General features: G+C 48.5%; 1 protein-coding gene across 3 annotated transcripts; it reads left to right on the plus strand.

The window, feature by feature from the left end:
• Window positions 1–12,387: 12,387 nt before the first annotated feature.
• Window positions 12,388–45,230, plus strand: SNX19 (sorting nexin 19). 3 transcript variants are annotated; one of them, XM_043872913.1, is made up of 11 exons: window positions 12,388–14,527; window positions 16,597–16,735; window positions 18,027–18,127; window positions 18,230–18,349; window positions 20,251–20,381; window positions 21,768–21,864; window positions 22,350–22,530; window positions 25,557–25,686; window positions 42,441–42,625; window positions 43,347–43,434; window positions 44,133–45,230. In XM_043872913.1, the coding sequence occupies exons 1-11, from the start codon at window positions 12,854–12,856 to the stop codon at window positions 44,287–44,289; spliced, it is 3,003 nt and encodes a 1,000-aa protein (XP_043728848.1). In that variant the 5' UTR covers window positions 12,388–12,853; the 3' UTR covers window positions 44,290–45,230. The 3 variants fall into 3 exon arrangements, with proteins under 3 accessions (XP_043728848.1, XP_043728857.1, XP_043728865.1); XM_043872922.1 differs by having other exon boundaries at window positions 18,233–18,349; XM_043872930.1 differs by lacking the exons at window positions 25,557–25,686; window positions 42,441–42,625; window positions 43,347–43,434; window positions 44,133–45,230 and adding an exon at window positions 23,930–25,533.
• Window positions 45,231–70,908: the final 25,678 nt, after the last annotated feature.

Raw genomic sequence — 70,908 nt, forward strand, 5'->3', positions numbered from 1 at the left:
CATAACTTTCCTTCCAAGGAGTAAGCATCTTTTAATTTCATGGCTGCAGTCACCATCTGCAGTGATTTTTGGAGCCCAAATAATTAAAGTCTGACACTGTTTCCACTGTCTCCCCATCTATTTGCCATGAAGTGATGGAACCAGATGCCATGATCTTAGTTTTCTGAATGTTAAGCTTTAAGCCAACTTTTTCACTCTCCTCTTTCACTTTCATCAAGAGGCTTTTTAGTTCCTCTTCACTTTCTGCCATAAGGGTGGTGTCATCTGCATATCTGAGGTTATTGATATTTCTCCCGGCAACCTTGATTCCAGCTTGTGCTTCTTCCCGCCCAGCGTTTCTCATGATGTACTCTGCATATAAGTTAAATAATCAGGGTGACAATATACAGCCTTGATGTACTCCTTTTCCTATTTGGAACCAGTCTGTTGTTCCATGTCCAGTTCTATTACTTCCTGACCTGCATACAGGTTTCTCAAGAGGCAGGTCAGGTGGTCTGGTATTCCCATCTCTTTCAGAATTTTCCACAGTTTATTGTGATCCACACAGTCAAAGGATTTGGCATCATCAAGAAAGCAGAAATAGATGTTTTTCTGGAACTCTCTTGCTTTTTCGATGATCCAGCAGATGTTGGCAATTTGATCTCTGGTTCCTCTGCCTTTTCTAAAACCAGCTTGAACATCTGGAAGTTCTCGGTTCATGTACTGCTGAAGCCTGGCTTGGAGAATTTTGAGCATTCCTTTACTAGCATGTGAGATGAGTGCAATTGTGCGGTAGTTTGAGCATTCTTTGGGATTGCCTGTCTTAGGGATTGAAATGAAAACTGACCTTTTCCAGTCCTGTGGCCACTGCTGAGTTTTCCAAAGTTGCTGGCATATTGAGTACAGCACTTTCACAGCATCATCTTTCAGGATTTGAAATAGCTCAACTGGAATTCCATCACCTCCACTAGCTTTGTTCGTAGTGATGCTTTCTAAGGCCCACTTGACTTCACATTCCAGGATGTCTGGCTCTAGGTGAGTGATCACACCATTGTGATTATCTGGGTCGTGAAGATCTTTTTTGTACAGTTCTTCTGTGTATTCTTGCCACCTCTTCTTAATATCTTCTGCTTCTGTTAGGTCCATACCATTTCTGTCCTTTATTGAGCCCATTTTTGCATGAAATGTTCCCTTGGTATCTCTAATTTTCTTGAAGAGATCTCTAGTCTTTCCCATTCTGTTGTTTTCCTCTATTTCTTTGCATTGATCGCTAAGGAAGGCTTTCTTATCTCTCCTGGCTATTCTTTGGAACTCTGCATTCAAATGGGAATATCTTTCCTTTTCTCCTTGCTTTTCACTTCTCTTCATTTCACAGCTATTTGTAAGGCCTCCTCAGACAACCATTTTGCCTTTTTGCATTTCTTTTCCATGGGGATGGTCTTGATCCCTGTCTCCTGTACAATGTCACGAACCTCCATCCATGATTCATCAGGCACTCTGTCTATCAGATCTAGTCCCTTAAATCCATTTCTCACTTCCACTGTATAGTCATAAGGGATTTGATTTAGGTCATACCTGAATGGTCTAGTGGTTATCCCTACTTTCTTCATTTTAAGTCTGAATTTGGCAATAAGGAGTTCATGATCTGAGCCACAGTCAGCTCCTGGTCTTGTTTGTGCTGACTGTATAGAGCTTCTCCATCTTTGGCTGCAAAGAATATAATCAATCTGATTTCAGTGTTGACCATCTGGTGATGTCCATGTGTAGAGTCTTCTCTTGTGTTGTTGGAAGAAGGTGTTTGCTATGACCAGTGCATTCTCTTGGCAAAACTCTATTACCCTTTGCCCTGCTTCATTCCATACACCAAGGCCAAATTTGCCAGTTACTCCAGGTGTTTCTTGACTTCCTACTTTTGCATTTTGCATAGGCACACTACTATTGATAAAATAAGTGACCAGGACCCACTGTGTAACACAAGGAAACTTACTCCAAGCTCTGTATTAACCTATAAAGAAAAAAAAAAAAACCCAACAAATCATACATCTATGTAGAAGTGAAACAATTTCCTATAGAAGGGAAAGGAAAAATCAAAACATCCACAAGATTGTAATTCACCTGTACACTACAGTTCAAATGACAGGATGAAAGAGAAAAAATGAAAAAGAAACTCCTACTCTATTCCCCTCAGGACAAGCTGACCTGGGCTGATGACATGTCCCTGGAGCCAGACTGGTGTGGTTCTCAAGGCTGGAGTGTCCTGGGGCTGCGGGAGCTGAGAGCGGAGGGCAGGCGGCGAGTCTCCGCAGTCAACCTGCAGTGCCTGTGCCCTCTGAAGAGCCTCAGTCTTCAGATACAGGCAGGAGAAATGAAGAGACTGGAATTAACACATACACATTAGCATGTGTCAAATAGATGATGAAAAGTACCTACTGAATAGCATAGGGAAGTTTATTGAACACACTGTAATCAAATAATGCGGAAAAGCAAAAAAGAATAAACACCTGTGTGTAACTGAATCTAGTTCTGTATGCTTGAAACAAAGACAACAGCAGAAATCCACTCGATTCCAACAGAAAATAACAAGGAAGTTACAGCAAAGCAAAGAAGCCTGAGGCATGAAGAAGTACCATCGCCTTGCGGCCCTTTTTCAGTAACTACACCATGAAGAGCTCTGCTGCTGGGCATTCAATATTCACAAGGCTGCAGGGGCTGTCAGAAGAAAACACGTGCTCTCGAGAAATGTCTTAGGGCTGGTCATCGAGAAAGGATCCAAAATAAGGCAGGAGTTAGAGGAGAAGCCAATTTCAGGATGCAAGTTTAACTCACACCCTTTAAAAAAAATCACATGAAAAGATGTCAACATTGCTAAACATTAGAGAAATACAAATCTAACCTATAGCAAGGTATCACACCACGCAGGTAAGAATGGCCATTGGACAGTGAAACTAGAGAGCAGCCTCTGTTTGCCGCAGATGAGAAAGCCTACACTCAGCAACCAAGCCCCAGTGCAACCAAAGACAAATGAATTTAAAAAATTATTTTAAAAATAATAAATGCTGGAGAGGGTATGGAGACAAGGAAACCCTCCTGCACTGTTGGTTGCAATCCACATATGAACATCCAGTAGGGAGAACAGTATGGAGGTTCATTTAAAAAATACCATAGAAATACTTTAGGACTCAGTAATCTCACACCTGGGCATAAACCTGGAGAAAATTAAAAATTTAAAAGACACAGGAACCCAAGCAATCTCAGCCCCATAAGGTACAATAGACAAGTCTGGGAAGCAAGCTAACTGTGGAAATCACAGCTGAATGGATACATGATAGGATACATGTACACAATGCAGTGTTTCTCAACCATAGAGAAATAGGAAATAATGTCAAGTCCAGCTTCAGAAGCTCGAGATGATCATTCCAAGTGAAGTAAGGGAGACAGGGACAGACAAGTGTCATATGATATCACTTCTAGGTGTGATTGAAAAATGCATACAAATGAACCTCCTTACAAAGGAGAAACAGCTTCACAGACTTAGAAAAAGAAACTTAGAGTTACCAAAAAAGAAATGTGGAGGGTGTGCAGGGAGTAAATAGCTGCTTCAGATCAATAATACACCTTGTATACACCTTATATACACCTTATACACCTTAAAACAGGTGCAGTTGTTGTTGTTTAGTTGCTCAGTCCTGTCTGACTGTGTGCAACCCCATCGACTGTAGCCCGCCAGGCTTCTCTGTCCATGAGATTTCCCAGGCAAGCCTATTGGAGTGAGTTACCGTTTCCTACTCCAGGGGATCCTCCCAACCCAGGGGTTGAACCCATGTCTCCTGCAAGTCTCCTGCATTGCAGGCAGATTCTTTACCATTGAGCCAGCAGGGAAGCCATTAAACAGATGGTGAAGTGCTCCTAATGGTCACAAGTCCAACAGGGCTTTAAATGACACCTGCCCTCAAGAAATGTCCTGGGATAAATCATCGGAAAAGAATTCCAAACAGGGCCAAGTTTCAGGAAGCCAGTTTCAAGAGGCAAACTGTACTCACAAGGTATAAAATAATGAAAGCACATGGAAAGCTACCCCACATCAGTAATTATTAAATCAGTGCCAATCAAAACTACAACTGGTATCACCTCACACTGGTCACAATGGCCATCATCAAAAAGATCTACAGAGAATAAATACCGCAGAGGATGTACAGAAAGTGGAATCCTCCTACAATCTTGGTGGGAATGCAAATGGTGAAGCCACTGTGGAAAACAGCATGGAGGTTTCTTGAAACACTAACCATAGAGGTAACATATGATCCAGCAATCCCGTTCCTCTGCTTAGGTCCAGAGAAAAATCACCTTTCAAAATGACACATGTATCTTGATTTTCAGGACAGCACTATTTACAATCGTCAAGACACAGAACCCACCAAATGTCCACTGACAGAAAAATGAAGACCCCGGGGCACATCTACATGCTAGAATACTACGCAGCCATAGAACAGAACTGAACAGTCACACTGGCAGCAGCTCGGATGAACCAGGAAATTACCATTCTATGCGAGGTAAGGCAGAGAGAGACAGACAAATACCCTAAGATATCACGCACAGGTGGAATCTATAAATTCATACCAATGAACTAATGTACAAAACAGAAACAGACTCACAGCCTGATAAAGCCAAATTATGATTACATTATCAAAAGAGAGTTTGAAGGGAGGGATGAATTAAGAGTTTGGGAAGAAAATATACATACTAATATATATCAAGTCGATAATGGAAAAGGGCCTACTGGATAGAACAGGGAACTCTCTTGAACAAACTGTAATAACCTACATGAGGAAAAAACAGAAGAATAGATATATGTCTATGTATAACTGAGTCAAATACATGCACACCTAAAACTAAACATCAGAAATCAAACTTTACTCCAATATAAAATAACAATTCAATTATAAATTAAATTACCTGGGCTTGGTCTAGGGGAAGCCAGACTGTGGTGACCCCTATGAATTGGATCTGTGATGTGCTGTGATATTAATATGGCCCATGAGAAGCTGCCTGACCTCATGTGAATGCGACAAGATGAAGAGAAGAAAAAGGACCACAGGTTAATCAGGGCAACACCCTCAATTCAGAGGCTGGGAATCTCAGAGCGGACGAGACACACAGCAGGTAAAGAGCAGACAGGGGGTCTCCGGGTACAGGTTCCTGACCCACGTGCATGGGTGAGACCCACACAATCCCCAGGACTGAACCGGGGACACACGTCCACTGTCTCCAAGGTGACACCACCTTCCCAGGCCCTGCACCTGGGGCCCCGCGACCCTTGGTTAGGACACCAGGTCTCTGGTGGTTGGACCCCTAAGGCGGAAATGAGGGGGTTCTTGTACCCTCCTGGGATGGTAGAAAGAAGTGCAGGGTCGGTCTCCTCTCCCCACATTGTCCCAGAGAGTCCTCCTCTTTCCCTTTGATTCTGAGTGATATTAACTGTTTCTATAGCTGTCATGATCATGTTGAACGCACTACCTTGGTTCTGGCAGGCTTGGCCCTTTCTTGTCCCGCTGAGGAGCTGAGAAAACACGCCAGACGCAGGGCTGGAAGACGAGGGGCAGGTCTGGTCTCTGCTGAGTAGGGGTGGTCTGCTGGAAGGAGATAGCAGCAGCAACCTCACCTGATCCCATTGGCTTTTTCCTGATCCACGTGCCCTGCAGTCAATCCACCGGGTGCCTGCCCCCCTTCTCCCCACGCTCATGCTGGAATAATTACCAGGTAGTCCATAGAAGCTGTCCCCAGGTGCCCCAGGGAGGGGGAACCTCTCAGGGGTAAAGAGGCAAACAGGTAACAGGCCTGTGTAAAGTGAATATCGTAAAGTAATAAATCCTAAACACAACGGGAGCGCTCACGTGTTCTTCCCCCTTTCTTATCTTCGTGTGTGGGGTCTCCCTGCACACAATCCTGACCATGCAGAGGGTGTGAGACTCACACCGTCCCCAGACCCCCACCTGAGGTCACACATCCCCTCGGTCAGGACACCATGTCTGTGGTCAGCGGGCCCCCAGTGTGTAAACCAGCCAGGTCCTGGGGCCTCCCGGGCCCCTAGAAAGAAGTGAAGGGTCCCCTCCTCTCCCACAGTGATCCCTGAGTAAGTCAGGCCCCTCCTGTTTTCACTTTGGTTCTGTGTGATTTTTTGCTGGTTTGAAAGCTTGTGCTGGAGGTGAACACACTGCCTTGGTTCTGGCAGGCTCTGTCTGTCTTGTCCCGCTGAGATTATGAGAAAACAGGAGAGCTGGGCTGGAAGTCAAGCGGCAGCTCTGTTCTCTTCTGAGGAGAGTCGACCAGAAGGAGATCACAGCGGCAACCTCACCTGCTGCCCGCTGACTTCTTGCCCGATCCCTGGAATCAGTTCACCAGGTGAACCTGCCTCCCTACTCAACCTGAATGTGCTGGAAAATTGGAATGTTACCAGGTAGCCCACCTGAGGGGTCTCCACGCCCCAGGGAAGGTGAACCTGGCAGGGGAGAGACTCAGAGCCTGCCGCAGCACTGCCCCTGGGAGGGCCATGGAACCCCCTCAGAGAAGAGCATGTTACCCAGAGAAGCCCACCTCAGCTCCAGGCCCCCGACGTCTGAGCTCTGACATTCAGACGCAGGCGCGGAGTTTTCCAGGACAGAGGCCCGGCCAGGTCTCTACCCAGGTCTCCATGTCCCAGTGCACAAAAAACAAGGTCAAGTCTAAATGTTCTCATCGTAGAAGCACACGGTCATGTCTAAACGTCATCAGTGTGGACAGGACTTGGAGAGGTCTAAATCTATCATGTAGACAGACCTTGGTCAGGCTTAGACTATCTTAAAGCTGCTCTCCCCAGAGGCACAGGTCACACATATGCAGGGTGTCTCTCTGTTGGAGGGGGCTCACCCTCATGTGGACTAGCATGTAGGTTTCTTGAATAAGAAATCATCGCTGGGCTCCAGACTTCACCCACATCAGGAAACTGAAAGAATCTGTGTCATTAAACATTTCAACTGGCAGAACAAAAATGTTACTGCTTCTGTAGCCAAGTGATGGTCAGGATCCAGGGGAGAGCCAGGAATTTCTTAGAGTGCAGCCCAGTGACCTGTAAAGACAGACAGGAAGTGGCCTGATTCCAGCATCCAAGGCTTACAGCAGGAGACGACCACACTGGAAGACTTCTGGAAAAGTATATTCTTTATCAGAGGAAAATGTATTGTTGAGATTACAAGCATACTATTATTTGGGAACCTAAACTATTCTTAAAACCTTGGCACCCTGATCTTTGTGGTTTCCATTGGTTCCTTAGTATTCAGATTTTTCTAGGTAGAAACAAGCCATCATTTCGAATTAGTTTCTTCTAATTCTGTATTTCTTATTTTATGAATGAAAGGTCACACTTGCAAAAAATTCCTGCAAACAATTAGTGACTCATGGAGCCCATTAACTGCATGTACTTTGTCTTCTAACTTTAATTTTTCTCCCTGAAGAAACCTGAAAAAATAGTTCCCCTGATGTTTTTCCCTCTCTGTTTAAGCTGAGCTAAAATGAAACTGATACTCATAGCAACAGATAAGAGTTTTTGAGGTTTGATATGTCATACCAGGATAACAGGGGCTGGAGAAGATGGAACCCGTCTATGCTGTTGGTAGGCAGACAGCATCCTTAAAATAAAGTTTTCGGGTGTTGGTTCAAGTATGTGCCAGAATATTGTACAGATCCAAATTAAAACTGTCATAAAGTTTTCATTGGCAGGGTCACCACCTTCAAGCGGGAGGGTGTCCTGCCGTCCTGTGGCAATTCCCCACAACAGCAACCTTAAAGGTTTTCCTTCTAGTACTTAATATTCACAAAAATTGCTGGGCTCTACATGACACTCGATCTCATGAAATCTCCAGAGATAAAGAATGAAAATGCAAAACAGGTCAAACTATCAGAAGAAAATATCACGAGGTAAATACAATCTATAATTTTTTTTAAGAAAGTGCAAGAAAAGGTTCTCAATTAGGTGAATAATTAGACACAAGGCAATCAAAATGACAACAATCTATTGCCATCAGTTCAGTTCAGTTCAGTCGCTCAATCATGTCTGACTCTTTGCGACCCCATGAACCGCAGCACGCCAGGCCTCCCTGTCCATCACCAACTCCTGGAGTCTACTGAAACCCATGTCCATCGAGTCGGTGATGCCATCCAGCCATCTCATCCTCTGTTGTCCCCTTCTCCTCCTGCCCCCAGTCCCTCCCAGCATCAGGGTCTTTTCCAATGAGTCAACTCTTCACATGAGGTGGCCAAAGTATTGGAGTTTCAGCTTCAGCATCAGTCCTTCCAATGAACACCCAGGGCTGATCTCCTTTAGGATGGACTGGTTGGATCTCCTTGCAGTCCAAGGGACTCTCAAGAGTCTTCTCCAACACCATAACTCAAAAGCATCAATTTTTTGGTGCTCAGCTTTCTTCACAGTCCAACTCTTACATCCATACATGACCACTGGAAAAACCATAGCCTTGACTAGATGGAACTTTGTTGGCAAAGTAATGTCTCTGCTTTTTAATATGCTAACTAGGTTGGTCATAACTTTCCTTCCAAGGAGTAAGCGTCTTTTAATTTCATGGCTGCAGTCACCATCTGCAGTGATTTTGGACCCCCAAAAATAAAGTCTGACACTGTTTCCACTGTCTCCCCATCTATTTGCCATGAAGTGATGGGACCGGATGCCATGATCTTAGTTTTCTGAATGTTAAGCTTTAAGCCAACTTTTTCACTCTCCTCTTTCACTTTCATCAAGAGGCTTTTTAGTTCCTCTTCACTTTCTGCCATAAGGGTGGTATTATCTGCATATCTGAGGTTATTGGTATTTCTCCCAGCAATCTTGATTCCAGCTTGTGCTTCTTCCAGCCCAGCATTTCTCATGATGTACGCTGCATATAAGTTAAATAAGCAGGGTGACAATATACAGCCTTGATGTACTCCTTTTCCTATTTGGAACCAGTCTGTTGTTCCATGTCCTGTTCTAACTGTTGCTTCCTGACCTGCATACAGGTTTCTCAAGAGGCAGGTCAAGTGGTCTGATATTCCCATCTCTTTCACAATTTTCCACAGTTTATTGTGATCCACAGTCAAAGGCTTCGGCGTAGTCAATAAAGCAGAAATAGATACTTTTCTGGAACTCTCTTGCATTTTTGATGATCCAGCAGATGTTGGCAATTTGATCTCTGGTACCTCTGCCTTTTCTAAAACCAGCTTGAACATCTGGAAGTTCATGGTTCACATATTGCTGAAGCCTGGCTTGGAGAATTTTGAGCATTACTTTACTAGCGTGTGAGATGAGACCCCCTCATCCAAGGTAAGGAGCAGCGGCTGGGCTTTGCTGGAGCGCCCATAAAGAAATACCCCACATCCAAGGTAAGAGAAACCCAAGTAAGATGGTAGGTGTTGCAAGAGGGCATCAGAGGGCAGACACACTAAAACCAAAATCACAGAAAACTAGCCAATCTGATCACATGGACCATAACCTTGTCTAACTCAGTGAAACTAAGCCATGCTGTGTGGGGCCACCCAAGACGGACGGGTCATGGTGGAGAGGTCTGACAGAATGTGGTCCACTGGAGAAGGGAATGGCAAACCACTTCAGTATTCTTGCCTTGAGAACCCCATGAACAGTACGAAAAGGCAAAATGATAGGATACTGAAAGAGGAACTGCCCTGGTTGGTAGGTGCCCAATATGCTACTGAAGATCAGTGGAGAAATAATTCCAGCAAGAATGAAGGGTTGGAGCCAAAGCAAAAACAATACCCAGCTGTGGATGTGACTGGTGATAGAAGAAAGGTCCAATGCTATAAAGAGCAATATTGCATAGGAACCTGGAATGTTAGGTCCATGAATCAAGTCAAATTGGAAGTGGTCAAACAGGAGATGGCAAGAGTGAATGTCGACATTCCTGGAATCAGCGAACTAAAATGGACTGGAATGGGTGAATGTAACTCAGATGACCATTATATCTATCGCCATAGAGAAGTCCAAAAGACCACTCTCAAAAAAATCTAGAGACAAAAAATGCTACAGTAGGATGAAGAAAAAAGACTCTTACGTAGTGCTGGTGAAATTTTATTGGTAATTGTTGCTGGGGGGGGGGCATATCTAGCTGTGCATTTTAATGGCTGAAACAGATGAACCATAGGATCTGGCAGTCCAACTTCTGGAGCGAATGTGGAGAAAATCAGATTTTGGAAAACTCATGCACACAATTATGCACAGCAATTCACAAAATAGCCCAGTATGGAAGTAAGCAAATGTACATGGACAGGTGAATAGATAAAGAAAAAGTAATACATTCATACAACGAAATATAATTCTGACTTTAAACAAATGAAATAATGTCAACTGCAGGGACACAGATAAATCAAGAGGTAAAGTTAGATGGAGAGATAAAATTATTATACGATTTTTTCCATATGTATTTTCAGGTATATGTATTTTTCAGGTACAGGTGGGAAAGAGTACTCATTATGTGTTTGTGTCCTAAGTCGCTTCAGTACTATGGACTGGAGCCTGCCAGGCTTCTCTGTTCATGGGATTCTCCAGGCAAGAATACTGGAATGGGTTGCCAAGCCCTTCTCCAGGGGATCTTCCTGACCCAGGGAATTGAGCCTGAGTCTCCTGCATCTCTTCCATTGGCAGGCGGGTTCTTTACCACCAGCACCACCTGGGAAGCCCTATGCAGAGTACATCATGTGAAATGCCTGGCTGGATGAATCACAAACTGGAATCAAGATTGCCAGGAGAAATATCAATAACCTCAGATATGCAGATGACATCACCGTTATGGCAGAAAGTGAAGAGGAACTAAGCCTCTTGATGAAGGAGAAAGAGGAGAGAGGAAAAGCTGGCTTAAAAGTCAACATTCATAAAACTAAGATCATGGCATCTGGTCCCATCAATTCATAGCAAATAGATGGGGAAACAATGACAGATTTTATTTTCTTGGGCTCCAAAATCATTGCAGATGGTGACTGCTACCATGAAATTAAAAGACGCTTGCTCCTTGGAAGAAAAGCCATGACAAACCTAGACAGCATATTAAAAAACAGAGACATTACTTTGCTGACAAAGGTCCATCTAGTCAAAGCTATGGTTTCTCCAGTACTCATGTATGGATGTGAGAGCTGGACCATAAAGAAGACTGAGCACTGAAGAATTGATGCTTTTGAACTGTGGTGTTGAAGAAGGCTCTTGAGAGTCCCTTGGACTGAAAGGAGATCAAACTAGTCAATCCTAAAGGAAATCAGTCCTGAATATTCATTGGAAGGACTAATGCTGAAGCTGAAGCTTCAATACTTTGGTCACCTGACATGAAGAGCCAACTCATTAGAAAAGACCTTGATGCTGGGCAAGATTGAAGACAGGAGGAGAAGGGGATGACAGAGGATGAGATGGTTGGATGGCATCACCAACTCAATGGACATGAGTTTGAGCAAGTTCTGGGAGATGGTGAAGGACAGGGAAACCTGGGGTGCTGCAGTCTATGGGGGGGTCACAAAGAATTAGATAGGACTGTTGTTCAGTTGCTGAACAACAATTCAGGACTGAACAATACCCTTGAAGAGGCAACAGAAAGGATCCCTTCTCTGTGAGGTTCCCCTTAACCACTACAAACTACTGTGTAATAATTTGCAGCCCTCATGCATATAATAATTTGCGTTTCACCATATCCCATACTGAATGGCATCATTAAATTTTCAGTTGGGACCCAAGAACTCATCTCCCCAGTTATCTGCAAGGTTTTTGAGGACCCTTCACCACTTCTATTCCTCCACACCACCTATCACAGAAGACTGAACAAAGATAATCAAATGACTTGATTGCTCGGGGTGAAGCTACTGACGAATAACCCAAACCACAAAAATGGTTTTGTTATATAGTATTATGAAATTTTAGGAATACATCTATCTCTGTATTAATGTTTTATGCCTTGTATTCTGCAATTCCTGAGCTCAAGTTTGGTTAGCTAAGTATTGGGGATGAGAGAGGGGCACTGTGGAATGTGGGGTGAATGTTAAAGTGTATCAGGCCATCGAAAAAATGCCCATTGAGATTAAAACAAACTGGATTACTGAGCTTGCCTAAACGGTAGAAGGTGTTAGCAGAGTTCATTTAAACACTGCAGCTCGCACTGAGTCTCGGAGGGGCATTACCTGCAAGAGTGCTTGCAGGTCCGCACCGCTAGGAATGAGGCACCTGTTTGGCGAGCTAGTGCTCTGCAAGATCTCAGCGCCCAGACCTGTTCGCGCTGTGTAGTCACGGCGCCTCCTCACCACCAGGCGGCGCCATGCAGCGCCGAGCAGAGCCCGGGAGCGGATCGCACGGCGCTCTCCCCGCACGCCGCGCTCCGACTGACGTCGACCCGGAAGTAGTCGCCGGCGCCCGGCCGGCCGGCAGCCTTAACAACAGCTTAGGTGCTCGGCTTCCCCAGCAAGGCGAGGGCCCCTCCGAGGCGGCGAAGGAGACGCCACCGCGTTCACTGGCGGCGGGGCTCAGCCAGACGGTGCGCGAGTCGGTTGCGGGCACCTTGATGGTGGACTCACTATATATTCGGTGGGTCCACGGCCCTGCCCGGTCTCCGAGGCCGCAGGTCGCCGACCCCGCACCATGAAGGTCGCAGGGTCTTCCTCGAGGTCAGCGTCCCGGCCGGACGGGGCTGCGGCGAGGCCGAGCCTCCGAGCCACTCCTGTCGCCCGGCCTTGCCTGTAGGACGTCAGGGCCCGCGACCCGGCTCAGGCCTGACCGGCGTCCGCGCCACATTCGGCGCCCCCATCCCTGGCTTTGACGTGAGGGAGGGGGGCTCTGGTCCGGGGAGCCCCCGCTCGCCCGCCAGCCATGAAGACAGAGACGGAGATCCTGGCGCCGGAGCCCCCGGCCGGGCCAGGTGTCAGTCACCTGCTGAGTAGCCGGAAGCTGCTGGCCCTGGGGGCCGTGCTCGGCTGGCTCCTGGTCATCCACCTCCTGGTCAACGTGTGGCTTCTCTGCCTTCTGTCTGTGTTGCTGCTGGTGCTGGGAGGATGGCTGGGCTCTGACGCCATCGTGGGGGCTTCAGGGCGGCTGCACCTGGAGCGCTTCATCCCAATGGCCGTCTGCCCCCCAAACCCCGAGGCAGAGAGGCAGCTGGAGCAGGAGATCGACCGCACCATCCGGATGATCATGCGGGACTTCGTGTCGTCCTGGTACCGCACGGTGAGCCAGGAGCCAGCCTTCGAGGAGGAGATGGAGGCAGCCATGCGAGGGCTGGTCCAGGAACTCCGGAGGAGGATGGCCAGGGTGGACAGCCATGCTCTTGCCCAGAGGGTTCTGACTCTCTGCGGTTGTCACCTGCAGAGCTATATTCAGGCGAAGGAGGCCGCAGGGAAACAGAGTGGCCCAGGGGAGCCCTCCGAGCTCTGGGAGGCTTACTGCCGGGCCAGCGCTCCACACCCTGCAGTGCAGAGCCCTAGCGCTGAGGTCACCTACACACGGGGCATCGTGAACGTGTTGCTTCAAGGACTAGTGCCGAAGCCGCACTTGGAGACCCGGACCGGCAGGCACATAGTGGTGGAACTGATTACTTGCAATGTCATCTTACCGCTGATCAGCAAGCTCTCCGATCCGGACTGGATCCACCTTGTACTCGTGGGCATCTTCTCCAAGGCCAGGACTAAGCCAGCAGGAGTGGCTAATCCACGCTGCCCACCCAGTGCCCTGGAACAGCCCTCAGTGCCCGCATCTCTGCCGTTGATTGTCGAGGTCCAGGGTCTCGCAGAAGCCCCTTCTCCAGCAGCAGCCCCGATGCTCCTAAGCTGTAGTGAGCCAGATGGGCCTTCACACCCCTCCCCAGAAGTTGAAGAAGGCCATGAAGCGCTGGAGGGAGATCTGGGGGGAGTGTTCGAGGAGAGAAAAGTCGGAAACAGCTCTTCTCATTTCCTGCAGCCTCTGTTCTTGTCTGAAGATGCAGAGCTGGAGTCCCCGTTGTCTGAACTGGGCAAAGAAACCATCATGCTCATGACCCCAGGCCCCTTCCTCTCTGCCAGGATTCAGGATGCACTGTGTGCCCTTGGGGGCTCCCAGCCTCTGGAGCCTAAGGATGGCAAGGGACCCGAAGGAATAGAAGGAGCGGAAGCTGAGGAGGGTCCAGGAACAGAAACGGAGCCGGGCCTGCTTGCCTCCATGCTGAATTCCTGCCCAGAGATCCAGATTGACACAGCGGACAAGGAGGGAGAGCAGGGAAATGGCGCCTCTCTCACAACTTTGCTGCCCAGTCCGGAGAGGATATGTCCCCCACGCCCCTCATGTTTAGAGAAGGATCTCACCAATGGTGGGAGCTCCCTGGACTCCAGTCTGCCACAGGTCCTGCTCTCCTCCTCTCCACCTGGACCCCTCAGCTCAGCCACCTTCAACTTCGAGTCCCTGGGCAGTCCAGACGGCCCCGTGGTCATCCAGAACCTTCGCATCACTGGCACCGTTACTGCTCGAGAGCACAGTGGCACCGGTTTCCACCTGTACACGCTCTACATGGTGAAGGTAACAGACTTAGTGTGCGGCCACCTGTCTGGTCTGGGAATGGATTTGGAAAGCAGTCAGTGAAGCCAGTGTTTTGAGGGAGGAAGTCTGCTCTTAGTTTGCTCTGATTAATTCAACCAGTATCACTGTGGAGTGTCTGAAGCTCATGAGTGAAGCAGAGTAGGCTTCCATGACACTCTCACAGACCGTCCTAGAATCTCAGGGCTCTCACTGTGTTGGGAATCATATTTTTCCAATGGATACAGCCCAGAAATCCTTTCCAGACTCCTTCCTTGCTAATTTCTTTTTTAAATACTAATATTCTTTATACTTTGTTTTAGAAAGGAAGATTGTTTACCTGTATATATCACAAAAGGTGGCAAGTCCCTCTCCCTGGAGATGTTTAAGTGTGGTAGTAGGAACTGCTTGGCAGAAGTGATCTGAAGGAGGTGCCTGTATCAGGTGGCTGGTTTGATTCAAGCAGCATCTCCCTAAAGCTGATTTTGATAGAGTGAAAGTCGCTCAGTTGTGTCTGACTCTTTGTGACCCCATGCACTATACAGTCCATGGAATTCTCCAGGCCAGAATACTGGAGTGAGTAGCCTTTCCCTTCTCCAGGGGATCTTCCCAACCCAGGGATGGAACCCAGGTCTCCCACATTGCAGGCGGATTCTTTACCAGCTGAGCCACAAAGGAAGCCCAAGAATACTGGAGTGGGTAGCCTATCCCTTTCCAACAGATCTTTCCGACCCAGGATCGAACTGGGGTCTCTTGCATTGCAGGCGGATTCTTTACCAGCTGAGCTATCAGGTTTTGATATAGGCTGCCTCCAAGTTTCCCAGAGAGTTGTATTTTTAAAAAATAAGGAATCCTGGGACCCATTCTTCCTTGGGAAATTCTCATTAAAAATCCATTAGCACCTGTCAGAATCCATATTCTGACAGCAGGTTCTGCAGCCCAAGAGATTCTGAGGCCTAGCCAAGTTTGGTGACGTACTTGTATCATATAGTGTCCTTCACGGAGTAGAATAGCCACAGAGAGCATCATAGCTCCCAGGGGCTCTGGATGTGAGAGCCCTCACCTGAATTCCACAGGCATCTCTCATCTAGGCCTTTCCTTCTCAGTACTGGCCTGAGAGACTGCTTCGCTCATTCCAACTCATAATGAACACCTCTGTCTGCCTCTAGACAAGCTTTCAACACCAGCCTCAGTCTCACCACTCTTCCACTGCTTGCCCACAGAATACCTTAACCAAACAGGAACACTAACCTACTCCTGATGAGAACAAGCGCATGTATCCTTCTCCCACAGCATTCATTGTATCTTACACAGTCTCCCCCCGTAGGTATGAAGTTGCAGCTTTCATGCTGTTCGAGGCATTCTCTCTGGGGGGACATTGAGCACTGCTGTCTTTTCCCACATGCCAGCCCTCCTCACATATGAAGACAGCCAACTGTGACCCCATAAAACATCTCCAGTCTTCACATGTCTTCTCATCATACAGACAGGTGATCTGTACTTGGGAAGAAAGATTTAATGTCACTCCAAGAATAGTAATTAATCAGCCCCAAGCAGAACAAAAACACATGTTCCTTTAGTGTAGTCCAGGCAAACAAATGGTTGTTGTTTCTCAGCTGTTTTGGATTATTTGTTCTTCCCTCAAGTAATATAGATAATCACTGGTTTGAGGATAATAACAAGATGGTTATCTCCCCATAACATCCAGCCTCATAATTTAGGGGTGAGAGAGCCGGTATCATTATGAGTGTCATACCTTCTGTTTTATCCTCCGTCTTTGGGATTTGAAAGTGGCTGTAAGTAAACAGTGTTTGCAGGGAGGACTTTGAGATGGAAGGAGGAGTGAAAGGCAGTAGAATTTAATTTCCCACTTCCTGGGCCACCTCTGTTGGGAAAGGCATCTCATTGCGTACTGCAGCCCCCCTGGGATTTGAGCTGTTGGTTGGAGCTTAGAGAAGCAGTCAGACCTGAGCAGCTCGGGGACAGAACAGGAAGCGCATGCTCCCTTGACCCTGCCCTGCTCTTATTGTGTGCCGGTGAGCTGGTGCAGCCAACAGACGTTCTCTCGACAGTACGAGACGGCCCTCGACGCTGAGAACAGCGGCGGCCTGCAGCAGGTGGCCTACCACACCGTGAACCGCCGCTACCGCGAGTTCCTGAACCTGCAGACCCGTCTGGAGGAGAGATCGGATCTCCGAAAGTTCATCAAAAGTCAGGAGTACCCCCAGCCCCAGAATGCCTGCTTGCTTTTCACATCCAGCCACCCTGATCTGAGAGGCTGGAGGCCTGTTGTCTGTGAAGAGGGTGGGAAGGGAGAACGTGGCCTTGAGGGTCCCGCGCTCCTTCCATTTGCTTTTAGGTGTTTGGGGTTTTAGTGCTGGGCAGCACTCGTGACATGCTGTCCAGGGTACTGTTTTGCCTCTGAATGCCTTGTTCTGGGGCCCCATCCAGTTTCAGTTTAAGAAAGAAACTTTCATATTTCCACCTGTGCCTGTGAGGGGTTAAACAGGTTCATAGACTGGTTGCTGTTAAATATTAAACTGTTTTCCAGAAATCCTTGCCGCCTTTCCTTTAATGACAGGCTTCTTGGTGTGCCGTTTGGTTCTCATAAGGCACAGGAACAATAAGAAAACATAAAATTTAATTCAAACCATAAAAGCTGGTGAGCAGCTACTCTGTTTTTTAAGAAAATGCCAAGTGAAACTGAAAGTCGCTCAGTCATGTCTGACCCTGACTATATAGTCCATGGAATTCTCCAGGCCAGAATAGTGGACTGGGTAGCCATTCCCTTCTCCAGGGGATCTTCCCAACCCAGGGATCAAACCCAGGTCTCCCGCATTGCAGGTGGATTATTTACCAGCTGAGCAGCCAGGGAAGCCCATGATCACTCAAACATTTTTAATAAGTTGTGGCATAAATCATGGATTTCAGTTATAGGTTTTCTTTCTTAATAGCAATAGTTATACTGAAAATATATGCCTGGTTCTCTACTAAGCACGTTATACATATTAGCTCATTTAGTTCTAATAACAGTCTACAAGATGGATACTATCATTATCCTCATTCTACAGAAAAAAGCAAAGATTAAGCAGGTTGCCTAAGGCCATTATTACAGCAGAGATTGGAGCCAAAATTTAAACTTGGGCAGTTAGGCTTCAGGGCTGTTATGCATCACTACTCTAGTGAACTCTTATGCCTTAATATCATCATGAATAATGAAAGTAGGCTGTCTGTATTATGTCCTTGGGTTATATCTCTAACTCCTGAAATAAAAAAAATCCCGTGGAGGGGAGGCCTCAGGGGAGGGACTCTGAAGGGATGAGGCCCAGGCCTTGGTACCCAGCTCCCACCCCAACCTCAGGTCACTTCTCAGCTCAGTTCACAGATGAGGGGAAAAATCCCCAGGAAATACATTTGGCATTTCTGTGTCTTATATATGTGATGAGTAATAAATGGACTAGTTCTTAGTAAATGTTAATTAACTTTTTTTTTTTTTTTAAAGATGTGAAGGGCCCCAAAAAGCTCTTTCCAGATCTTCCGTTTGGAAACATGGACAGTGACAGGGTGGAAGCCCGCAAGAGCCTCTTGGAATCATTTCTAAAGGTCGGCGTCCTGTGCTGTCACTGTAGCCCCAGACACCCAAGCCAAGGTGGGGAGACCCGGGGCCTGGAGTTTCTCTCTGAAGTCCTTCTCGTGTCTTTGCAGCAACTCTGTGCCATTCCTGAGATCGCTAACAGTGAGGAGATGCAGGAGTTCCTTGCTCTCAACACAGATGCTCGTATTGCCTTTGTCAAGAAGCCGTTCGTGGTCTCCAGAATAGACAAGGTATGAGCGGGACTGCGTGCCCAGCCTTAGTTTCTCACAGGGAGCGGGGGAGGGATGTTTGAAAGGTAAGGGAACCGGGGGAAGGGGGAGCAGCACAGAGGAATAAGTGGCACATGGACTGGGGTTTTCAAGACCTGTTACAGTCCTGGTGAGGTCAGCATTGCTGAGTGACCATGAGCAACCATGAGTGTCAGTACTCCCAACACTGTAGGCGTGCACAGGTCTCCTGGGGTGTCATGACGCTGTGATTCCAGGGGACGGGTGCAAGCATCAGTCCACATCTCCATGGACAGGCAGGGGCAGGAAGGCCTCTTCTGGCGATGAAGGTCATTCCCAGCGTTGGTCACTCAGGATGGTGCCCTTAGGCAGGACACCGAGCTGGATTTAGATTTGTGTAGTGATTCTCTGCTGGAGAACAAGGTTCCAGATGGTATCTCGGAACCTTTGGAGACGGTAGTAGAGCATTTGAGCACCATACTGGAGCCTGTGAGCAGTGATTGCTCACTGAGTCTCGCATCTCCAGGACAGAAGTCTGAGGTTTGTGCTGATCAAAAATGCATGTGTTGTAAGAGGTTAGAAAGCGCTGACTCTTTGGCAGAAGAGAGGGGTTTCTCCTCTTCCAATCTAGACTTTAGGAGATAAAATGATAAAGTGGGACTCCAAGTGAGGGATGTTCAGAGACATTCACTGCTATGAGAAGACTGCAAACTAGGAAGGGATAAACAAGGTGAAACCTCGGAGTTCCTTGCACGTTTGCTAACCCATGCTGATGTGTTTCTTCACTGATTTTTTTTTTTTTTTTATACCTTCACTGATTTTTATTTTCACACCTGCTCCCTGGGCGCCCGCTCAGAGCCACTCACTGTACTCATTGCTAATGATACAAGAGTGAGCAGGTACGGCTGTCGCGGCAGACTACCATTCTGTGAACCTGGAGAGCGAACTGTATTTTCTCAGCTACATTCTCCACATCCATGCAGTTCGCTGTGTTCTTTCCCTGAGGTGCTGTCCCCTGGTCTCTACTGCAGTCCCCCTTGACCATTTCAGTCTTGCCTTGGCTGTGCCGGCTGTGCTCCCCAAGGAGGACTAACAGGATAAGACAAAGCAAGCATTGTGCTGCTCTGAGTCAGCAATGTTGATTAATAGCGAGAGTTACTAAAGGAAAAGTCAATGTTTCCTTCCATCTCGTTGATATTTTAAGGTTTCATTTGTTCTTTCTTTTTAGCAAAAATCCGTATGTCGTTTTCCCATTCTGAGAAATAGAGATAGCTCTTACTCTTCAGCAAAGATTGTTTTATTTCATCCGTATAAATAGAGAAGTTTGTATGAATTCCAGATCCTTAACTTTAACCTGAGTGATTTTTGCCACTCTTTCTGTAGTTAAAGAAGAGGAATTGTTTGAACTAACTGGAAAACCAGTTTTTGTTGTTGTTTTTTATCATAAAAGTTTTTAGACTATTCCCTATTTTGATAATCTTTTTCACTCTTCCTTTTCTTTATATATTCTTACCTGTATCACTTCCCCTTTGTCACATCTTGGTGAAAGTATTATCAATTTGAAAACTAAAAATCATTCTTCTGTACGAAAAGAAAGAAATTGAAAGTGAAAAGCATTTCACCAGCCTGCAGAACTCCCAGATTTTTATTTGTCATGTTGTTTTGGCTTCTTTTCCCATGGAATCCATCGTCTGTCTTAACTCTGTGAGGAAGAAGGTTTTCATGGCTGTGGAGGAAAGGGGAGAGAGTTGCCACTGAGACATTAGCTGGTATCTCACCGTGCGTGTGGAGAAGGCTCTGCTGCACAGGGCAGCTGGCTGCTCATCCAGGGTGCAGAAAGCACCTTGAGACAGCTGCTGCTGCTCGGCGGTGCCTGTCTAACCCCACGTCTCTGACCCCTGCAGATGGTGGTGAGTGCTATCGTGGACACGTTGAAGACAGCGTTCCCTCGCTCTGAGCCCCAGAGCCCCACAGAGGAGCTGAGTGAGGCCGAGACAGACAATAAGCCCCAGACAGAAGGCAAGAAGGCTGCCAAGTGAGACACCCTTCCCAGTTCTCAGGGGATCTCCAGTTTTCAGTCAAAGCCCATCGCTGGTCTTAGGTCCTAGAATTGGGGGGCGGGGGGGTGGTCATCTGTGCCTGTTTTTATGCAAAGTCAGACTGTGGCCCAAGCCCAAGGTCCTGCAGAGGTAGCCTGGCTTCATGTTGGTCTTGCCCTGGGAACCCAGGGCCCAAACTGACCGGGTAATTTTGACTAGAAGGAAAACTCTAGAATATGGATGTTCTGTTTTTCTTTTTCCCTTGGGAAATTGAAGCGTTTCTTTTCGTTTGAGAATGAAGGCTTACCACTGATCTCCGTTTGTCACGGTTTCTGGCTCAGGAGTCGGGTACACTAGCAGTGCAGAGGAGCGGGCTAGGAGGGACCCTTGAGGGGTCACTGGTCACTGCCGCTGCTCCAGCCTGCACTGGCAGCTCACAGCCAGCAGGCGGAGAGGAGGGCCACCCCGCTTCCCTTCCCGGACACTTCCAGTGTGTATCTGGGTCGTTACAGAGACAGTGCTGGTGGGAGGCAGGGGGCTGGAGGATGTTTATGTGTCTGTCTCACTGTCTTTTTCTCTGTGTTCATGTCTTATGGGCTGGCAATAACCCTCACAATTCTTAACCTTTTCTCCCCCCTCACTGGGCCCGTATTTTGAAGGGTAACCATGTTGCCTGTGCTTATAAGAACCCTATTTCTAGAAACATTGAGGTTAGCCCTCGTGATTCCTTCTCTGGTTTTATCTGGAACACAAGGGGAATAGTGGACGTGCAAAAAGGTGTGAAAAGCAAGGACAACCTTGGTCTGTGGCACTTGTCTATTTAACCTTCAACAAATTTTTAACAAGTGCATAGTATGTGCTAGCCACTCTTCTAAGCCTGTGGGATACAACTGTGATGGACAAGTCCTTATTTTAGCAAAAGCTCGTTCACAGGCGCATTGTAAGCATGTGTGTGTGTGTGTAGTGGCTCAGTCGTGTCCAACTCTTTGTGACCCCATGGAGTGTAGCCTACCAGGCTCCTCTGTCTATGGGGTTCTCCAGGCAAGAATACTGGAGTGGGTTGTCATTTCCTTCTCCATGGGCTCTTCCCAACCCAAGGATCAAACCCCAGTTTCCCGCATTGCAGGCAGACGCTTTACCCTCTGAACCACCAGGGAAGCCCTATTGTAAGCATAGCTCAGTGCAAGAGTTGGACTGTGTGTAAGAATATTTATTGTTTGGGGGATTTCAGAGCAAGGCATCTCTTGGCAACTCTGACCACCGTAAGCTTCCAAGAATAAGTGTGGACATGCCTGTTTTGAGGTATTAATACTTGTCAGCCCTTCGTATGGGGATCAAGACCATGAATTACACACTGTTTATGCTCTTCGTTTCTGTACCAGATCCAGATTGAGGTTCTCATCCAGTAAAATTGCTCCAGCACTGAATATAACTGAGGCACACGAGAAGGTTCTCTACTGTCTCCAGGACAGCGGTGTGGTGAGAATCCCTAGAGAATTCTTGGGATCATCAGTTGGGAGGTCAGTCCTGCCGTTATAGGCAGTTGGGATGTTCTACAGAATCAGAAAGGACTTTGGTGCCTTCCTAAAGGACTCAACCTACATCTGGGTCTGTGGTTTTTATTCTAGGAGTATTTTCTCAGACTGGTTTGAAATTCCTGTGGGTTCTGGGCTGGCCGGTTGGCTTCTCAAGGGGGGTGGGCTTCTCAAGGGTAGTAGGCTTGGGATAATAGAATGAGAAAGCCAGCTCCTGGAAGGAAACACGATTTTCATAGCAAACGAAACTATGGAGGCATTGTTCTCCTTGCAGTTTAGGTTAAAACAAGCACCTTTTCCTTAGGTGGTCACAGGGTCAGTGGGGTCCTCTGCTCGAGACACGTGCAGGGAAGCGATGGGAGCCACAGTGAGGAGGTGCCCCCCACTCCCTGCACCCTGCCTATGACACTGCCCTTGCTCTCTCCTCAGGAGTCAGAGACCCTCTCCGTGTCTGGGATGGAATCCTTTATTGAAAAACAGGCAAAGTTACTAGAAGTGCAGCCAGCACACGCTCCCGGAAGAGATTCTGAACAGACCGCTGAGGGGTGTGTGGGCGATTGCGTGTCAGATGCTGCCGCTCCAGCCCAAGGCCTCAGCAGCAGTGATCCAGGTGGGTGACAGCGGGGAGCCCAGCGTGTCTGCTGGCTTGTGACTGACTGTTGGGCGGCTCTGTCGGGTGCCAGGGCACAGAACGGCACAGTCCCAGGGCTGAGTGGATCAGAAGAACTTGGGCGTAAGCAGGGCGTCCAGTCCAGCGAGATAAGGCTCATGCTTCTGTTAATAGTAGTGTCATTATTTAAGTTGTTCCTAATGGACTTCAAGGAGATCCAACCAGTCCATCCTAAAGCAGATCAGTCCTGGGTGTTCATTGGAAGGACTAATGTTGAAGCTGAAACTCCAGTATTTTGGCCACCTGATGTGAAGAGCTGACTCATTTGAAAAGACCCTGATGCTGGGAAAGATTGAGGGTAGGAGGAGAAGGGGACAGAGGATAAGATGGCTGGATGGCACCACCGACTCAATGGACATGGGTTTGGGTGGACTCTGGGAGTTGGTGATGGACAGGGAGGCCTGGCGTGCTGCGGTTCATGGGATTGCAAAGAGTCAGACACGACTGAGTGACTGAACTGAATGTACATTGGCGTTATCTGTGGATTGCTCCCTTCATTTAGAAACTGTCTTCTCGGGCGTCTGTGGTACCACTTTCTGGTCTTCCTGTCTCTCCTGTCATCCCTCCTCTGTTCCTTCTGTCGGCTCCTCAGCCTTCCAGAGCTTCATTCTGTCCCTACTCTGCACACTTGTCCTGTGAGCTCCTCTGTTGATCAGCGTCAGCCCTGACATGTGTGCTGGTGATGCCTCAGTCCTGGAGGTGTGTTTCCACTTGCCTACCGGAAATCTCCACCTAGGTGTACTGTGTGCTCAGTCTGTCAGTCGTGTCTGACTCTGCAACACCGTGGACTGTGGCCTGCCAGGCTCCTCTCCGTGGTATTTCCCAGGCAGGAATACTGGAGTGGGCTTGCCATTCCCTACTCCAGGGGAATCCTTCTGACCCAGGGATTGAACCCGCATCTCATGTGTCTCCTGCATTGGCAGTTGTATTCTTTACCACTAGTACTTCCTGGGAAGCCCAGGTGTACTGCAGGGCAGCTGAAATACAGCTTGCACAAAATGGAATTTCTCTTTTCCTCTGGATCTGTTCCTTCTGCTGTGTTCACTGCCGTGGCGAACGATACCGCCTGCTCACCCAGGGTAGAGCAGAGGGAGGTGAGGTGAGGACACCGCTCTGTCCTCAGGAGCATTTGAGGCAGGGCAGGTGTGCTTCCCGGATGTCAGCGTTCTCTGCAGAGGGAGAGTTAGGAAGCCTGGATACTGGTAGATTTGCTGTGCTAGAACTTATGAGAACAAAGTCTTTCAAATCCCGCAAGACAAAGGCTTCCCTTGCAAACAAAAGATCACAAAATCCTGGGCTCAGAAGAGGAAAAAAGGCTGACTTCACCATTGTTTCTCAGGCGCCCATGGTCAGTCCTCACTGTGGACCTCAGCTCAACTCTGTGAAAGATGGAGTTTACAACCCCAGTTCTTCACACACGTCTCACTGGTTAAGTAAACCAAGTGTTAATGAGAACAAAAGCATCAAGAGAACTATGAGAAATTATAGATAAGATCGGATGGGTAAGATAATGTAATTCTAGCCAAAATCAAGTCTTTAAATGTTGTGCATTCTCTCTCTAAAGGGGTCATTTATTCCTGTGCCGTTCTTTTAGCTCTGAGAGGCTCCTTGTGCTCTCATGATAGATAATTTACCACTTTCACCAAGAGGACCTGGGACCTGTTGCTTTCACTTATTGTTACTGCTGTGACTACTTGTCACCACATGGTGGCAGCTCTGCATGTGTTCATGCTAATAAGTCTCTTCAGTGGTGTCTCTGCAGCTGCATGGACTGCAGCCTGCCAGGCTCCTCTGGCCATGGGATTCTCCAGGCAAGAATCCTGGAGTGCAGCTCTAGGTAAATGCTAAACTTGCAAAGAGAAGAGAATTGAAGAGGGACATTGAGGAATGCTATTTTTCCAAGGAGCTGAGTATCACATTTTGAGCAAATAACCAGAAAGCAGACACATCAGCTCCTATGCCCCCTTGAAGTACAGAAAAAGAGAATATATACTGGATGGGATTAAGAAGAAAGTAAGATTCAGTTCCAGCACATTTACCCGAGTTTGACGTCATTCACATTCTATAAGAACCCTTAAGTGAGCAGTGCTTGGGCACACTTGCACAGAGAAAACCCACTGGCCCTGGACTAATACAGTTACTGTCGTGAGTAATTATAACTTTAATCACAGCTGTAGTACCAGATAGAAGAGGATTTTTTCAGGAACACTCTGTAGTTCTGGGGCAGTCTCCAGAAAGGCAAGTCAGAGGTGACAGGGGGACCCTATGAACAGGGTTAGAGAACAGACGCTTCCATCCATAAAATACATCTGTTTGAAAAAGTTCTGCTTAGCGTGGGTATGAGCGTGTTTGTGGCCCTTGCCGTCTTTGAAACAGGAAAGAAATGAGTAATCATCATGGCCTTTTACCAAAAGTGCAGTGTTCTTCCCAGAACCACATGTTATCTCAAAATCAGACTGAGGTCTCCTGGATCCTAACCCTCAGCTCTGTGTAATGGAGTTGCTTTCAAAGCCACTTGCTTATGGAAAACAAGTCCCACATCTGCTGCCCCACACATTTCCCTGCTGCCCTGCGGAGGCGAGTGGATGGAAGGGAAAGGGACCGGGCCTTGCCAACTCCAGTTTGTCACCAGTTGTGAGCTCTTACTTGGAACAAAATGTGTTCAGCTGACTGGGGGAAATACAGAAGAAATAGCAGGAAAGTAGGCAAAATAGTTATATATAAAATCTCTTTAAAGGTTTTTATAGATAAAAAATTACTCAGTGACTTAGGAACATAAATTGTAAGGAAAGATAGGACTACCACTGAACTTTGTAGAGATGCAGTAAACGTCTCTTGACTTGGCTACAGATAGATTACACAAATGTGAGATGATTGACATAAAGGTGGAGCAGACGCAGGGCCCTGAAATGTGTCCTCGAGCGCGGGTCTCTTCCGAGTTCCTCCAGATGCCTTTCCATCCCCAGGAACAGAGACCGAGTTGGCCGACACAGCCCTGGACCTGCTTGTCTTGCTGCTCATGGAACAGTGGCGATGGCTGTGTACAGAGAGTGCGCAGAGAGTCCTTCATCTTGTCTTCGGGACCCTGATCCAGAGGTAGGCCTGCTGGGTGCCCCTGCAGGTTAGAGCCTCAGGTTGGACAGAGGTGGGAGGTGGTTCCTGATTTCTGCCCTAGAGAGGGAAAGTGTAGAGTCCAGGAGACCTGCAGCCAAGAGAGAAAAGAAAACCTCTGTCCCGGGCTGCGGGGTGACGCGTGCTGCAGAGCATCACGTGGTCGTCTGAGGTGTGGATGGGCCTGCTCCTGCAGGAGCCCCGGCATCATCCCCTGAATTCAGGCGCTGCCTCAGCTGAGCTCCTCCTGCGCCAGGGTCAGTTTTCCCCAGGTTACCCCCAAGCCCTGTGCCGCTCACCTTGTTACAGTGGGCATGTCTCTTCACCAACAATCACTATGTGTACAATCAATGTGACTGCCAACAACGAGGAAGAAAAGAAAACCATCGCGTGCTCCCTAGTAAAGATTAGTTTCTCCAGAAGGGGTGGACATAGTCACAGCTGGAGAAGCACTGACGCATGGTGATGAGAATAGGACACTGAGATTTAAAATTTGGATTGTATGATCCCAGCACCAGTTGAATTTCCTGAAGAGCTTGTATGCAGATGGAGTTTCTAGTGCTGGCTTCCTAACCATGAAACTGATGCAAGCTTTGCTCAGCTGAAGGAGTCCAGGGACACTGTCTCTGAACCAGACACACACACACACTGCTCGAGCTGTAGCCGCTCATGCTTCGGCCTCTCCCGTGTGAGACATCCTGGCAGATCCCAAAGCTGGGAGCCGAGTCCTGAGCCCTTCTGTTAGCGTGTGACTCGTGCTAACAGGTCACTCTGAAACTAACAGTTTTATTAAAAAAAAGAATTACGTATCTATTCTACAATAAGTAGGAAATCCATTAACATTAACTTTCCTACTGGGCAACTGTCTTGGTCATTTTCCTTTATTCATTGAGAAAATATTAAGGTCTGGTCAGTAATGAACAAAACAGACATGGGTCCCTCCTTTCACGTGTTTTACGGTTTAATGAGGGTGAGAACTGAGGGCCTTATCCATGTTCAAGTGAGTACTTGGTGGAGGTGCGAATCTCCCCGGGCGTTCCACAGCCCACATTCTTATCCACTGCAACATAGTACTACTCTGCCGTGTGTCGTCTCTCTGAGCTTTGGAATCGTCATGGTGTCTGTCTGCAGGTGTCTGGGTGCATAGAAAGTGTTCCAGTACATGTTAGGTCTTCGTACTTGCGACTCAGAAAAATGGAAGGATAAGGAGTGTATTCTGTGTCTGATGCCTCCAGCTCGTGGCCCCAAGTTCCCTCCCGTTCAGGGTGCCCCACCCGGGTCGGTCTCCAGCTGCAGCTTCCACTGCTCCTGTTGCTCTGTGCTCTCTGAACCGCACAGAACCCGTTCTCTCAGCAGTACGGCCTTGTGAGGCCTTCCCCGGGTAACTGTGCCCGTGACCAGAGCGTCTGCAGGTCTGACAGCAGGAGGCGGCTCCCAGGCCCCCTGCAGCACAGGTTCTGTCCCGGGGCGGCAGTGTTCTCCGGGCACTCCTGCTTCCCTGCGTGCAGAGCTGCTGGAGTCAGGGCTGCCCTTCCTCACGAGAAGAGCCTGGAGTCGGGCTCAGTTCGTCCCCTCTCCACCCCCATACCCTGACAGTCCCACGGGAACCACACCTCGGGTTAGCTGGGTGGGTGGCTGTCTGATGAATGTAGCTCATGCCCTAAACAGCATCAGAGAGGGTGCTTATGGCTGAATCCCCCTTGACCTGCTTCTCTTTTCACTTAAAAAAAAAATGGATGACACCTTTTTCTGTTGTGAAAGGGAAAAAATTTTGAATGTTTTAGTGAATTTGAATGAAGGTAAAGTGAGGATTGCAGAACAGAGTTTTGGGTCTAGGTACTTCTGGACAGTTCTCCATGACTGTGGTCTGTCAACCTTTGTTCACCCTAGATGTTTTCAGGTGATGACATTTTGTACTTATTGATTTGCTTCAAATCTCTTCCTGTCAGAACTTTATTCTTAAGACTGCTTAGTTTTGTATGAGCTGCAGCAGAAACAGGAACCCAGCTGTTGACACCTTCCTCGCCCTGGGCCTCTACAAATTAGAGTTAAATGAAGTGTCTCATCTTCTTCTTTTCACTGCCTTTCATCTTCTCTATAAAGCATTATTCCCAGCTTTTTAATGATACACTTGACCTTCTTCTCAAGTATTTTGTGCTGGGTTACATTGTTCTTGAAGCTTCCTTAAGACAGCAGTCAGGAGGTCATGGAGAAGGAATCTCTCCCAGCGCCCCCTCCAGCGGCTCAGAGGACCTGATGCCTGTGGCCCGTGGTCTGTACCAGCAAGTTCTGAGTGCCGGCTCCCCAAGGAAGAGACAGGGCTTATTTCAGGTCAGAGTGTAGACGTTGATGGTCTTACTAGCTTCAGGATCCACCATCCAGCCAACATCTGTGGAGAGCTGATTCTGTGCAGACGCTGCGCCAACATCATTTAATCCCCTCAGAAGCCCTGTGAAAGAGGCCTTATAATCCCTACTTTAAAGGTGAGGCAGCTAAGGCTTGCAAAGAATCATGATTGTTAGGTCAAGATCACAGAGCTAATAAGTACGTACAGGCAATTCGACCCCAGGTTTGTCTGATGTTCGGCTGCAGGATCAGATGTTTGCCCTATGACTTGAAAAGATAAAAGCCAGCCCCCAAATCTTTGACTCAGAGAAGCCCACATTCCCCAGGAGGAGACTGCCAGTCAGTTTGTAAAATGAAAACTGCATTTGAATGTGCATCCACTCACATACGACACAGAGTCCTCTGCGGCACCCTAAAGCCAGTCTGTGTCACTTGTCCCCTGGACAGCTTGCATTTTTATTTTTAAAAAGGCCGGCACAGTGCTGAATTCCTGGGCTCTCTTTGCTTCGGTAAGCACATACTCTGGAATGTGATACCTCCCCAAAGCTGCAGCACCCCTTCCACCTGTCCTTACTACCCCCAGAGAGGTGTGGTTGGTCCCTGCCGGGTCAGGGTGGACCTCTCCCAGGCTGTCCCCAGGACTGAGGCCCAGGAGGCAGCATGGCTGCTCTCTCTCTGAAACCGCATGCTGCTAAGCTGCATCCATTTGCAGAGCACCTGGATTCTCTTAAGTTCTAAAGAGAAGGAGAGTCGGTGTGGATGCCATGAGTACCTGCTGCCACTTTTCTGGTTGGCCTGGACATACCGCCATCCCGGACGGCATCTAGAGTTAAGACGCTTCTCCTTTTAAAAATGTCATCATTGTCCAACCTCCAGCATTATCATCTCCAAGAAGACAAGTTCATTTCTTCTGCTTCCAGCTTTCTGTATTCTCCTTGATCTCTCTAAAGACCCATATACATAACTGCCGAGGACGCCAGGGACTGCTCCCGGCTCCGAAGCATGCGTGCTGTCACTTTTTTCCCTCTCTTGCACATATTTAGTCTCCACACCACCCTCCCCCCACGCCCCCGCCCAATCCCTCTGTCCCTGGCCTGCCAGGGAAAAGAGAGTAAATTCAACCTCATGACCCCTCCTTCCAAGCCAAGGTTGGAAGAGTTTGAGCCAACTGCGTAAATCTCCCTTGATTGTTGATACTGTGGAGAGAGTGGGGGAAGGGAGCTGGGGAGAAGTTAGATGCCCAAAAAAGGCATTGTTAAGTCAAAGGCAAGTCTGCACGCATGCGCGCCTGACCTCGTATGTCAGCTTCTGTGCTGGGAACATCCAATTATGTAAGAGGGAGTGCTCCTTGTTTGGAGTTAGAGTCAAAAGGAGGGGAGAGGGGTGGGGGGAGCAGTCTAAGCCAAGGCGTGAATCCAGCTTATGCAGACCACTCATTCAGAAAGCAGGAGAAGCTGACAGTGTCCCTGAGTGTGTCAGAATCAGGTTTAGGGACTGGAACACTCAGACACTGGCTGGGTAGGAGGGAGGGAGAGAAAGGAGAGAAAACTGTGCCCCATTGATGGGAGAAGGTATGGGGCAGGAGCATCCAGCCACGGTCAAGAGTGAGATTATTCTGGAGTCCTGATGTAGAGCGAAGGAATGAGAAGAAGCTGGCCCAGATCCCCGCCTGGGTGCCCAGAGCAAAGCCATGATAAAAATACGAGCCAGGCTAGCAGGAGAGTACACGAGTGCCACCTCCCGTGGCCCTGCCCTCCCCGTGGCCCCAGAGATGGCAGCAGACACATTCCTGGTGTCTGTGTCTGCGTCAGGGTTTCTTAAAGAGTATGAGTGAGTGAGTGAGTGAGCGAATGAGCATGTGTGTGTGTATTGAGGGCACGTGGGAACAGAGCTGTGTGGCAGATGGGTGGGAAAAAAAGAGAAGGTTGTGTGACCTGTGGACGTAGGCGAGTAGAAAAGTACACGAAGTCAGGAAGTAGATAGAGAAGAAGAAGAAAAAGAATATGTCAGGTTATGTTGTTGAGCAGGCTGTGGGTCCAGGAGAAAATTCAGTGGTAAGCTCTGAACCCTGCGCCAGGCCATGGGATCGTCTTCCGAGGGGATAGGTCTCTACGAGCCATCTCCCAGGCAAGGTCAGCAGACGGTGTATGGGTGGTGTGTGTGCCCATTGCAGAGGGCCATGCTGGCAGCGGGCAGTTACAAGTGATGACCAAGAATTCTTGTCATCCATTCTCTGGTCACTCCACAACCTTAGGTGTTCTCTGAGTGGAATCCGCTCAGGGGCCTATTTCTCAGTTGGCATGTCTAAATAGCAGATAGATAAATGGTCTTCCTGGTGTTGATGATGCTTACGGGCGGCTCCAGGCCCACCACTGAAAGGGCATGAGCAGCTGCACCCGAAAAAGAACTGACATTGACTAAATACTACATCAGGTAAGCAGCCGTGGACTTTATACACTAAGGTGCAATTCAGTTCTCTGAGATAGACATATATTTTTTAAGTGAGCAAAGTGCTATTCAGATTAACTAATCTTCCCAGAGTCATAGGAAGGGCCACACCCAGGATTCCACCCAAGTCACCCTGGCCTTTAAGCCCATCTCCTTCCCACCACCGCCTGCGGCCTCCCCACTGAGCAGGCTTCCCCGTGAGGAGTGGCCACAGGATTGGCCTCACCTGCAAGTGCCATGTCCTACTTCTGTCCAGGAGACACACATGTTTGATGGTAGCATATAAATTCATTTCCATCCCTGTTTTATTCTTAAACACTCCTGGATCAGAAATTATGTAGTCTCCCTTTAGTATCTCTGTCCTGTATCCTAGTCCCAATCAGAAAAAGGTTATCACCGTTCTGATTCAGTTTCTCAAGACACATAGATGATGGTTTTTTCCTTGGCTCCATAAATTTCTCTTTCAGTTCCGCTCTGGTGCCTAGTGTTATCTTACACCTGATCTCTTTCTGTGCACAGCTTCTATAGAAAAATGTGTACATTTGCAAGAGCTACAAAATGATCTCAAACCCAGTCTAGTTTTCCTGTCTGATTACATCCTTGCCCTCTAGTTCCAGCCCTGGCCTGGTTTTCAGGGGCTGAAGTCTATGTCCTGCGGCGGTGGCTTTGCTCAGGTTGTATCGTGCTTCCTTAGGAAGAGGAACACTACTTGTCCCCCACCTTTTCCACCAGACCTTGGAAAAGGGGAGCTCTGACTAAGTAGACTGGGTCAGGATGGGCTTCAGTGGTCTCCGGTTATATGAGTGCCCCCATCCCCCGCCATATTTCTTAGGCGTCTCTTATCCGACCCATCACGGGATCAAAGCCCCCAGCGTTTCCTGCATGTGCTAACAGTTCCTGCCTGACCCATCTTTACGGCTGTAACAGCTCGATGTGCGTTTGTACTTCCGTGTGTGGTGTGTGCTCTTACAGTCTCGTACACTCACAGGCGCAGGATTGGCAGCAGTTAAGACAAGACCAGAGCATCATGACGTAGTTAAAGGTCAAAACCTTTTTTCCAAGTCAAATTATTGGTATCTCTTGCCAATCTGTAACTACAAAGAGGGGCCTGAAGCAGGTTTTAGGACAGGTTCAAACTGTAAGCATCTGGCGGGCAGGCACTGTGTCTTACTCACCATCCTGTTGTAGGCACTTAGCTGTGTACATGGAAGGCACTTTGTAAGTTTTTGTTGAGTGAATGTCATGCGCCCTTCTGGTCGAATCGGTCCCTCTTCTCATCACTAGTGAGAATCTCGGGAGTTCCCTGGCACTGCTGGGATGGGAAACACAGATGTAAATGGAAACCCCCTTGCCTGCCTCCCCCCGAGCTCTTTAGTTGGGCAGCTGCCCCCCGTCCCCCAGAGTCATGGCTGGGTCTTGGGCTGTCTCCCACCCCAGCAGCCTTCTCTTTCTTCTCCAGAGGAACAAAGTGCCCTCTTCCATCCTGGGCCTCCCACCTAAGCTTGGACCTTCTGGAAGCTTCTCCTGCTGCTTTGCCTTCTCACCCTCTGTCCTTCCACGTGTGAAAGTAAGGATATGAGCTTTGAAGTCACACAGATCTGAATTCACATCTTCCGTTGAGGCTTGCTGTCTGTGATTCATCTTTGCTTCAGTTACTCTGAGTGGTAGTAACCGTGCCTTGCTCGTGAACTGATGAAGACTTTCGTTGCATGCCTGTCATCCAGTGGCATCAGTAAATGTGAGTTCTTGTCCATCTCTACAAGCCCCACATCCTGTTTCCTTGGGGACTCTTGTTCCCTAGGGCAGTCACACGTCTGCTGTAGGATAGAGAATCTGTTTACATTGCGATGGTTTTTTTGGTGAGGTCTTTGGGGTGAGCTTGCTTTGTGATCTTTTAGGAGGAAAGACCCTGTGAGACACATGGCCTTTTCTGCATCCTTCAAATTAGGGTGTCTTCCCCCATTTTAGCTGTCTGTGAACTCCGTCCTGTCCTCCTCACATTCCTACCTAACATCTCTACGTCGTATCCAGCGTTTCAGAACCAGGGAACTACCTTTTAAGCCAGGTACTCCCAACACTCTATTTTCTAGGAAACTAACTTTATTTAGTTCTTGTTATGGTGACCTCTTTATAAATAATTTTTGAAAAGTCTTTGTGAGGTTGATACTGTGTCAACTTGCTGACTGCTAGCTCTTCAGGCCTTTTCTCCATCAAGGTCCTTTCAGCCTAAGAAAATAAATAACCCATAAGAATCCATTAGAAATACTGAACAGTGTAAGGTCAAAGGACACAGTATAGACCATAAACACAGTTTAAAAAAGTCATAAGGATTCTTGAGGGTAAATGTTAGGTAGGCTTTAGAGAGGAAAGTGTTTAAAGTTAGATCTTGCAAGACAAATCCCTTAGAATGGTTTAGGATAAAGAATGCTCCAGACACTGGAACATTTTTAAAGAGGGAAAGGGACATTATTTCTACTTTTAATAGTTGCCTTTAAACATGTTTTGCATATTTTCAGCCAGCTCCTTTCTGAGAGAGAGAGAGAGAGAGTGTGTGTGTGTGTGTGTGTGTGTGTGTGTGTGCATATGCGCGCGCGTGCGTGCAGAGAGTATGGAAGGCCTGCTGGACTCCTACTGCTTGGGGCAGTGAATTCTCCATCTGGTCTCCAGGTGGCACCACAGGATAAACAATACCTCTTTACAAGCCTTTGAGGGAGCTGCAGTTGTAGTCCTCACCCTGGTGGTGGTAGTGATGCAACGTTTGCTGTCTTGCCCCACAATCCAGAGGTGGCTTGTGCAGCCTCTCCTTTGTGCCCCTGACTCTGTCAGCCGGCTTCTTTCCTCCTCCACCCCGGCCCCTTCAGATGGTTCACTGTTCTGACACATCCCTGAGCCCTCCAGGAGAGTACGTCTTACAGAAGGGGAAACTAAAGCATGAAATGCAGAGTTCGCTCCTTAGCCCCTTCGTTTAGTTCCCTAGACCTGGTAGAGCTTTGTAAGAGGATACAGAGAAGCCTTTCTCTGACACACGCACACACACACAAGTACTCTCACAAACACTTTCACTTTTTCTCCTTTGATCTGGTAACTTTGTGCAGAAGGCAGGGCAAGAGTCAGTCCACTGAGAAGGAACTCAGAGCTCAGTTCTTTCAGCGTCTCTGTGGCCAAGCCAGCCGCCAGCCTGCATGTGGCTCCCCAGTGTCGGCACTTGTCACAGCAAGCTGTGAGACGCCTCTGCGGCTCTCTGGCCACTGAGCTTTGTTCCCCAGAAGGGTGTGGGTCACTTCTATGTGTGGCATTGGGGTGAAAAGGCTGATGGCCTCTTCCAGACAGGAGACTCTGGACTAGGAGAGATTCCAAGAATCATGGAGGGAGTAACTGATTGTGCGGAACATGTCCTGCTGTTGCTCTTACTGGGGCCACACAAAAAACAGGCAGATATCAAAAATGTGTGGCTGATTTTTCCCAGCTTTGAGGCCTATTAGCCCTGATCTCAGAGCTGGTTTATGGTGCATTGATGATAGCCTAGTGTGAGACTGAGAACAGTTGTCCTGAAGGCCTTCAGAGGGACATAGGTTTGTGTGATCACCTTTGAAACTGGAATCCTGAGTGTCATGATGCTCAGTCTAGAACAGATTTCTAAAGATCTCCATATGCCATCAGACTCTCTTATCCCATGAGTGCTGAGCCCCCAAGCGATTCCTTGTTCCATATTTGTTAGAAAGGTAGCCAGACCTTTGCTGTTGGCCATTTTTTACCCAAATATCCTGCTACATTATTCTCACTAGCTTCAAGTGATGGGTTGGATTCAGCTCAATGCTGTTCCATCCATCGGGGGCACTTCCCAAAATACACACATGACTCACAGTCCTCAAAACCCTCTTGCTTCTGTTTGATTTTTAGCCTCTTCTACCCTCTGGGCCTATTTGTCAGGAAAACTGACAAAAACCTAGACTGTTGGCAGCTGTCTGTCCTTTCTCGGATTTATGGAGCATGGCTGACCCCCTTCTTTGCCCTCCACCTCTTTTCTCCCAGCGAGTGCAGAACCAGGTGTGATTGTGTGGGTTATTCATGGTGAATTCTGAGTTCTAGCAGAGCTGACTTACTACCCAGTATTCTTCATTTAATATCCACCCTGCAGCTGCTGTATTGGCACACAGCTTAATTTTAATATTAGCCTGAATAGAAAGTTCTTAGGACAATAAATCTGCCAAACGTTTATGTAGATGCATATAAAATGCCAAATAGAAAGGATTTCTAAATCGTCTACCTTTATTATTGTCCTCCACCAGCACAAATACCTAAGAGCTCGATGTTGTTTTGCTGCTTTAAGTACTGGGACGTTTGCCTTCTTCTCAGCTTGGCGTGAGCTGTGTGCCTTGCTTTAGGCCAGTGTTTGTCCCACTTACAGCAGTGATTCACTTAGTAACTAATACTTACTGATCTCCTACTGTGTGCCAGATGCTGAGTTAAATGATCAAAATTTAAAAAAGACCCCAAGTTCCTACCCGAAGAAGTTTAGTATCCAGTTAGAGATGCAATCTTATAAATAAGGAGTTACAGTATAAAGTTATGACTTTAAAAACAGCTCTGTTCATGATTAAGAGAAGGGACTAAGTAAATTATGAGAAATCCAGGGAGGGTTTATTGAGATGACCTCTGAGATAGGATTTAAAGGATGAAGGGAAATTGAGAGCTGGTGTTGGAGAACAGAGCATTGAAGGTAGAGCAGTGAAGCAGGACAGTGTATGTGTGGTACTCAGAGAAGTCTGGGATGGTTGGGATGTGTGACGTGTAGCCAGGGTGGCCAGAGATTCCACTGCAGAATTCAGTAGGCATTGACCATACAGAGCCCTGTCGCTATTCAGAGAACATAGGATTCATCTCTATTCATTAGCAAAACATGTACAGAATTAAACAAATGATGACATGATCAACTTAGTAACTTAGAAAAATCATTTTCATAGTGCTGTCAAGGATTAATTGAAGGAAGCAATATTCGAACCAGGGAGACAAATTGGGCAAGGGGTGATGAGTACCTAAGCAAAGATTGGTGCTGCAGAGATCATAAAGGGTGATGAATTTATGGGGTCCTGAGTACTGAGGAGGTCGGTTCGACCGGATTTAGTAACTGTTTCAGTAATTAGGTGATGTTGCAGGGGGCACGTGGGCTAGGGTTGGAGAAGAGGTGAAATCAAGAATGACTCTGGTTATCCCTTGTGGATTGAGAAGCAATGCTAGCAGATGGCATAGTAGCCTTCCAAATAATATATCTGACTTGTGATGCTGAAAGTTCCTTGTTGCTTATTAAGTCAATGGATTATTACTTACTTTTGTGTGACGATAGATGATGACACATGAGGAAGCATGGATCATATCTCTAATAAGTTTTAGATTTCGATTAGAAAACTTAAGGACCTGGAGGCCTAGATTTCTATCCTTTCTTCTACCTGTAAGCTTTGTCTTTGGAAGAAAGAGGAAGGTGTGGATGGAACAGTTTACTGTGTAGCTGGAACAGAGGGAAGGTTTGTAAACTTTCTTACTCTGGCACATGATGCCCACGTGGTGGACTCCTAACTGCAACTGCAGTGAGAACGTAACTCGAGGACCACAGGAAGGGCTTCCTTGGCAGGACGCCCATCGACTCAGCGAGGAAGCAGCAGCTGCAAGGAAAACTGAGGTAAAACTAAAACTGAATAGAATGGGAAACAGCTGACAGAAAGGAAAGTAGATGAAAGTGAACTAGAATTCACAGAAGAACATAACAGAGAATCTGTCTTATACGCCTCAATAACAAGTGGACTTAAAGTTTATCACGGAGCGTTTTGGAATAAGGTTGATTCATTCAGTATATGTTTGATGCCTTATTATGTGAATTGCACTATTCTAGTAAATGCTGAGGAAGACACCAAAGTGACCTGAGATCCCTGCCATCAAAACTTCAGAATCTTGTTTTTTTGTAACTTTTAAGAAGCTCAACCGATATGTATTGAGTAAATGGAATAAACAAATTAACACATGACTCCAACGAGGAAGGAGAAGAATCAGCATCAGATGAAACCAGAGTGGTTAACTGAGATCAGATTATAGATGAACGTACATTAAAAAAAAACAGAGAAAAGAGACATGCACTGAGTAAGGCAAACAGCGGAAATTAGAACTGGTAAGAGTGGTGTCCACTAAACTTGAACTCAGAAGGAACTGACATAGTGGATAAATGTTAAGAGGAAAGGTTTTTTAGGGAAATGTTAGGGAAAAAAATGTTAGGGAAAAAGTTTCAAACAGGAACAACAAAGGTCAATTGTTTGGAACAGATCTTGTAGTATTAACTGGCTACCTTGAGAAATCATTTATTTATTCATTTATTCTACAGCAAATTGGTATACTCTTTGCCTGGGGTATTTAATTTCTGGGTTTTTTTTGTTTTTTTTTTTTACATAAAGGAAAGGGTCTAATAGGAAGAAGTGAGCAAGCATGATTGAACTAGAATTGAAGACCAAAATAGGAATGGAAATAATAAGAGAGCATTCACCTGCTTTAAAACTCAGGTACCTGACCAGTTGAATTCTGTTCCATGGAACTGAAAGAATTTGCATTTATCATTGAAGACCTAAGATCATGAAGAAAATTTCCATATAGAGATGTGTTGCTTGGAGATGGACAAGTGTCTAGCCTTTTTAAAAATGGATACAGGCTCCAGTCCCTGACTTTTACCTCTGGAAATTTCTGAAGTGGATTATTAAATAGATGTCTTGTGAACTCTCAGGAAGAGAAACACAGGCCCCAGAACCCAGCGTGCATTCAGTGGGAATGCTAACCTTGTTAGCAAGGTTTTTTTTTTTCTGTCTTAGCAGGATTGGTAGACCATTAAATGACAGGAATGCATAGGCTGTTGTATTGTTTGTGGATTTCAACAAGATTGTGCCATATTTCCCTAATATTCATATGGACATACGCGGTCTGGACTGTGGGACTTTTAAGTGGTCCATGGCTATCTGAGGATCTTTAGCCCAGGTAGCTAATAACTTGATAGCCTAGAGGGCACTTCCTAGTGAAAGCATAGAACTTATCCTGTTTGTCAGTGAATTTGCAAGTAACTCTGATCTTAGAGATATAATTAATACTCTGGATGACAGAAGTCAAGATTCAAAAGACTTTAGAAGAGTTGGTTCAGTTCAGTCACTCAGTCATGTCCGATTCTTTGCAACCCCGTGGACTGCAGCGCGCCAGACTTCCCTGTCCATCACCAACTCCTGGAGCTTGCTCAAACTCATGTCCATCAAGTCAGTGATGCCATCCAACCATCTCATCCCCTGTTGTTCTCTTCTCCTGCCTTCAGTCTTACCCAGCATCAGGGTCTTTTCCATTGAGTCAGTTCTTCGCATCAGATGGCCAAAGTATTGGAGTTTCAGCTTCACCATCAGTCCTTCCAGTGAATATTCAGGACTGATTTCCTTTAGAATTGACTGGTTTGATGATCTTGCAGAAGAGAATGGTCTAAAGCAAACAAGATGGGATTTAACAGAAATAAATATTATAAAGCAGAATTTAGATTTTTTTTTTCTTAATTACACTAGTACAAAAGGACAAGCCTAGACTTAGCAGGAGTCTGTGATTTCTGGTTAAAGTACATACGTGGGCTCGGGGTTCTGGTTGGCTGCATACAGTGATGAGTCAGCGCTTTAGTGTGTGTGCCCCCAAAGCCAGCACAGTCTTTGACTGTATAAATACAAGTATGGTATCTGCCTTGAGGGAGGTGCCATTCTCTGCATCCTTTGCTGGTCAGGGCACATTGTGAGGTTGTGTCTGGTTCTGCCCTTCTCCAGGGGATCTTCCTGACTCGGGACAAGCCTGCATCTCTTGTGTCTCCTGCATTGGCAGGCAGATCCTTCACCACATGCACCACCTGGGAAGCCATGCCCAAACCGCACCCCCGCCCCATGAAGCCATACTTATCCAGGGCCTCCCTGTCTCAGCCATGGCGGCAGTCCTAGAAAAGACGTGAGAGGAATTTGGTTCATTGGCTTAGATGTGGTCCCTTAAAGCTTTCTCCCCTTACTCTTGAGACTTGATTCTGCTCTTTTGATGGAAAATGACCTTCTGCTAACCTTGAAGTGCCATCTTAAGCCCTAGTATTAAACTGTCTCGTTTTTAGCCACCGCTTCCTTTCTCTGTGTGTAGCTATTTCAGACCAGGTTCCTTTGAGCGTGGGCTGGCCATGGACTCCCAGTGTCATGGGTTCCCTGGTCTCTGCATCCTCTGTCCGTCCATGTCTGGCACCGGAGGCTCTTACATGTCTCAGTGTCCATCTGCTGTTGTTTTTTCTCCTTTTATTGCCGGTTCTGGGCCCCTAGAATGTCTTCTCTGTGCTCTGAGTCCTTCAGAGATGGCCTGACAGAACAGACGTGGTCTGCCTTTTTTTCTTCTTTTCTTTGGGGAGAAGCTAGAAGGTAGAAGAAGATATCTAAATCAAATATCAGAACTGGAATAGTAGTAGAAAATAAAACCAGTGCTATTTGAGGCTCTTCTCCTCCATATTTATTTTAGCGTATTTACCTCATGCATCTTGTGTTACATCAACAATAACATTTGTATTTAGTAAATGATTTCTTATAAATAATTTGTAAATAGTAAATAGTCCAAGGGATGTGTGGGTGTATCTCCACCTTGAAACTGGAGCTCCTAACTTAACAGTGGTAGCAGCAGATTCCAGAACCTGATGCTGGAGGAGCTATTATGGCACACTGGACCGCAGACACAGATTCCATTCCTTGTGCTTCAAGACACAGATTTCTCTTTAACCTCCCCACCCCCAGGTTAAGAACAGAAGGATGACATGTGTAGTGGAGAGATGCGGGGAGCTAATGAGGCTTTCCAGGTGACTCAGTAAAGAATCCTGCCAATGCAGGAGATGTCGGTTTGATCCCTGGGTGGGGAAGATCCCCTGGAGAAGGAATTGCAACCCACTCCAGTATTCTTGCCTGGAGGATTCCATGGACAAAGGAACCTGGCAGGCTACAGTCCATGGGGTTGCAAAGAGCTGGACACGACTTAGTGACTAAACAGCAGCAACAAGGGAGCTAAGGATGGGGGTCAGGGTGTCGGTCTCTTAACACTCACGCCAGAGCCTCATCTGCTGGCTTCCTGTGCCGCAGCCCAGGTTCAGGACCGACGGAGTTCAGTGTTAGATAAAGGAGGTGGTGTGCATGGAGCTTCGCTCTGGAATAGAGGAAGGGGAAATGGGTTGAAGGAGAGAAGCGATGGTTGGATGAAGAAATCCCTGTGGTCTTCCTTGTTGACCAAGTACTGCTGTGCAGCGTGTTGGGCAGACTATACAGATCCCTGGAGCAGGCCGCTGATGACGTGTAGGGGGTATCGTGTGTAGTGATAAAGCCTGCTTTCTAGAGGGGTCTCTGGCGCACAGGTGGTTTGTACTGTCTGTGGGTGGGGCAGCAGTGGTGGTGGTGATTCTCTGGATTTGGACTTGATCGCTTTCCCCTCCAGACAGGGATGCTCGTCACTTGTGTCAAGAGGCCACACCTCAGACGTTCTGTGAACAAAAGTTTGCTGCCTGCTTCTTCTCCACAGGCTGCCTTCTCCCCCGGCTGGGAAACGAAAGCAGGCTCATCCCAGTGCCCCAGAGGCAGCCTCTTGTTTCATTCAAGGAGGAGGAGGAGGACCCTGAAAAGGGAGGGAAGCGTCTGTGTGGTGTGGGTGCGGCTTGTCTGCTGCCTGTGGGGCATGGGGAAGAACAGGAGCACTGAACCTCGCAGCACCCCCCTTCTGCAGTGCACCCCTCTCTTTAGACCCAAAGTTGGTTTCATTTCAGCTGGTTTACACAAGTCCTGCCTCTCCCATTCCCAGGACAGACGCTTCTAGGCCCTTCTGTTTATTAGTCTGTGCCTCAGGGCTTAGGGCGCTTACCGGCACCTTTGTTTTGTTCAGCAGCTGATGTTTTGCTTGGTGACCTCAAATGTCTTTGTCAATTAGTTCTGCTAAGCTCTGACAATTTTATTTGACTCACTGACTCATCCTCCTCATCAGGGGCTTATTCCTGCTTTTTCATACTGTGATTTTTCTTCCCAACATCCACATTGAAAGTTTGATGGGTTACAGTCCAGTAGGTTTGTATAATTTGTATCTTGCCACATGTTAACATTTGTTCTGCATCCAGCATGTGTTCATGAGATGCTTGGTCACCACGGGAGGGAGCAGAGGGGACCTCCTTGCCCAAATGCAATTCGAGGTCCTGTTCCCATTGAGTGAATGACCATTAAAGTAAAGCAGACCCACAAGGGGGCCGGGTGCCCAGGGCTGCTGTTGTCATGCTCAGTCAAGGAAGGGTTGAGTGGATGCTGAGGTCCCTGCGAAGAGTCGCCAGTGCTAGTGGCTCCAGAGGACAAACTGAAGGTCAAACAGAAGGGCAAGCCAGCCTGTTGTTTGCATCTGTGAACGAGAGGCTGAGCTGGAGCTATTGCTGGCTGAAAGGGAAAGTGTTAGTCGCTCAGTCGTGTCCAACTCTTTGTGACCCCGTGGACTGTAGCCTGCCAGGCTCCTCTGTCCATGGGATTCTCCAGGCAAGAATGCTGGAGTGGTGGCCATTCCCTTCTCCAGGGGATCTTCCCAACCCAGGGATTGAACCCTGTGTTTCCTGCACTGGCAGGCGGATTCTTTACCACTGAACCACCTGGGAGCCCAGATGGTGGCTGCTATTCCGGGCCAGCTTTGTGCCGCTCTTGATCTCCATCGATGTCTGCCGTTGTTGCCCTGCCGTTACCTTTCAGACTTCCTATTCTTAGAATCATCTGTGAGCCCTGGGCCTGGGGGAGTGCAGCCCCCAAAGCTGGAATGCCTAGCGTGAGCGGAATGCAGACTGTCTGGCAGAGTGGAGGTTAAATAAAGTTTGCCTTGGCAGCCCCCTGCACTCTTGGATGGGCGACAGGCAGCTCAGGTCTGGAGTGATGGCACAGGCTGTGTGGTGCGGCACCAAATAAAGTCTTTGCGTGAGTGACGTTGCCAGCAGTCCATTCATCCCCGTCGCGGCCATGCCATTCTCAGCACGGGCCCCACGAAGGAGGCCTCTGCAGTGTCGGACCTCAGCAAGTGACCACACCGCTCTGGAAACCTGCAGAGACAGGGAAAGAGCTTAGGTGGAGATGCCTCGCAGGCCCTGCGGTTGCAGTACCTGCCCTCTCAGTTATTGACTCACTTGTGAAAGCAAGACGGAGGGGTACATTTTCACTGTAGTAAGAGCAGTTGCCAGTCAGTCAACAGACATTTCACTGTGGGAAGATTTTGTGGCGGGGAACTCTTGCAGTGCTTACAGTGTAGTTGGGAGAGGCGAGCTGTCAATATATGAGGCAGTAATTAATATTCCAAACTGGAATACCAGTGCTTAGTCTGTGTTGTAGAAGGAGCACCGCAGGAGGCCTAAGGAGTGAGCATTTCTGGGTGGAATGCTCAGGAAGGACTTTGTGGAGGACGTGGGGTTTGACCAGGTTTTGCCAGAAGGACAGAGTTCTGCTGCTGGCAAGGAGAAGGCCTGGTCTGTCAGGAGCGACGGGTGATGTCGGGAGTCCTCAGGACAGGTTGTAGGGGCGTGGATGGGTGGCTACAGGGAGGGGTTTGTGTGAAGTCTGCAGACCCTGCACTGTGTACCCGGCACCGAGGCGTCCTGGTGCTCCTCACTGGAGGACGGTGGGAAAGGTGCCACCTCCGCGGAGCCAGCAGCCCTCAGACGCTCTGTTCTCAGCCCCTGACACGTGGGCGCTCATACTCAGCGCATGACTGTAACCCTGTCGTCACTCATCTTCAAGTTGGAGCCCACGCCATTGACCGGCCTGTGGGAACTGGCGCTGACTCGGCGTTGTTCTGTCCTCCTTGCCTGGACGTCTTGCCCTGGCTCTGGGTCCTCCACACTGCCCTGACCCTTCTCTCTCCCCCCGCAGGTGGCTGGAGGTGCAGGTGGCTCATCTGACATGTCCACAGCGCTGGGTGCAATACCTCCGGCTCCTCCAGGAGTCCATCTGGCCGGACGGGGCTTTGCCCAAGTGTCCTCGGCCGGTGAGGACCCCGGAGCAGAAGGCAGCGGCTGAGAAACAGGCTCTGCAGAGCCTGATGGGTGTCCTACCAGGTGACTGCAGAGAGGCTGATGGTGCCATAGCCTTCCTCCCCACCCCACTTTCCTGCCATTACCCCACGCCCTTCCGCACTGTTTTCAAAGGGCCTTATCTGCGGCAGGACTCAGAAAATGCATTGACCTGCCACTTCTGAGGCCAACAGGAAAGTGATCGGGACTTCTGGGGATGCTGAGGGAACGGGAAGCGTCCTTGGGGCAGGTGAGGACTCCAGCCCTGTGGACCAGGGAGGAGCATAATGCACCTGCAGAAGCCCAGCTTGGGGACCAGGGGCCGACAAGTAAAGTGCACGGTCCTCAGCTAGAAGCAAGCTCCGAAGAGGGCTTCCTCCTTCTCTTTGTATGATCTTTTCGGAGGACGAGGGAGGCAGTTTGCTGCCTTGTGGTCATGCTGGGGGAAGGATGGTACAGGGTGGACTCTTCCCCAGACCGTGTTCCTTACCCTTGTTAACCTCTGTTCTCCAGTCTACACCGTTGTGTCAGAAGCAGCGACAGGTTACAGAATTGTCTGCTGGGGCCTGTTCTTATTTAGATATCTAACTTAAGAAACATTTTTGTTGGCTTTTCCCTGTCTGCTGAGGATTTAGTTTGTCTGTGGTTCAGAGATGGACCAGAAGTACCCAGTGTGAATAAAGACAGCAGACATCCTGAGGAGATGGTCACCGCAGAGGCTAAGGCTTCACGGTGAACTAAAACCATGTCCACCTTTCCTCTTCAGATGTCATCGTAGAAATCCTTGGGGAGAACAAATGCCGGCTGAGCTGGAGTCTGGTCTTGGAGTCACTGCATCAGCCCCTCATCAACAGGTGGGCACGGCTGAAGCCGTCTCTGGTCTCAGAGGGTCCCGGGTTTCTGGGTGAACGGCTGTACTGAGAAGACTGGGATCGCAGTGTCTCCTGCCCTGGGCCCCGGACGCAGGTGCAATGACTGTCTCCCTGGCTTCTGAGCAGGGCTCAGTTGGTCGGGAGCTGGCGGGACCAGCCACCATTTGTGTTGGGAAGAACTCGATGCAAGCCCCCGTGGGAGCTCCTGAGAAGGCCCTGACAGTCCTCAGCACAGAGAGGTCATGGTCCCCTGGCCAGTGCCCGGGGGTGGAGAATTCCACTGGTGTTGAGAGCGCGTTGCCTCCCCTCTCAGCCCTGCCCTGAGCACGTTGTGTCCATGAATTCTTACTCCTCACGTCCTGTCTCTGCCTCATCACAGGTGACCTGAAGGTTCCTAGTAAGTTGTTACTACAGGGATTCCCCTTGCTCAGAGCTCTTCAGAGCAGTGCCAACGTGCTAGATGTAAAGAAATAGGGAATTCCCTTAAATCCCGTCTCAAGTACCATTTCCACCTTTGTTGCAATCCTAGCCTTCCTTAGTTCAGCACAGCTGAGACATTGCAGTCCACTGAGGATACCAGTAAAGGGCAATGGGGAGGTGAGATAAATGTCATCAACAGGATCTGGTGTCCTGAGACCCGGCCAGACCTTCCCCCAAGTTGTTCTGTTCATTTGTTTCAGGCATTTGATTTACTGCCTCTGGGACATCATCCTGGAATTGTTGGAGCTCAGTGCCTCTGCCGAAGAATCTGCCGTAACCAACTCCGCTGCAGACACCCCAGGAAGACGGGCATCTCCCCTTAACCAGAGGCCATTGTCCCATTTCTTCGAGGGTTAGGAAGGGTGGATCACTCTGCCACCCAGAGACCAAGCAGAAGACCATACCCTCTGGAACAGGGCTTCACTCAGAAGGCCTGGGGTCTCAGTAGCACCGTCCCCCGTCCCCCGCCGCCACACACGCACACTTGGTCTGTAGCAGGTGATGGGCGTATATGCACCATTGCACGCACGTCCATTTCCGTGCCGCCTTGTGGTGTGTGGACTGTCGCTGGTGGGTGGATCCCGGTTCCTCTGGAAAAGGCAGCCATGGGGGAGGGAACGAGTCCCCCTTGCCCGCCTCCCTGACTCTGTTTGCCGGTAGCCTGGCCTGTGCACACGTGCGCCTAACACCCCCCACCCTCCCCACCCCCACCCCATGCAGGCTCCAGGGAGACCGGGAAAAGCCCCACAGCTGAGTTCTCTTGGAGGAGAAGACAGTCTTCTGAGTTCTCTCTTCCCACCAGGAAACAGTCCATCCAGGAGCACTCTTGAAAGCCAGAGCGCTGGTCTCTCGAGCGTCCCCACAGCCCACGGAGGGAGACACTTCTCAGGGCTCTCTGCTCACCGGTGTTGCCCAGCATCCCAGCCTGCAGAGGACGTGACTTCGGCTGCTGCCCTAGGAAGCTTTCTCTGAAGGGCAGACTGCCGAAGCTCCAGGGGGCCCACCCCAGCCCTCCACCCTTTCCTGAGGGCTGCACTGCAGACTGTACCAGCCCCTCCCCAAGAGCAAGTGCATGCTGGCCTCTGTGGCCTTCCCTGGCTTCCTTCACCCACCCAGCACGGCAGGTTCATTTCAGCCGTGACGAGTGAAGAACTGGACCTGCACTAGCCTGGAACATTCCTGCTTCTGTCACTCTCCCTGCCCCTGCCTGTTCATTCCCAGCTTCCACTCTCCTTCGCTCATGGCACCCGACAGCAGATGTTAGGTCCTGGGCAGAGTAAAAACGTGTGTCAACGTGGTCTCTGGCTCTATGGGTTAGCATGCTTTAGGCTGAAATTACTAAGAACATTTATTGTTTTCCGTCAAACCAGTCCCTGAGTAGGTGAGGCCCCGGGTTGGCAGATGCAGCACCTCGGACCTCATCAAGGGTCCAGATTCTTCCCATCTTTTTGTTTTGCCTTGTAAACACATTAGCTCGTCTTCAGACCACCAGCCTTCACAGTTGGCTGCAGTTCAGGGCATCACATCCATGTATGATAATATCCTTGAAGGAATGGGGGCGTCTCTGCCATGTTTTCTTTTAAAAAATGAGGGAACAGTTTCCCAGAAGCCCTTCAAGAGTCCTCAGGACTCATTGGCCTGAACCACCTGCCCTGAGCCAATCCATGACATTGAGGATGCTTGAACACAATTGGCTTCTAGTAGTGTTTCCACCTGGGGAGGTCACTCACCAGGAAGGTTAGATACCTGAGAAAACAGATGTTAGCAAGGAAGAAGCAGAGGTCGGGTGTTGACCAACAGTGTCTGTTGCAGGGGTCATTCTGCCAAAATACCACCAACGCCCCCCTGTGCTCAACTAAGTGACGTTTGCTAAACGTGCCACCTGAAGCTCTTCACATGCGTCACCTTCCCTCACCCACACGTCAGCCCCGGGAGGTGGTTCTGCTGTGTCCCCACTTCACGGGCACACGAGACACAGAGAGGTGGGGATGGCCACGGGTGCTTGAAGAAATGGCAGAGTCCACACGCAGAACCACTGTTCCAGCCCACACAAGAGGGCGGGTCCTCACCTGTGAGGAGCCTGTGGTCCGGCAGACTCCAGGTCAGGGCTGTGTGGCCACGTGGTGGTCTCTGCCGCAGCCACTCAGCTCTCCCACAGGGGCCTGGGCAGCCGCAGCGCGTGCTCCTGCGATGGGCTGTGTCCCCCAGAGCTCTGGTCACACGCCACGGCAGCTGCTGGGTTTAGCCCGGGAGTAGGCTGCAGACCCCATCCTAGTGAGTCAGAGCAGTGCTTGCTGAAGTCAAGTGTGCACCAGAGTTACCTGGAGCCGGGGTAGAGGCCTGGGGAGCTGCCTGTTCACAAGCTCCCAGGGGTAGCCAGCGAGAACGCAGGCCTTTAGCCACACCTGGAGTGTTGGGTTAGAACCCAGACAGCTCCGGTTGGGTGCAGTTAATGCACCACTGAATATTAAAGGCACTTAATTGAGATTGTAATTCTATCTGAACTGACTCCTGAAGGATTTAATAAGAGTTAGCCTGTGGAAGCATGGGGAGTTCAGATGGAACAGTGAGCCATGGCTGAAGACATGGAGAGTGGCTCCCCCGAAAGACACCCTGTTTTACCCACTTCCCTGAGCTGCCCGGAGTGGTCGGGCTCAGGACAGGAGAAGGCGGTCGTGGGGCAGAGCTTCAGCTGCTTGGGAGGAAGAGCTCTGGGGACCTGTTTTCACATATATGTAGTCTGTGTAGCACTGCTGAGCTGTACACAACAATGGTTGTGATGCTGAATTTTATGTATATTTTGCTGCAGTGGAGAAATTTAAAAAATAAGCTACGTGGCACTGGGCAAGCCCAGCGTGTGGGGAGGGTATAGTGAGAGCTGAGGCTGGAGCCGCCTGGGCTGGGAGGGTGTGGTATGCCTGGAACCTGGGGTCCATTCCATCCGCATGGTGCGGGTCATGAAAGAATCCTGGGAGCGTTCATCAGCAGTCCTGGGCCTTGATCACACACCCGAACAGCCCTGCTTGGTCCTGCCCCTGGAGACTTGACTCCCACCTGCATCATTCTGACCCCTTGAGTGCTCCCATCCCATCCTCGATGCTGCTGCTGCTGACATATGCAGAGGCTTCAGGGTCTGTGGAGTGTAGTGAACTTCAGGTGATAAAACCCCAATCGGAATCCTCGCTCTGCCTCTTGGCAGAGGATGCAGATATGTTGGGAAGGTCACCTTCGCAGAGACAGATTTCTCTCAGTAAAGGGAACAGAAAGGTTACCGCCCTTTTGAGCACAGAAAGAGCTCGGGTGTAACAGCAGGCCCTGTGAATCATGTGGCCCTGCTGTGCTGTGTCAGCGGCGTGGCTTCTCCGCTCCCCTCTGCTGGGGGAGCGGAGATGCCAGGCTTGGGGAGCCCCCTCGGAACCTGCTTCTCGTCTTCCTGTGCTCTGGAGCAGGGTGTGTTTCCTTAGGATGAGGGAGGAAGCTGAGCCAGCCCTGCTAGATACAGATGAGAATGGGAGCCTGGGAGGAAGGGAAACCTTGATACTGTGGGCATGGGAGCCCAGCTGGGCAGGCTCTGCCAAAACTTAGCACCTCTGTTTCCACCGGGAGAGCCAGAAATCACAGGGCAGTGCCCGCTGACACTGCCTTTGTGGACCAGAGAACAAAACCACTGCAGGGTGAATTCCAGACAGCAAACCTGCCTTAAGGGTGAGGGTGTGCTTCACACAAAACAATATCTCTCAGGAGACAGGGGGTGAGGGGAGGCACCCCAAACATGTCTAGACCCTCAGACTTGTCTGATACTCAGAATGCAAAGGCGGCAGTGTCTGGTTTAAAGGTGGGGGCAGAAAAACAAATCCAGAAGAATGTGTCCAGCCAGAAACATATGTGGATCATCACACCTTTTTCCTGCTGTGACCCAGCGGCAGGGTTGGAAGCAGGGCAAGCTCAATGCGGTGGAGGAAGTGTGGGCACCAACAGTCACCCGGACCGACGCTCTGCACTTGTCTCAGTCTCACTGAGCCCTCCTGCCACGTCCCTCTTGCCTCTCACCTGTCTCTGTGCTGAAAGTACTTTTGAACTCGGCTTTTTTGGAAACGAGAACAAACATGTGACAGGATGCACAGAACTACTCGGCTCTGATGTCTTCACCAACACGACAAAATCTGATTTCTCTGCACATCTCGATCCTTCAAACCTTACCTATAAGCGCTTCTGAATGAGTCACTAGCACACCGTTTCCAGGATGTAGAGGGTTGGGAGGGAAAAAATGAAAGAAAACAATAGAATCAAGACTCAGAAAACCATAAGCGACCTTATCTACTTATTCTAATCCCAAATAGGACTGTCACTGGTCAGTGTTTGTTTAGCAGATGCAGACTAATTTTAACATTAAAGTGTTATAAGGATTAAGAAGGTAAATCTGCAGCTTTTACATAAGAAGTCCACACTTTGACATTTTTTAAATTGAAGTATAGTTGGTTAACAATATTACTAGTTGCAGGTGTACGGCAAAATGATCTGGTTATATGAATACATCCATTTTTTAGGTTTTGATTCTTTTCATTATAGTTTATTACAAGATAATACAGTTCCCTGTGCTATACAGTAAGGGCTTCTCTGGTGGCCCAGATGGTAAAGAATCTGCCTACAATTCAGGAGATCAGGTTCGATCCCTGAGTTGGGAAGATACCCTGGAGGAGGAAATGGCAACCCAGTCCAGTATTTTTACCTGAACAATTCCATGAACAGAAGAGCCTGGTGGGCTACAATCCTCCTTGTTTATTTTTTATATGACCATGTGCATGCTTTTGACTTTTCCTTTCTTCCCTGTGTGTTCCATGTTACTGTTGCACTATGTTATTATGAGCAAGAGAGAGTGGCAATCCAAGCGGGCCAGATACTTGGATTAATCCATGAGGGTGAAGACCAAGATAGACAAACACAAAAGTCTGAGATTGCAGATAAAGGCACTCACATGGACACAGAAGCTGTGATATCTCTGTGCCTGGTAGCATTGCGTGGTGATCCGTCAGCCCAGGGCATCAGCCCTTTTGCCTATGCCCCTTCATAAAGAATCATTCTGCTGCTTGTTGCTATCAAAAAGATGAGCCTTGATTCAGCAAAATGTCTGCATTTCATCTCAAATCGTGCCATTAGGGAGGACAGAACTTATTGAGAAAAAAAGCAACCCTTTTTTGGAGTTTTTGTCCTTTACGAAGACATGGAGTCCCAAGTCAACCCAGGGGTGGCAAGCCAGGTTCTTTCAAGAACAGTGAGGGTCCCTTTCATCAGGGTTCAGGGTGTCTCTGGGAGAACTGTGTAGCCTGGGTGGGTGGCAGGTCTCTTTCTCGGGGACGGAATGTGTTGTGGAGATGGTCTCTCAGAAGTCTGGGGGCCTGTGCCCTGCTCTTGCCTACTTCTGTCCTCTGGCACATGCTCTTTGCTCAGGTGTGTCCCCTTTCTTGCTCCAGCTGTGCACAGGTGGGCACCTTCCATCGTGAGAGCCGATTCACATGCCACCTCTTCTTTGAAGCTTTATCTGATTGGGTAACTCAGAGTTAGCTACACTGCCTCTCAGATCAATGTGCATAGATATGGGGTCTTCAGAGAGAGGTTACAATTCTTTGAGGTCAAGGAGCATCACTCCTGTTCTGCTCCTGTTACACGCTGGTGCCTCCTCAACCCTCCTGTCTACCTGCTGCACGATTGTCACTGACGCTCATTCAATTAAGGACATTGTACTCATCAACTTTTAGGAGGCAGAATATGTGAATAATGAAAGAAGGATTTGCTGGGGACAAAATAGAAAGGAATGGGGGGGAAGCAAATTTTCACTTTTAGGACCTTACATCTTTATTCTAAAGCAAGTATCACATGAAAGAAGTTCATTTTCCTCTTTCCTGTTCCAAAACCCACACAGTTTTATAACAGTACTGTTTGCGGTCTAAGTGTGTAGGCCGTCGTAAGGTTCTAAAGCGATATGCTTCTTCAAGAAAATTGGTCCTGATTTGAAAATGGTTTTTAAAATTAGCCAGCCACAAAAACACCCAGCATACCCTGTCTACTTTCCAAGTCCTCCATCTTCACCTGCTCTTTACCTTACTGGGATTGGAAGACAAAACAAAAATCTGCCTGCAAGAAATAGCCTCAACTGCTTCCTGCTCCAGATGCAAATTTGTAAGGAGTGCAATTATGGTGAGGACAAACACAGCTCTCTCTTCCATTTGCTTTCTGGAAATCCTTTGGTCCCAGATCTAAAATTTTTTATTTCATACCTTCTCTGATAGTTTAAGTCACGTCTTAAGATGCTGCAAGGGAGACCCTTCAAAGAGGCAATAATAACCGCAGGAGAAGGAGGACTACGGAAATGCCGCGTCACTCTCACAGGTGTTTGCTGTCTTCCCCGCCACATTCACTGCTGTAACTGTGAGCCCAAGCACAAATCAAAACTGGGCAGCTGCCATCAGAATGAAAACTCAGGAATCTAAGACGTCCGGAGTAGCTCCAGGTCAGCGTGTTGGCCCTGGGGGATAAAGTCCCCTGCTGTTTCTGGGCCCCAGTAGGAGCCTCTAGGCCATGACTTGAAAGAGGGCAACAGCAGGTGAAGGAGGAAGTTCAGTCTGAGGATTAAACAATGACGCATTTCAGGGAAAGGAGGAAACCCTAGACAACCTAGTGCTTGGGTCACGTGCTATCTCAGAGCAGGCCCGTGGAAGGGGGCCCCCGTCTGCTGTGGAACCAAGTCTGCCCCTGGGCCAAGGCACATGTGCATGACACATGGTGTGAGACAGTCTCAGGAGCCAGTCTGGTGTGTATCCACCCCGGGGCGGGTTGGGCAGCCTGCAGTGTAAACCTCCTCGGGATTAACCACTTACTCAGGGTAGAACCCTGGGTAATTAATACCAGATCTGTTCCCCACACTTCCTACATCCTGCATAAGGGTGAGGACCCGAGTGTTTCCTTTCCAGCTTTCTGTTTGGACGACATAGAAGAAGCTGTTGTCCTAATGTTGGAGACATAAGTCATCCCCTCGCGCAGAGCCCTGCGCAGATGTGGGCTTGTGAGCGGCACGTGGCATTTACTGGCCAGGCGAGAGCTTGTCTGGAGAGATAAGGGGGCAGTAAGTGTGTGTGTGTAGAGACGGCAGTAGTGTCCGGGGCCTGGAGGCTTGAAGCGCTGGGCTGTGTACTTCCCTGCAGCAGTCTGGAGAGGAGCAAGGCCAGAGCTTGTGTCTCAGCAGGCCTGCACTCTGGAGGAACGCCCACTGCTGGGGTGGACAGACCTGAGAGCTTTACAAGATTAGGGTTTCTATAGCGGTTTCCCAAGTGACAGAAATTTTCCTCATCTAGTCTTGCTCATAGCAGGCAGCCTGAACCAGTTGTTTGCCTCACCCAATTCCTTCCCTGTGTTTATTTCTGAAGCCCTTTCCTTAAAAACAAAACCAACTAAATAATAACAGGGAAAAAAAGGTTTAAAAATACTTCATATCTCTGGCATTTTTCCTTTCTTATGCAACTCAAAAGTTGCTTTCTCTTTAGCCGCTAAATTTTTCTCCTGTATCAGCTTACCAGTCTTTGTGGACCGATTGGCTGTCCCTAGTCTAATTGTCTCTTTGATCAATCAAAGTGGACATCAACTTAAGATTATATGTAAACCTTAAATAGGTGATATTTCTTATCCTTGACTCCACGTTTGGTATTGTATGAGGAAGATTGGGGTGGGCTCCCCGAGTAGGGAACCACCATACCTTCCCCTTGGTTGCAAGTTCAAGCAGTCTGAGAGCTTGCCCAGACGGTGTGTTCAGCACCACAGGGCCTGACACGGGGAGAAGTTTGGGGGAGTTGCCCCGGGGGAGGGGAGAGCACTCTCCGCATGCTCACACCAGGCCGGCAGCCACAAAGGCCGGCCACAGAGCCTCAGAGCCTGATATGTGCCTCCGTCCGAGCGGACGGCGTGTGCTCGAAAACCACAGACAGAACCACAGCTCGGGAGCCAGACACGACCTTGTTCTTCAGCGAAAAACAAGTGAACGTCACCTGCCCCAGGGTCACTTGGCAGCGGAGCCCCGCGGCAGAAGGGGCCCCGCTGAAAGGGCAGCACAAATCCGGGGCATTAAAATAACCCGAATGGTGTCGTTTTCTGATCAAGTGCCTTTCCCTCCCGGGTTTGTGAGTTTCGAGCCTGAGAATGTCTCCCCGCAGCTCAGGTTTCTCTGCTGCCACCCTGGTCTCAGCCCGGAATGTGCGCCCCGGCCATCCAGGTCTGATGGAACTATGTCACAGTCCCGAAATGGAGAGGCTTCATCTCACAGACGGTGGTGCTGGCAGGCCCGGCTCAGGCGGCCGGGCCCGGGCCCCGGGCAGCATGACATGTCCCAGCTCTTGGTGGACAGATAGCCTGAGCTCCAATCTGTGCCCAGTAAACGGGGGTCTGCGAGCCCTCCCACTGGGACCAGACGGGGAGCACAGGCCGAGGTGCCACAGGCTCGCTTGGGGACAATCACGTCGGTTTGCAGAAAGGGGGACCCTGGCGGGAGGCCCTTGAGCTTCTGGAGGTTGGAGGTCAGGGGGCGGCGAGCAGCCAGTCACATGACGGAAGACACGGCTCATGGCCGAACTGAGCCGCTTTCCTTCATTAGCGGGTCCCGGGGGCGATGGCGTCACCCACAGGGCAGGTGGGGCCTGGGGGTCAATGAGGAACCACCCCTTTCTTGGTGAGGATGAGGCCTCAAGGGGGACCATCCACTGCTCGTGTGCAAGAGAGGGCAGCAGGGCGTGGCCACTTGGGCTGGTGAGCTCCTGGGTTGAGGAGGAGCCCTTCCAAATCGGCCCGGGGTGGAGGGTGCCCGGGCCCTGTACTCGGCCAGCCTCGCTCCCCACCTCCGCTGTGAGAACTGCAGCGGCAGCCAAGCCACTGCCCCCACTCCTGCTTCAGCCCCCGCAGACTCCCTCCGGACGTCCCCTCGAGCCTCTTCATGGTCCAGGATCCACGCCTTCTGCCGGGCAAGGTGTAGGAAGCCCAGCCTCCAGGTCCTGGAGCTGCCGTCTTGAGTGGCTGCTTCCATCCCACGCAGCTCCTGCCACTGTCCTTTGCCACCACACGTGGGCACAAGGCCAGCTTCGAGGCCCTTCCCCGTGGAGGCTGCATTTTACGTCTTTGTGCCCCCAGTGCCAGGCAAGGTGCTCTGAACACTGACTCTGAAGAACTCACCGATGGCAGCCCGTCACACCTGGCCTGGAATCCTGAGGTGGGATCCTAGGAACAGCCTCATCTCCTCCCACAGACTTCTCACCTCCGCCACAGGCCCTGTGCTCACATCGGGTCTCTGCCCGCGTGTCTGCTGGGATGTCCAGGGCTCATTCCTTTGTCCATCGTTTCTCTCACCAAATGCCCCCTTCTCGTCTCAGAGAGGACTTTCCTGAGCAGGCTGGTTAAAAAATAGCTGTCCTCACCCCATAATCCCATCCTGCTGTGTTGTTCTTCTTAGAACTTACTACCAATGGACAGTCATTGCATTAGCTCACACAATAGGTTACTATATGACACTGCAAATGTTTCGATTTTTTATTGTGTGTGACCGACCCCCATAAGACTGCAAGCTCCAGGAGGGCCAAGACCTGGCTTTATCCCCAGCTGGTCCTCTGTGCTGGCCCACAGCAGTGCTGGAATGCTGTAGGCACTCACTCCTTGCTGAACGAATGGGTGGGAAAATGCATGAGCAGCTGAATGTTTCTTTGTAAAGTAAGAATTGATATAAATTATCTCTTAATGTGATGGGTAATCAACCACCAAATGATCTAAGGCTTCCTTTTAAAGAACCAAAGAGCATAAGAACTATAAAGGTCTTTGAATGCTGGTCAATCCCCAACTGTACAGAGCAGGAAACTGAGTCCCATGGAGGGAGAAAGACTGCAGTGAACACTCACAAAATCAGTGTCTTTGACTTGCAGCCATCAGCTCTTTCTAAAACAGGGTCTGACATGACAACTCTTCTGAACAGATTCTGACCTGTCAATCTTCTACTGGTTTTGCATTCAAATAATTTTTACTAAGATGAAAAACAAAACAGACAAGAGAACGAGACCAGCAGCATCAAACTTCACCTCCTATCACCTCCAGGTATGCTGACTGAAAAGCAAGCCTCTGTACTGCCCAGAGTCCCTTCAGTAAGCTTTGTTGTTGTTGAGTCACTCAGTCGTGTCCGACTCTTTGCGACCCCACGGACTGCAGCACACCAGACTTCTCCGTCCTTCACCATCTCCCAGAGCTTGCTCAAACTCATGTCCATTGAGTCGGTGATGCAATCATCCTCTGTCATCCCCTTCTCCTCCTGCCCTCAGTCTTCTTTCTGCATTCTTCCCCACCTCTGTGTGTCCAGCAGGACCCTGCAAGATTGTCTGCAATTGGAATAGAAGAAATGCAAGCATATGCCAAAAGCTAAGTTGTGCCTGGGGCTCCACCCTTCATCTGCCCTTCTCCCCAGACACCTGTGGGATCTCACTGTGGGCACTGCAGATGGACGCAACCCACTCAGTTCTGCAGTAAGGGGTGCACCTGTTCTGCTCATCAGACATCAGCCATTCTTGATGTTCATTTTTAAAGAAATTCTCTAGAGGCTTCTAAGAAACTCCCAGCCTGTCAAAGCCTTCTCTCCCAGCTGACCCTGAAGGGTGACTGCCCCCTCTGCTCTACATGTAAAATTATGTTTGACAGCAATGAAAACCAACAGTTCAACAGCAATCATTTCTTGGCAGGACAGATTGGCATGAGACCTGCCCCAGAACAAAATAAGCTTTTCAGGGAAGTGTTTTTCAAGCTGGGCTGGCCTTCTCTATCCTCTTGGAGATTCTAATATGGCTGACTCGGGAGGCTGAGCCCCAGCCAGAGGCATCAGTGATGGCCAGTGACATGATGGCCAGGAGGGGAGACTCGGGGCCGAGTGTCTCCTGAACAGCTCAGACAAGGGTGACTGCTGCTGGCCTCCCCCCTGGGGAGAGGCCGTCTACACTGCGCCTGCTCTTCTCCAGTGTCGCATCAGTGATTTCAGTCCTGGAGGAGGAGTCAGAAGAATATCACTTCTTTTCCCTCCTCCTCTTTTCACTTCCCAGCTCCTATCCATCATTCTCGACAGTTCTTAGCATCATCACCATTCCCAAGGCTGTGTGTGCCACTCAGAGAGGACCTTCTGTCACCAGGGAGCATGCCATGTTCTCTGTGCCTGAAATCTTATTCCATCCTGTGCCTCTGGTCGCCTGCCTCCTAAGTTGCTATGAAGCCTTGCTTTCTAGGCTTGGTTCCAGCATGGGCCCACAGCATAACGCAAACATCAAAGATGGCAAAGAGCCCAGGGACATCATGGTGCATCGTGCCCTGCGGATAGCCAGGCCACGTTTGCGCTGTTGTCTTCTGAATGCCCACCAGAGGTAGCCCCAGACCTCCGGAGTCAGGCCATGGCCGGGGCCTCGAGGCCAGCAGGTGGCACTGTTAGCTCACCCACCAGCAGGGAGCGATTCCCCACTCAGCAGGTGGGCAGCACCCCTCCTGGGCAAGTGGCGTCGCTGTGTGGGGAGAGCAATCCCCGAGGAGACGCTGCCGCGACCCACCACGTGCAGCTTCCCCTCCCCACAAGCACAGCCAGGCCCCACAAGCATGAGTTGGCGGAAAGCCCCAGATGAGGAACCGGGTTCTCGAGTTCGGGTTCTCACTGCACAGATGCTTTGCTGGGAGGCCTGGAAGGAAGTCATTCATTCTCTCTGCCCACAGCTTCTTCGACCTTCCATGTGTTTACCTAACATAAATTAAAGCCATACTGTGGGATCAGATGGGCTCAGGACTCAGGAACAAAAAGGACAAGCCCTGTGTTGGACAACGTCGCAGTGCGCAGGGTAGGGAGGGGCGAGGACCACATAGAGGAGAAGCAACTTGCTCCCATAGAAATTGCCACTGTCAACTTGGGCTCCTCATAGGAGGTCTGGCCCTGTCTTTAGTGCTCTACATAAATTAACTCATTTAATCTTCCCAAAGAGGGCATGAAGGATGAGTTCTTCCCCATATTTAAAGGTGGCGTGATGGAAGCTTGGAGGGGCTAACTGACTCTTGCTGGCTCCTCTATCTGTAAGGGGCAGAGCTGGTTCAAATCCAGGCACTCAAGCCCCTGACCCATCCCCACAGTCACGTTGTTTTGTCATCCAGTCCCCAAACCAGCGCAAATCCCTAGCAGAACCAACAAAGCTATGATACCCCGCCCCCAGTTCCTGGTCTTGCCACCACGGTGCTCCTCCCTGGTCCTGAAGCCCTTCCATCAGGGGTGCTCTTCACCCAGGTCTCCAAGGACCTGCTCCCTAGATTTCTTCTCTGCCCTCTGCACCCCAGACAGAGCGTGCCTGTGCACACTCCCACCCTGTGCACCCCTGCATGTCCAACACCCCTTTCTCTGCTTCTTCACAGATAACAGTTACCACCACTTACTTGCCATTCATGTGTCTTCTTCTCTAAAGTGCAGTGTCTGAAGGCAGGCTCTATAGTCCTCAATGCCAGAGTCCTGGTGCCCGGCACATCAGAGCATTCAGTAAACAGTCGATGAATAAACAGACGAGCAAATAGCAGATCAAAATCCACAAGCTGGAAGCAAAGACCTGGGGTGCCCCGTGCTTAGATACCACTCTTACACCCAGACCTGGCCAGACCCTGCCTCCTCTGGACACTCTGAATCTTTCCACTTCCTGAGAGATTCGTTCCTTGAGGTTTAATATCACATCCCCACAAATCTGCACTTAAATTGTGGGTACTTCTGAAAGGGAGATTACAATACCTCAATGAATTTTCAGCCATGAACACCTCCTGAGTATACTAAACAACACATATACAACATTTTATATATGAGATCCAAACTGAAATAGAGCTGGCCTGGATGCGGTCCTTACAACACGCCCATCAGAGCACCTGCCGCTTTACACGCTGCACTAATTGCCTTCTGCTTCCGGCTCTCTGCTTTCCTGACACCCAAAGGAAGGGCTCTTCCCAGACGCTTGGTGGTGGGTGGGTGCATGATACCATGTGACTGGTCCTAGCCCATCACACCTAAGTGGATCTGTTACCCACTTAAAGTTCCAATGAGAGACCCGTGGCACTCTCTTTCCCTTTAGACACGGCCACCTGCCAGCCTTAGCCCAAGTCCCTGAGTGACTGAGATGAGCAGGGGACCCCATTTCCCCAGTCTCCACACAGCACTCTTGCGAGGTGTTCTGTGCTGTCCTTGTTTTGCAGAGAAAGAGCAGGCTCTGAGTCATTAAATGATTTTCCTGAGATGACACAGGTAATAAGTGACAGCCAGGAATGGAAGTCAGGGGTGTTTGACACTAAAGCACGTAACTTTCACTTGCTCACTCTGCCAAATCTGTATTAAATAAAAAAGAAATAGGAAAATGGGAATGCCAGCCATTTCCTGGAAAACAGAAGCTTTGTCAGGGTACCCCGGCTTTGGGGAGTCAAGAGGGTGCTGGGGTCCTGAGAATCCCATGAGCAGAGGGGAAATGAAGGGGATGATCTATGAACCACGTTGTCCCGGTTCATATTTTTGCATGTTGAAGAGTTAGAATCCTTGGTCTGTAGCCTGACTCCTTCCACCTACAGACTCGTTAATGAGGTAAACGAATATGTGGGCTTCCCAAGTGAAGAACCCGCCTGCCAATGAAGGAGCCCTAAGAGACACAGGTTTGATCCCTGAGTAGGGAAGATTCCCTGGAGGAGGGCACGGCAACCCACTGCACTATTGTTGTCTGGAGAATCCCAGGGACAGAGGAGCCCGGCAGGCTATAGCCCATGGTGTTGAAAGAGTCAGATACGACTGAAGCCACTTAGCTTGCACGCTCACACGCATGTAAACAAATATGCAGTGAGGTCCATCCATGTGCCAGGTCTTGAGCTGAGGGTGCAGCTCCCAGCTGTCAGGGACCTACAGGCTGTCCACAGAGCCCACTCCTTCCATGTTTCAGACAGAAGCAGCCACCCCTGCAGAGGCTAAGTGGCCAGTCGTTTGCTCCGAGAGTTCTCAAGAGGCGAATCTCAGGTTCCCCCACGTGCTCTTGGGCACGACTTCTGAGACTCTCTGCTGTTCCATTCCTCATCTGCCCTAAGTGCCACTTGACCTTGTGGAGTGATCGCTGAGGTGACGGGATAAGCATCTGCAAGGACAGCCCAGATGTCTTTTAAATGGGAAGTGGTGCATGGACGAGAAGCCCTCTTCTCCCAACCCTCACGTTTAGTTTTTAAAGAGAGAGGAGACAGATGTATTTCCACCAGTTCTAAGGCTTTTTAAGAGGAAGGGGTGGGGACTCAGACACTGAAAAGGAGCCACTGTAAATACTGTGGCCAGTGGAATTTTTGTGGCCTGATGGCTTTGAAAATAAACTCCAGGCTGGGTGTAATCACACCTCCTGCCACAGGAGATTAGCTAATGTGGGTGAAGCACTTGGAGTACTGAAAGCAAAATACTGTCATGATTAGCAGGATTATGATACCTCCCTCTTGAGATTCTTAACCAACTTGCTCCGTGCCTGTTTGGCGAATCTTTGTATTGCTGCTTCCAGAACCAGGAACAAAGTTTTCCAGATCAGATGGGCTCCTCCACTGCTTCTTCAGAAGACCCGTTAGATGGAAGGTCCTGGGGGCTCAAGGGGAAGGTGGAGACTGGGAGCAGGAGGGGTCAAGAGAAGGAAAGAGAGAAGGAAAGCCAACAGCAGCTCAATTTTCCTCTTCCCATTAAGGCCTTCTCCAAAGCATTGCATTTGTTTACAAGAGCAAATGAGGTATAATTTGTTACCAAAAGCAAATCTTAAAGCTCTCACTATAAAAAGTTTATAATAAACAAAACCCAAGGGAAAAGGTACCCTAAAAAGAAAGAACACTGATGCACAGAACAGACGGTTATCATGAAAATGGGAGGGACCAAGGTATCCCCTGCTTGTGTCCCTCCCCAGATGGTCCCTGCTTGCCACCTGGGTCCATCCTAGCCGCAGAAGATCCCCTCAGCCCCCTCTCCCAGGCCGGCTGGTCACCCACCCCTGCGTGACACACCCCCTCCCACGCCTCACCTCTCATCTTGCCTCTGGCAATGATGTCAGCATACTTTTAAAATTCCTCCTGGAAGTTGCTCATGGCCCTGGAGGAAGCATGCTGTTTCCTCTGTGATATCACGGCAGGCTTACATGATGCAGCCGCCTTGGTTAGAGCTATAGAGTGGTCCTTCGTTTGCCACTAAAATGTGTTTCTCTCTGATAGAGTTTAAACACTTCAAAGGCAGGACTCTTATATTACTTGCATCTGAGTACATAAATGTGTGCCTTGATAAAACCACACTTTATTCACCACTAAACGTTGAACATTCCACAAACATGCCCACCAGCGCCAAACTACATGGAAGTGGCAGAAAATTCTGAAGGTCTCCCTCCCAAGCAGGAGCCTTTTGCAAAGTCTTCCACTCTCTGCTAACATGGTACCTGAACTCTTTCACTGCTGACAATCTCTTCCTGCAGGGACTTCCCTGGGGGTCCGGTGGTTAAGACTCTGCAGAGGCTTGATACCTAATTGGGGAACTATGATCCCTGTGAGGCACAGACAAAAACAAACAACAACAACAAAAACTCTAAAAATCTCTTCCTTTGGATGAAGACAGGGTTCTCCTCCTCCCTGGGATATTCTCAGACTCTCAGATAAAGTCTGGTTTTGTCCTGCTTTCAAACGACTGGCCTGAGAACTCCTACTGTCACCCCAGCACTGAGGTCTGGCTGAAATACCCCGAAGAGCCTGGCGATGATACATATCTCAGTTATAAGAATTAACATGTTCTCCAAGGCTTTCTCTTCTTAAGCAGCATGGCCCCAAAGGAACTCATTGTTACTGTCTGTGTTTGGGGTTGGGGAAGGCCAGGGGCCTGCATTCTCAGGAGGACTAAGTGGATAAGAATAGATGCTACCCTGGGCAGAACACAGATCCCCTTCAGAACACAGATCCCCTTCATAACACAGATCCCCTTCGGCAGGGTCTGTCACGGGCAGGCTCTGGGAGATGAATGCACCCCTAAGCTTTGATACAGGTGGTTCTGGGAGAAGCATATTCCTTTCTGAGGTTGAGTGGATTGTGGAGAGCTGGGGGCCATGAGGGTACCTTTATGGAGAGAGACAGCTAAGAGCCTGCAGAAGAATGAGTGATGGAAAGATCTGGAAAGTGATGTAGCCTGGAAGGAGAGGATTACATGGCCAGAGGGAAAGAGGGGTTTCTTTGTGGATGAGGATGGAAGTGAGTCATCGAAGCTCAAAGAGAGATGACTTGAAGACAGATACCCAGAACCTCACTTAGAAAATCAGGGAGGTGTTAGGATGACTCCGAGAAATGCTGGAATGTATTTGTAGGCTTAACCCTGACGTGAAATTGCATAATTTGAGGCTAATTTGTTTTGAATTTCTGCCTTCTGGGTCTCTTTAGTTTTTATAATCCAAGAACATCTTGTGAAAAACTTTGAACCCGGGTTTAAGTTGAACATGCAACACAGCTGAGTGTGGAAAAGAGCTGTGCACACATTTGAAAGTGAAATCATTTCAAACCATTCCTTAAATCCCTAAGCAGAAAAGCGTGTGACTGGGACGAGCAGACTCTCTGCCCTCATGTTCCCTGAGGCATCCCCCCTTGCTCTGGGTGTTGCTCGTGAGGCTGACCTGTGCTCAGCGTCCGTCCAGATGTCAGGTTACCTGTGACATTTTCCCATAAAGGAAGGATGAGCTCTGGACTCACACACACCTAGGCGCTTACTCCCCTGGGACTGAGGAGTCAACTTCGGAGACCCTCCCCTGCCCACCTCGGAGCCCCCCCAGAGCTTCCATCCCCTGCGGGTGACACAGGGTGGCCTGTGCTCACATGCCCTTCCTGTAGGCCTAGAGTACAGATTTGGGTGTCCCGTGTCCAGCAGGACCTTGACCCACAGGAGGCACCCCATCTATCCCGCTGCTTCTCTGGGGACAGCAGTGGGTGGACAGACACGGTGGTCACCTGCTGACTCCAGCAGGTCCTCTCCCCTCCGTGACCTCTCAGCCTCTCTGTCTCCTCCGATTCTGCCCTCTTCCCTTCCCTTCCTTGGCAACCTCAGTGCTTTTACCAAATCTCAAATCTTACTTCAAAGCCCCGTTGGGAACCCTCCAAGGGCTTCCTGTGCCCACACTCTCCGCAGGGATTTCCGAGGACTTTGATGCTCCTGCTCCCCCGACGTTCTCTCCCATAAACACATCTCTCTTTCACATTCTCCCCCCACCCTGCCCCGCCCCACCACACGTGCCCATCTTCCTGCCCCTCAGCGCACGCAGGACGCCGTTTCCCGAAGGACATGCCTGTGCACGTTTAGTCCCTCTGCCTGGACAGCCCCATACCGGACTCCCACAGGCCTGTCTTTTATTTGAATGACTCCAGTCTTCAGGGTCATCTTCGAAGTCACTTCCAATGTGCTGTCACCCTCTTCTGTGTGGCTCTTCATGGAACGGTGTCCATGTGTTTGTGTTAGTTGCTCAGTTGCTAAGTCACGTCTGACTCTGCTACCCCACAGGCTGTAGCCCACCAGGCTCCTCTGTTCCTGGGATTCTCCAGGCAAGAATACTGGAGTGGGTTGCCATGCCTTTCTCCAGGGAATCTTCCCCACCCAGGGATTGAACCCTTGTCTCCTGCATTGTAGGCAGATTCTTTACTGTTGCGCCACCAGGAAAGCCACCAGGAAAGCCCGAGGTGTCTGTAGTCCAAAATACCTGCTTACTTGTCCTTCTGCAGAGCAAGCTCCCAGCCTCCGGGGGAAGCATCTAGTCTTGTTCACCAGGGTCTCCTTGGCCCAGAGAACAGCCCAGAATAGGTGCTTAGTGAATCTATCTTTTAAGCTTCTGTGTGAAATAATGATGTGCTTAAAGAGATGTTGTAGAATGCCAAGTTCCCATACATCTTTCACCCAGCTTCCCCTCATGGAAAATCTTATAAAATCGTGGTAAAATGATTGAAAGGATATTATCATTTGATCCAATATGCTTAACTAATCTACAGACCTTATTTGAATTTCACCTTTTTGTTTTGTTTTTTGGCTGTAATATTGTGATTTATAATGTGAAATATGTACATGATTTTGGTCCCCATTGCTAGCTCAGAGCTCCTAAAGCTCTCATGGAATTTTCTATTATGAAAGCAGTCAAGGTGTCTTTTGTTATGTTAATAAGGTGACATTTGGAAAGCCCCAGGTCACCTCTGACCTCTGGATGGGGGTTTGTTGGGGTGGGAGACTACAAGCCCTGTGATTAGAGGTTTGTCACTTTCAGCCCTCCCCCCAACCCTAACTTCAGGCAGGGGAGGGGAGCTAGAGGTTGAACTTAATCACCAGATGTCAGTGGACTGACTGAGCATGCATGCAAGGCCAGTGGGCTGATCCATCACAACTATGTCATGAAGCCTCCAGAAAACCCAAAAGGATGGGGTTATGAGAGATCTGGGGATAGTGGGCACTCAGAGGGACTGCTCCCCCTCCCCACATCCTGCAATGTCTCTCTTTGTGCTGCTCCTGAGTCATTTCCTTCTTTAGTAACCTGGTGAACATAAGTGCACGCATGCTCAGTTGTATCCAAGTCTTTGCAACCCCATGGACTGTAGCCTGCCGGGTTCTGTTGGTCCATGGAATCCCTTTCCTTATGTTTGGCTTCCCAGGTGGCCCAGTGGTAAAGAATCTGCCTGCCAATGCAGGAGATACAGGTTCGATCCCTGGGTGGGGAAGATCCTCTGGAGAAGGAAGCAGCTACCCACTCTAGTATTCTTGCCTGGGGAATCCCATGAACAGAGGAGCCTGGTGGGCTATAGTCCATGGGATCACAAAGAGTCAGACACAGCTGAGCAACTGAGCACACACACAAAGAGGCACAAGGGGCTTCAGTTCATTTCAGCCGCTCAGTCGTGTCCAACTCTTTGCGACCCCATGGACGGCAGCATTCCAGGCTTTCCTATCCATCACCAACTCCCAGAGCTTGCTCAAACTCATGTCCATTGAGTTGGTGATGCCATCCAACCATCTCATCCTCTGTCATCCCCTTCTCCTCCTGCCTGTAATCTTTCCCAGCATCAGGGTCTTTTTCAAGGAGTCAGTTCTTCACATCAGATGGCCACAGCTTTTGACTAGATGGGTTTTTGTCAGCAAAGTAATGTCTCTGTTTTTTAATATGCTGTCTAAGTTGGTCATAGCTTTTCTTCCAAAGAGCAAGTGTTTTTTAATTTCATGGTTGCAAGGGGGTTAGGGCTTGAGAATTTGGGAGGACACCTCAGATCATAACAGCCCAGGCCTTCACAGGGCATTAGTTGTGCAACAGGCTGTCTCTTATGGTCTTAGTTCCTTGAGATGATGGGAAAGATTAAGATTTAAGAAGGGAGCAAAAAAGGTGGAGGTTTCTCTTAAAAAAAAATGCTTTGTGCACATGTATCCTCCTAACTGCTGCTCAGGCCAACTGAGATAAGCTTAAAGGGAGTTCCCAGTGGCTTCGACACACACCCCTTGGATTAGGGAAGAATGTGGAAGAAGGTCTGAAGGGACAAGGCCATCCCTGGCTTGGGGATGGGGAGGGCCGTGTTGGGAGGATGAAGAGAAAGCTTGCAGCGACCTGAGTGGTACCAGAGACTGGACAAGAAGAAGAGTTTTCCAAGATCCAAATACAGATCCCAGGACAGAGCCCAGCCATGAAGTGGCTTGAAAGCTTCTCTACCCAAGGGGGCCACCCATGTAGGGGTGCTAAGAGGGTGACCTTGGCAGAAGAGGACCGAGCTGAACCTCCAGCTACGGGCTGGGAAGATGTCATGAACAGCAGCCAAGGCAGGTGAGACCCACATCAGAAAGTGGCAGTGACCGAGCCCAGTGGAAGTGGCTGAGAGGAACCTAGAAAAGCCCCATGAGAGAGAAAGGCAGCCTCGGGTCCTCAGCACAGAAGGCCCCATCACAACTGCACCTGTCACATAGGGAATGTGCACCCCACCACCGCCTTGCACCCCCAAAAAGCCAATGCAACAAGAAGCCTGAGAAGGACAGGAAGACCCGAGTAGGCAGTATGGTAGGGCTCGGGTCTCTGCAGGCTTCCCAGCCCCCAGCCAGGCAGGGGAGGCAGAGAGAGCCATCTGATGAGAGTTTGATAAAAGAATGGAAATGACCTGAATATTCTATGGGATCTGCAGGAAGGAAGAGGGAACTGAGAAAGAATTCAACACAAAGTGCAGAAAAGTCCCCTCCTATTTGCACTCTGCCATGTTCAGTCCTTCAGAAATAAGGTAAGGCAGTTACGTACAGTTGTGCTCACCAATCCAGCCACATGGGGCTCAATGCTCTGCGAGCACCACCTTTAAATTTTTAATAATTTTTACCTGGAGGCCCCAAATATTTGGACTTCCCTGGTGGCTCAGATAGTAAAGAATCTGCCTGCAATGTAAGAGACCCGGGTTCTGTTACTGGGTGGAGAAGATCCCCTGGAGCAGGAAATGGCAACCCACCTCAATATTCTTGCCTGGAGAATTCCATGGACAGATGAGCCTGGTGGACACAGTCCATGTGGTTGAAAAGAGTTGGATACGACTGAGTGACTAAACACTTTCACTCAAGTTTTCACTTTTCCCTGAGCCCTGCAAATCAAATAGGTGGTTTTGGTTATATAGAGAGCAGGGACTTAGATGTGTTCTATGTAACCCCGTGGGATAAATTAGATCTGATCCAGGGGAGGTAAAAAAAAACAACAACAAAAAAACAGCTTTTAGCCCAATATTAGAAAAAGTTCTCAAAACTCATGGCTGCCCAAAATAGGACAGGCTATATGAACAGGAAGAGCTTCTGACACCAGCCTCCTTACAGCAGAGGAGGGTCAGCTACTTGGCAGGAATACTGGAGGCACAGTTTAAGCATTGGACTCTGTACCCTCCAAAATCCCTTCTAACCCTGGAATTATCTAATTATTTGATTAATGAATCTCTTTCGAGGTGTCTGCTTTACCAACTTCACCAGGAAATGAACTCACTAGTGCTGAGACCAGGTAAGGGTCTTGCCAAGTCCAGCCTCTAAGCCTCCGTGGTTGGGAGTTTTGCTGACTCCCTGGGTTTCTGTCCAAGTCGTGAGCTGTTGTTTTCCTTGATGAGGACATTACTGCCATTACTCACTTTATTTTTGATCATCGTTAACTTGGACGTTGTTATGGCTGGCACACTGTGACTTCCAGCTTCTAAGAAAAAGGCCTAAAAAGACTCAGAAAGTGTCTTGGGCTTAAAACCATGTTCATTAATCACAATTTTGACAACGAAGCGTAAACAGACCTAACAAATACTGATTAAATGCAACTCTAGACATCTATGCTTGTGTTTTGGTTCTTGTCATCGGCATGATTATTAGTCTTGGGGAAGAGGTTTCTCAGAGAAGGAAAGAAAGTCCAAGGCTTGCTGAGACCTTCCACAGGTAACTGCTCAGCCTCTACCTCCAAGGGGCTGGTCTCTGAGGCTTCAACCTGAAGGACCAAAGCTCCAGTACAGACACCATCGGGGACGGTCCTGGGTCAGGAACCCACAGGAAATGGGTGTGCTTGGTCATGCCCAGTAAACTCATATTGGAAAACTTTGAGCTTCTTTCATACCACATTTTGGCCTTGACCTCTCTAGCATTCAGCCTCCCAACAATGGAGTCTATGTGTCTGCACACCCTCCGTGCCGGCCCCCTAATTACCACCATCCGTTAAGCTGTCAGGAAGAAACCCCTAGCTCAATCCGGTCTTTATCAGACTCCGGCTGCCAGTGGGGTCAAGACAGGCGTCAAGTCTGACCCGCCTGGAGGCCCTGTCCTGCGCTGGTCCCCACGCTCACTGGGGCCTTTGTGACGGGGCCGGGGGACAGCCACCTGCTGCCCCGGCTCAGCCCCCTCAGATGCACTGCAGACAGGGCGGAGCCAGGAGGAACAAGGGGGCTGCCTCAGCGAGGGCCTCCTCTTCGGCTTCATCTTCAGGGAATTTGGCACACAGGAGTTATGCGGGATTGTCAAAGCCCTAAACTGGAAATGGAGACTCTACTGAACAGGCAGGAATCTGGTGTCAGGGAAAAACAATTCCTCAGCTTGGACCTGCTGTCAGAGACTGTGGAGTCATAGATGTTATCACTGCCAAGGAACTTAGTGGTCATCAGACTCACCCTTAATTTTACAGGTCAGTGCAAGTGTGGCCAAGGGAGTAGGGGTTGACTTTCATTGGTGGGCCTGGTTTTCTTGAGTTCTAGGTGAGTAATATTTTAAAGTGAGCTCTATATAATAAATCCAGGCTTGTTCCTATGTGGCCCCATGTTACTCGCTTTTGTTTCACGCAAGTGTGTTTTCTTTCAAACAAAAGATCATAGAGTCTCTCCAGAACAATTATTTCTTCTCTGTTAAGACTCTGTGCTTTCAATGCAGGGGGCCCATGTTCAATTCCTAGTTGGAGAACTAAGATCCCATATGCCACACAGTGCTGGCAAAAAAGAAAAACAAAACAAAACCAACCAAACAACAACAACAAAAATTGACCCTTAACTGATAATATGATCATTGTTATTGGTAATAATACTTGAAGCATGCAGAGCTATTAGTTTACAAAGATAAACACTGTTAACAGTTTCTTGTATATCCCTCAGTAAACCACACACATTCTTATTTACACAAGAGGAAATTCTGTCATATCTGTTGCTCTGCACACAACTTTTTTCACTTGAAAACATTTTTGAGGGATCCTCCCACATCAACACATGCAGGTCCACTTTATGCTTCTTCAAAGGCACTTAGGGTTGGATCTACCACAGCTTATTTCACCAGCCCTATACTGACGGACAGTTGTTTCCAGATTTGTGCTTAGAGGTGTCTATTTTTCACGTTCTGCCATGGAGAGTTTTAAGTAACTAGCTTGACATCAGATTAGCCAATCATCAATAGTTTTATATCTTTATTTTAGTAGATGACAAAATTGAAGTCCAGAGAAGTGTGATAATTTCAACTACTAGGGGCAAAACCCTAACAAGCAGGACTTTGTATTCCTGCGTCCTCTTCCACTGGTCACTGCAACATGCTTGGGCCACTTAAGGGCACTGGATTTGCTAGCCTTGGCTACTTATATAGGCAGTCAAGAGCCACCGCCAACCTCATCTCCGAGGAATATCCACAATCTGACCCAACAATCTTTGTTGAAAGAACTGATTCATCAAAAGACTTTCATCATGGTTTAAATTTTACTAGCCCAAAGATCACTGGATTAAACTTCCCATTTCAGTGGATGAACCCAACTGCTTTGAATAAAGACGTAATTCAATAAAAACTTAATACTCTCATAAAATTGAGTATTCTCTGGTTCCCCAATGAACTCCAAAACATAATAGATTTCTTCTGCAGATGATATGAGATGAGTAGCTTTCCCTGACTAACCCTTTTAAAAATACATTATTATTTAAATGTTCAAATTTCTTTTATCCTACAAATCTACAGAAGAGCAATCACAGTGCTCCTGGAAAAGAAAGAGCTGGTGGAGGGGTTTTATCATGTGGGGTATTTTAGGACATTCATTCAAGAATTAGAAACAAAAATCATAATGGGATTGTACATGTGTATCTCACGAATGGTCTCAAGCAGTGGCTCCTTCTGCAAACTGCCATATGAGGAATTTATCACAGATTGAGAAAAAGAGAGCACTTAAGGAGAAGGAAATGGCAACCCACTCCAGTACTCATGCCTGGAAAATCCCATGGATGGAGAAGCCCGGTAGGCTACAGTTGATGGAGTCACAAAGAGTCGGACACGACTGAGCGACTTCACTTCACTTAAGATTAGGACTTTCTAAGGATGAGAATCTGAAAGTTACACTGACTTTTTAGACAAGTGCTTTTTGCTTGCTTGCTATAAAGAAACAAACAGAACATCTTTGTTAAACAGCAAAAACCAAAGTTTCTGGTTGGGTTTCAACAATGAAAATAACAATAGCTGCCATGCATGAAGCCCCTGCTCTGCAGGCACTGTGATCATGGCCACACAGTTTAGAAAAATCTAAGAGAGAAAGAGAAATATCTGGGAACTTTTGCACACCAATTTCTAAATAACTTCCCAACAATCACCAAGTGCCCACAGGGTATGTCCCAGTGTAGTCCTAGGTTTATGTAGGGTAGTTGGAAGAGACGAGCAAAAGTGCAGGGTGCTAATGATCGTCCACCATTCCTTCTGGATGAGAAATGGGAAACAAGAAGGTCACCTAACATAGCATCTTGGGCCAGAAGAAGGATGCTCTCATAAAAAGGGATCTTGGCTCAACTCTTGTGTGGTTTCTGGGTCAGGAAGATTCCCTGGAGGAGGAAATGGCAGTCCACTCCAGTATTCTTGCCTAGAGAATCCCATGGACAGAGGAGCCTGGCGGGCTACAGTTCATGGGATTGCAAAGAGTCAGACATGACTGAAGCAACTCAGCACTTGAGCACCAGAGGGGGTATTGCAGGCAAGCTGAGGCTGACCGATTTCTTGGTCTTAACCCTAATCTTGCTCTTGTGCTCCCTCCAGACTTGGATCTCTTCTTTAGAGAGTCCTCACTCCCTGGGAAAGCTCCTTCTGTTCCTCCTTCTCTTTCAGCTGATTTCCCTAATGCAGTTTTTCTCTAATCTTTCAGGTATCATTTCTGGTCCTTTTTCATTCTCTTTCCAACTGTTGCTAAGTTTCCAATTTTAGTCACTGCTTTTCTCCAAGTGAGTTTTAAGAGGATTTTCTCACCTATGAATCTAAAAGAGAATTTTAGAAGACCAGGAATTCCATTGTACTTGGTATTTGACTCAGGTGTAAAGGGGGGAAAAGGATTACTGGGAACAAATACTCTGTTATTATGTGCCAATACTTCCATGCTATACCTGCTCTATGACTTTTTCCATATTACATCTGTGGAATCAGAAACAGGAACTTCTATCTTAATAAAATAACTTAACACATGCTCAATGCCCATTGAAAGAATTATCCTCTAGGTCAGTAGAAATTCTCTGCTTGCTTCTGTGTTTTTTTTTTTTTTTTTTTTAAGCTGAAAGATTCTACCTCCATCTTTCCTCTTGGGGTAAAGTGTTCAAATGAAAAGGTCCCACCTTTCTCTCTTAGCGTTTCTTCATCACTACCCTTTAGTATACTTTGGAAATCTATGAGGAAAACATAATACTTGTTTCTTTATAGGCTTATTCATCTAGTTCTTCCCAACCAAAGTTATCCTGGTAATTAAGATCAAGAAAAGCATGAACGCTTCCCCAGATTTTTTTGCTTCTAGAGCAGGGGTCAGCAAAGTTTTTCTGCAAAGGGTCAGATGGTAAATATTTTAGACTTTGCCAGCCAAACAGTCTGTCACAATTACTCAGCTCTGCGCTGTAATATGTATGCCCTGGGAAATGTGTAAACAAATGGACATGGCTGGGTTCTAATAAAACCATTTATAAAAACTGGCTGTAGGTTGTAGTTTACCCATCCTTTTTCCAGGTGAGGAAGGAGAAAAGGCAGAGGAGGATATTGATGGCCAACTGTATCGAACATTGAGTGCCTTTTCTGTGCAAAATACTGTGCTAAGTATTCTATGAGAATTATCTCGTTTAATCTCCGTAATTCCACAAGGTACATGCAGTTACTGTGTCCATTTTATAATTGATGAAACTAAGCTTTAAAAAAGCTAAACAAGTTTCCCCACAGTCAGACAAACTAATAAACGGTGAAGCCAGAAGCTCAGCTCTGACACCAGTGAGCATGCTCTCTATCACTAAGTTGTGCTGTAAAACATACACATTCACCGTTGGAAGCTTTTTGACCAACTTCTCTTAAAAACTACCTCCGAACACAGTGGGTGGGAAAGCTTAGTAAACTCATAGAATTCAATTTCAATCATTTTAATTTGCTTAATCCAAGTAGACTTTGAGCTATGGAGGTGTTTATTGGAACAAACATTTATGATGCCACTACTGTAAGCCTCCAATTATAATAGTGACTTGAGGAGGAAAATAATAGAATATAGTTGTCTTATGCCAGACACACATGGGGTCTTTGGTGGGAAAGCCTTCCTCCCCTTTCTTCTCTTAGAGTCCATCTTGCTTGGAGAAAGCAAGCCCACAGCTGGCATTGCTTAAGGAAGGCGACCAAAATTTATTTTCTGTTGTCTTCAACCACAATGTGTTTGCCTTTCCAACCTCCGAAGACTAATGTTTTCACATGGATTATTTTTGTTCATTTTATTAGAGTGAAATAAGCAGTTTTTAGGGAATTTCAAGTGATCTTACAAAAAAAAAATCTTCTCCCAAGATTTAAAGCCCCAAGTCTTGACAGCCTTTCCCAGAACATCGTAGCCTTGATGTTTATGACTGAATATCCAACCCCAGTGAGCATCCCAAGTTCTCTGACCCGTGTCCCCAGTTGTCTCGAGAACCCCCTCCCTCCTGACCCTTCTCCTTTCATAAAGCTGCGCTTGTGCAACCACTGGGTGTTTTGTGTTCTAGCAGTGGGTGGCTTAGTGCAGAATCACGTAAGAGTGAACATCCTGACTCTCGTGAAGCTAATGACTCCTAATAGTCCATACCTCCAGCAGTTCTAGTAACAGGTCTCTCTACTGTCATTCACAGAATTGCTTCTCTGCACCCCCTCTCCTTACTCCAGATGAAATGCCTTTTTAATTTCCTTCCCCCTCCAAAAGCATCTGTTTAATTGTTATCATGCCTCATTTGCACTAAACCCAAATGGAAAGCAGCCTATGGTGGTGGGGTTTGGTGTTGCTTCTCCCCAAAGGTCAAACCTCACACAGCTGTTCATCATGAACCACCTCCAGCTCCCAGCAGCTGCCCAGCATTTATGTTATGTTAGTGATGTTCTCTAGCTGCAGGGCCAGAGAGCTTGCTGTTCGGCCAAAAGAAACCCTCCGGGAAAAGGGACTGAATGCC

Source organism: Cervus elaphus, chromosome 2 (assembly GCF_910594005.1).
Source record: "Cervus elaphus chromosome 2, mCerEla1.1, whole genome shotgun sequence".
NCBI lineage: Eukaryota > Metazoa > Chordata > Mammalia > Artiodactyla > Cervidae > Cervus > Cervus elaphus.

Excerpts from the sequence above, each read along its gene's own strand:
- SNX19 (XM_043872913.1), top strand. The coding sequence starts at position 12,854 with ATGAAGACAGAGACGGAGATCCTGGCGCCGGAGCCCCCGGCCGGGCCA. Across the intron at positions 25,687-42,440 it reads TTCGGGACCCTGATCCAGAG|GTGGCTGGAGGTGCAGGTGG; the intron begins GTAGGCCTGCTG and ends CTCCCCCCGCAG. Across the intron at positions 43,435-44,132 it reads CATCAGCCCCTCATCAACAG|GCATTTGATTTACTGCCTCT; the intron begins GTGGGCACGGCT and ends CATTTGTTTCAG.